At 36.1% G+C, this 60,948-nt stretch overlaps 7 protein-coding genes and 1 long non-coding RNA gene across 8 annotated transcripts; 6 read left to right on the top strand and 2 right to left on the bottom strand.

The window, feature by feature from the left end:
- The first annotated feature begins 581 nt into the window (after positions 1–581).
- On the top strand, positions 582–3,771 carry LOC132633431 (GDSL esterase/lipase APG-like). Its single transcript, XM_060349843.1, has 5 exons — positions 582–870; positions 1,473–1,603; positions 1,800–2,033; positions 2,626–2,881; positions 3,233–3,771. Exons 1-5 carry the CDS (start codon positions 609–611, stop codon positions 3,427–3,429), a joined length of 1,080 nt encoding a protein of 359 aa, XP_060205826.1. The 5' UTR covers positions 582–608; the 3' UTR covers positions 3,430–3,771.
- Positions 3,772–13,447: 9,676 nt separating this feature from the next.
- LOC132633429 (protein CHUP1, chloroplastic-like) lies at positions 13,448–17,582 on the bottom strand. Its single transcript, XM_060349841.1, has 4 exons — positions 16,757–17,582; positions 16,519–16,616; positions 14,960–15,724; positions 13,448–14,466 (listed from the first exon to the last, which is right to left on the bottom strand). The coding sequence occupies exons 1-4, from the start codon at positions 16,908–16,910 to the stop codon at positions 13,582–13,584; spliced, it is 1,902 nt and encodes a 633-aa protein (XP_060205824.1). The 5' UTR covers positions 16,911–17,582; the 3' UTR covers positions 13,448–13,581.
- A 208-nt stretch (positions 17,583–17,790) lies between these two features.
- Positions 17,791–21,614, bottom strand: LOC132633430 (uncharacterized). The gene is made up of 9 exons (XM_060349842.1): positions 21,443–21,614; positions 21,296–21,361; positions 21,094–21,199; positions 20,227–20,269; positions 19,756–19,828; positions 18,742–18,829; positions 18,571–18,627; positions 18,315–18,393; positions 17,791–18,029 (listed from the first exon to the last, which is right to left on the bottom strand). The coding sequence occupies exons 1-9, from the start codon at positions 21,511–21,513 to the stop codon at positions 18,016–18,018; spliced, it is 597 nt and encodes a 198-aa protein (XP_060205825.1). The 5' UTR covers positions 21,514–21,614; the 3' UTR covers positions 17,791–18,015.
- Positions 21,615–23,794: 2,180 nt separating this feature from the next.
- On the top strand, positions 23,795–36,784 carry LOC132633428 (uncharacterized). Its single transcript, XM_060349840.1, has 15 exons — positions 23,795–24,530; positions 27,055–27,110; positions 27,519–27,577; positions 27,687–27,758; positions 28,483–28,566; positions 30,263–30,370; positions 30,727–30,789; positions 31,218–31,298; positions 31,817–31,882; positions 33,009–33,164; positions 33,960–34,037; positions 34,398–34,436; positions 34,863–34,945; positions 35,656–35,728; positions 36,365–36,784. Exons 1-15 carry the CDS (start codon positions 23,935–23,937, stop codon positions 36,533–36,535), a joined length of 1,785 nt encoding a protein of 594 aa, XP_060205823.1. The 5' UTR covers positions 23,795–23,934; the 3' UTR covers positions 36,536–36,784.
- A 2,449-nt stretch (positions 36,785–39,233) lies between these two features.
- Positions 39,234–42,524, top strand: LOC132633427 (uncharacterized). The gene is made up of 3 exons (XR_009579648.1): positions 39,234–41,185; positions 41,268–41,351; positions 41,570–42,524. It is a non-coding gene; the product is annotated as an uncharacterized LOC132633427 (long non-coding RNA).
- Positions 42,525–43,059: 535 nt separating this feature from the next.
- Positions 43,060–48,014, top strand: LOC132631529 (pentatricopeptide repeat-containing protein At1g51965, mitochondrial-like). The gene is given in 6 exon segments (XM_060347099.1): positions 43,060–43,075; positions 43,246–43,854; positions 43,857–45,502; positions 45,805–45,887; positions 46,613–46,685; positions 47,286–48,014. Coding segments are annotated over 3 exon segments (1,212 nt in total). The 3' UTR covers positions 44,444–45,502; positions 45,805–45,887; positions 46,613–46,685; positions 47,286–48,014.
- Positions 48,015–48,510: 496 nt separating this feature from the next.
- LOC132633423 (pentatricopeptide repeat-containing protein At1g51965, mitochondrial-like) lies at positions 48,511–52,810 on the top strand. The gene is made up of 2 exons (XM_060349835.1): positions 48,511–49,326; positions 50,644–52,810. The coding sequence occupies exons 1-2, from the start codon at positions 48,592–48,594 to the stop codon at positions 51,847–51,849; spliced, it is 1,941 nt and encodes a 646-aa protein (XP_060205818.1). The 5' UTR covers positions 48,511–48,591; the 3' UTR covers positions 51,850–52,810.
- A 4,088-nt stretch (positions 52,811–56,898) lies between these two features.
- On the top strand, positions 56,899–57,444 carry LOC132633426 (stem 31 kDa glycoprotein-like). Its single transcript, XM_060349839.1, has 2 exons — positions 56,899–57,100; positions 57,192–57,444. The coding sequence occupies exons 1-2, from the start codon at positions 57,048–57,050 to the stop codon at positions 57,376–57,378; spliced, it is 240 nt and encodes a 79-aa protein (XP_060205822.1). The 5' UTR covers positions 56,899–57,047; the 3' UTR covers positions 57,379–57,444.
- The last annotated feature ends 3,504 nt before the right edge of the window (positions 57,445–60,948 follow it).

Here is a 60,948-nt window from a genome sequence, read left to right as displayed (position 1 = left end):
AAGTTCTAGCTCTTTTAGAGTTGAAACTATATGAGACAATGTACTAAAAGATAATTGTCTTTCCTTATACTTTTAGTTAGAGCTATATTAGAGATAAGAGTTAATACGAGACGAATTGTTAATGCTCTAATAATCTTTAGCTTTTTCATTTTACTCGCCCCTTAAAAACTATTAATTAGGAAGGGAATTTGACTGATTTTACCCTTTTGTATGTCTAAGTTATAATTTTCCTCCATTAAATGTTTACTCTATTACATTTATGTGTCATCTCCATTAATGACTAAAATAGAGAAAATTAATTAATTATTTTTTAAACTTCTAAAATATAAATAATTTGAGATAACTATTATAATAATGAAATAACCTCAAGGTATATCAAAAGTAAAATTGAGATATCTCGTACTGACTATTTTCTACCTTGATTTTAGCAACTTGTGAATTAATAGCACTTAACTACCTCCAAAGCTGCATTAATGGCTATAGCTCAACCTTCATCTCCCTTCTTCAATGCACAATTATTCATCCTTAGTCGGTTCTGTGTTCTGACTTACACTTGTCTCACTATAAAAGTTTTGTTAAGAACACTCTCTTAACACAGTCTTTGGAAAATGGGCATCCACAGTGGTAGACAGCAAATTTTGGCATTGTTCTTGGTGGCTTTATTGTGCTTTGCCACCCGTCTTGATGCTCAAGATTCTACAACACTTGTTCCGGCAATTATTACATTTGGCGATTCAGCTGTGGATGTAGGAAATAATGACTACATACACACTCTCTTTAAGGCCAATTATCCACCTTATGGAAGGGATTTTGTTAATAATCAACCTACTGGAAGATTCTGCAATGGAAAATTAGCCACTGATATCACTGGTAAGTTATTTGTTTTCTATTCTTAAATTCACTAGCTCGATTAATTCAGACCGTAAAATGTTTAATATTGAGAATTATTTTAGTGTTCTCCATCGAGAAAAACTCATATTCTTAGAGTTTGAATTCAAAATATTTGACTAAGAAATGATCTTTTCTTATCATTCTACCACACTGTTAAGCATTTACAGCTAGGGATGGAGCCATAGTACTCCATTCGTTCCACTTAATGTGAAGGTGTTACTGTTTGGAGAGTCGGGCAGCTTTTCTTTTGACTATAATTTTCTCAAATTTTTTAAAAGAATTTTAAATCATCAACTATGTTGACGTGTAGTACTTTTAGGTCGCTTCATTTAAAATTTTGAAGAATCTATAACCGAATTCATTGTCAAAATTAAGTATTTTTGATCCTAGTACTCTGTATTCCTTCACATAAATTGGTACAGAGGGGTAGTAACTACAGATTTAGCAAAATTCAATAACTTCAGCTTAACTTCTGTATTTATGCTAAATTTCCTGGTTCCGCTTCTGTATTTGCAGCGCCCTGTTACTCAATTTTTGTTTATATATCAACCTAACAGTTGTGGTTTATTTAAATGTTGCAGCTGATACACTTGGCTTCACTACTTACCCGGCTGCATATTTGAGCCCACAAGCATCGGGCAAGAATCTCCTTATTGGTGCTAATTTCGCTTCTGCTGCTGCTGGCTTTGATGATAAAACAGCCTTCCTCAACGTAAGTTTTACTTACAAGCACTCTGTTTTTATTCTAGTCATTATAATTGTCGATAAATAAATATCGCCAAAAAATAATACTAATTTTTAGCAGTAATAATTGTTGTCTTTACCAGCACGCGGCAAATAGTGAATTGTCCGTACAGATTTGTTAATAATTGGTGCTAACTATTTTTGACAAATTTAATTTTATGCAGCATGCAATTGCATTGTCAACACAGATGCAATATTACAAGGAGTACCAATCCAAGCTAGCGACAGTTGCAGGGAGCCAAAAAGCGGCATCCATCATAAAGGATGCACTCTACATAATAAGTGCTGGAAACAGTGATTTCTTACAGAATTACTACATCAATCCTTATATTAACAAAGTTTTTACTCCTGATCAATATGGTTCTTATCTTGTCGGCATATTCAATAGCTTTGTCAAGGTTGGTTAATGTGCTTCTAGTTTTCATATTTCTAAGCTAATTAATGTTGCAAGACAAATGAAGTCTTTATGGAATAGATCCATCTAACTCAAAGGTCTAACATTTGACATCTAATTTTTTTGTGGAGTGATAAATAGACGGGTTGAATCGAGCTTAGGCAGGTCAAAACGAGTTATATCAATAAACAAGTCATGATTCAACTCGTTCAAAAGTGACTTGGATCATATGGGTTGGATCATCATTGGTTAAGATAATGGGTCATAGACCAACCTGCCCAATATGATCCAACCTTAGGAAAGGGCAAGAAAATAAAGAAGTCCTAGCTAATAGTATGTTTTTTCTCAGGTTATTAGTTTCAATTTTCCACATTTACATAATTCTCGATGTCTAAATTTAATTTTGTATATTTGGAGTTAGAGTGCATTTTAACTCATCAGGTTACACTATTTGACCGGTTTTGCCCTAATATTTTGATAGATCATTTCGAATTTGACATGTTTAAACTTGAATAAGTTGTGCGGATTACTAAAAATTGGACTATTTTGCCACCTCTAGTAGTTACTAAAGAATCCACCATTAATTATGTAAACAGGATTTGTATGGGCAAGGAGCAAGGAGAATTGGGGTCACTTCATTGCCACCACTGGGCTGTCTGCCAGCTGCTAGAACATTGTTTGGATTTCATCAGAGTGGATGTGTCTCAAACATCAATACAGATGCCCAAAATTTCAACAAGAAGATGAATTCAGCTGCAACCGAATTGGGAAAGCAACTCCCAGGCCTTAAGATTGCTATCTTTGACATTTACCAGCCCCTTTATGACCTCATCAAATCTCCATCCGACCACGGTAAATTTTCTATACTGCTTGAAAATTATATCAAGGTTGAATATACCGACATCCTCTTAAAGTTGTTAGTAATAAGTTTTATTTAAACACTCGAATTATAACGTATTCTAATCGTTCTGCGTGTATTATCAATTGTCCATCACCTAGAGAAGTTACATATAAAATATATATGCCTCCTTTCAATCAGTATCGATTGGAATGTCTAAATGAAAGTTACTAACAACTTGAAGGGCGTATCGATGTATTATGCCTAATATAAAACTAGCATTGATTTGGTTCCACTAATCGACATTGCTTCTACAAAATCCTGCATAAGACACAGTTATTGACGTACTTTTTGGTGATTAATAGGATTCTCGGAAGCAAACAGAGGGTGCTGCGGGACAGGAACAGTGGAAACAACATCGTTATTGTGCAACCCAAAATCACCAGGGACTTGCAGCAATGCAACACAGTATGTGTTTTGGGATAGTGTACATCCATCTCAAGCTGCTAATCAAGTCCTAGCTGATTCACTGATTATCCAAGGCATCAACCTAATTTCATAATTATCCAACAAAAATGTGAAGTTTACTGTTACTATTATGAGTTTTATTTTACTCTATAAGCCCTGTTAAAGCTACCACGTGATTTACTTCTCTTTTTTTTTTTTCTTTTTAAATTTATCGTTTCGTTTGTTTCTGGGGCTTCTTATTTTCTTGTTCATATGTTGAAGATGAAAGTGATGTCTTGTAATACTTACTTTTTCTGTTATTAATGGATGTACCACGTGTTGTCTTGGAAAAAAATGTGCTAAGGAAGATTAAAACTGAAAAGTCTCCTTTTTTTAAGCCACATCCGCATTGTAATGTGGCCTTATTTTGAAATAAAATATTATGCTTGGAGTCAAAGTTTGCTTGTAGGAATGAGAAATTTTTGATTATTTTTCATCTTCTTTTTCCACAACTTGGAGGCCAAGTTTGGCCCCTATAAAAGGAAAGCATTTGTCTCCATTTGAAGACACACCAAAACAATTCAAGAGCTTCTCATCTCTTAGCTTTGTCTTCTTCTTCCTCCCTTTTTATTTAGAGTATTATTGTAAGAGAGTTATGTGTTAGGAAACACTTGTGTGAACCCTTATTTGGAGTGATCTTGTGAGGTTATTCTCTTGGCATACTTTTGGGGTAATTAGAGTATTTACTCTAATTTTGTACTCTCTATTGTACTCTTGTTGATATAGTGAAATTGCTCCTCTCCGCTTGTGGACGTAGGTCACGCTGACCGAACCACGTTAAATTTTTGCCTCATTTATTTTCTTTACTTACTGTTGTTGTTAACTAACTATTGTCTTTGTTATTGTCATTATAATGTTGTTTGGCTAAATTTCTCATTACCCGGGTTACCGATCCTAACAAATTGGTATCAGAGCCGGATCTAACCAGGTAAATTTCAGTAGCCAAAAATGATTGTAACAAAAACTTTTGTTGAAAAATTTGACCGAAGTGCAAACTTCGGGATGTGGCAATTGAAGATGGAAGCTATCCTAATTCAGGACGGCTTAGATATGGCACTGGAAGGAAAAGAAAAGAAGTCAGAAAGTATGACGGACCCCGAGTTTGCCGTCATAGATAAAAAGGCAAAATCAAGTATCATTTTAAATCTCTCAAATGAGGTTTTACGTGAAGTATCCGCAGAAACCACACCCAAAGGCATGTGGGAAAAATTAAAAACCATGTATATGAAGAGGACAGTGGAAAATAGACTTTACCTGAAGCAAAAACTTTACACATTTCGTATGGTTGAAGGTACTTCTATACTCTCACATCTTGATGCATTTGATTCCATTCTTATGGATTTGAGCAATATTGATGCTGAAGTTAAAGATGAGGATCAAGCCGTGTTATTGCTTATTTCCCTTCCCCAGTCATTCAAACAAATAAGAGATACTATGCTTTATGAAAAGGATAATATCTCTTATAGAGATATCAAATCTATCTTAAAATCAAAAGAACAGATAGATAGAGATATTACTGGGGAAACTAGTACACCCCTTGGAGAAGGCTTGTTTATAAGAGGTAAATCCGATAAGAAAGAATCAAGTAGTGAGAGGTCTAAATCAAGGTCAAAGTCTAGATACAGAAATGTTGTGTGCAAATATTGTCATAAGAAAGGTCATATTATTTTTGAATGCTAAAAGTTGAAAAACAAAGAAAAGCATAAGGAAAAGAAAAATGAGCACCAAAATACTAACACCGCTGAAGCAAGTGTAGCTACAGATGAGACCGAGGGAACAATATTTTTAGCTACTAACAATAGCTTTAAATCTAATGATGAGTGGATTTTAGATTCAGGTTGTTCTTATCATATGTGTCCCAATAGGGATTTGTTTACCACATATGAATTTGTTGGAGGTGGAGTTGTCTTGATGGGCAACAACGCTCCATGCAAAGTTATTGGTAAAGGTACAATCCGAATCAGAATGCATGATGGTGTGGTGAGAACTCTCACTGATGTTAGATATGTTCCTGACTTAAACAAAAATCTCATCTCATTAGGCACTCTAGAATCTCTTGGGTGCAAATACACAGGTGAAGATGGAGTTTTGAAAATCTCTCTAGGTGCTCTTGTGATCATGAAAGCACGCAGATATGGTACTTTGTACACTTTATTGGGATCCACTGTTACAGGTGCTACTGCAGTTTCCACATCGAATCAACCTGATTCCGACATCACCAAATTGTGGCATATGCGATTGGGGCATAAGAGTGAGAAAGGTCTTTCCATTCTCAGCAAAAGAGGTCTTTTATGTGGACAAAGTACTGGAAACATGGAGTTCTGCGAACACTGTGTGTTTGGGAAGCAGAAAAGAGTCAGCTTCAAATCTCCAACAATTCATCGAACAAAAGGTACTTTGGATTACATTCATTCAGATCTTTGGGGTCCTTCTCGTACCCCGTCAAAAGGTGGTGCCAGGTATATGCTAACTTATTGATGATTATTCAAGAAAAGTTTGGGTTTATTTCCTGAAAAAATAAAAGTGATGTTTTCATAAATTTCAAACAATGGAAAGTTTTGATTGAGAAGCAAACGGGAAAACAGGTCAAGCGGCTTAGAACAGATAATGGCTTGGAATTTTGTAATGATGAGTTCAACGAATTTTGCAAAAATGAAGGAATTGCTCGACATCGCACTGTGAGGATGACCTCTCAGCAAAATGGTGTTGCAGAAAGGATGAACAGAACTCTTTTGGAAAGAGCTCGTTGCTTGATTTCAAATGCTAGGTTGACAAACGCCTTTTGGGCAGAAGCTATCTCTACAACTTGTTATATTGTCAACCGTGCTCCTTCTGCACCTTTGAACTTTAAGACTCCGGAGGAAATGTGGTCAGGTACTCCTGCTAATTATTCAGATTTAAAAAATTTTGGTTGTCCTGCATACATGCATGTGAATGAAGGAAATTAGAGCCAAGGGCTAAAAAGTGTATTTTCCTTGGATATGCATCTGGGGTGAAAGGATATAGACTATGGTATCCTGATCCCAAGTCACCAAAATTTGTAATTAGTAGAGATGTAACTTTTGATGAATCTTCTATGTTACATCCCAAAAAAGAGTCTTCTAGCTCTTGTAATAAGAATAAAGAGCAAGGTATACATGAGCAGGTGGAGGTTGAGCTTGGGATTCCTTCTAAGCCAAGCTCATCAACTGTGGAACAAAATACAGTTGAAACTCCTGAAGTTGAGCCAGAAGTTGAGCCTGAAGTTGAACCAAATAAGTATTCCATAGCCACACACAGACCAAGGAGACAAATTCAAAAACCAGGAAGGTATTGAGATTATGTTGCATTTGCTTTTTCAGTTGCACAGGAAACTGAAGAAATTGGAGAACTATCAAACTATTCAGAAGTAGTTTCTGGTAGTGATTCAGCCAAGTGGCTGATTGCAATGAATGAAGAAGTTGAATCTCTCTACAAGAATGGTACTTGGTCTCTTGTAAAGCCGCCATCAGGAAAGAGAATTGTTGGTTGCAAATGGGTCTTCAAGAAAAAAGATGGCATTTCAGGGGTTGAAGATGCATGGTATAAGGCACGATTAGTCGCAAAGGGCTATAGTCAGGTACAAGGAGTTGATTTTAATGATATTTTCTCACCTATTGTTAAACATAGCTCCATTCGTGTTTTGCTTGCCTTAGTTGCCATGTATGATTTGGAGTTAGAACAGCTTGATGTTAAGACAACTTTCTTACATGGCGAACTTAAGGAACAAATATACATGCATCAACCTGAAGGTTTTGAGATTGAAGGAAAAGAAGATCATATTTGCTTGTTGAAGAAATCCTTGTACGGATTAAAGCAGTCTCCAAAACAATGGTACAAAAGGTTTGATTCCTTTATGTTGGGTCATGATTATTCGAGGAACATGTATGATAGTTGTGTTTACTTCCAGAAGTTAAATGATGGTTCATTTGTTTACTTATTGTTATATGTTGACGACATGCTCATTGCTGCTAAGGATTTGACAGAAATTCACAGTTTGAAAAGTCAGCTGAAAAGTGAATTTGAAATGAAAGATTTAGGAGCAGCTAAGAAAATCCTTGGCATGGAGATCAAAAGAGATCGAGGAGCCAACTGGCTATTCCTGACCCAGAAGAAGTACTTGGAGAAAGTCTTAAAGAGGTTTGGCATGAAAGATGCTAAACCAGTGAGTACTCCTCTTGCTGCTCATTTTAAGTTATCAGCTGCTCAATCACCGCAGTCAGAGGAAGAAGAGAGATATATGGCACATGTACCATATTCCAGTACAGTTGGCAGTATTATGTATGCGATGGTGTGTACACGTGCAGATATTTCACAAGCAGTGAGTGTGGTAAGCCGGTATATGGCTTGCCCTGGTAAAGCACATTGGCAGGCTATGAAATGGATTCTCAGATACTTAAAAGGTACTTCAAACGCATGTTTGGAGTTTGGGAGAAATACTGACTTTTTGGTTGGTTTTGTAGACTCTGATTATACAGGTGATCTTGACAAAAGAAGATCATTGACAGGCTACGTGTTTTGCATTGGTGGTTGTGCTATCAGTTGGAAAGCTACATTACAACATGTAGTAGTTTTAATCAAAAAAGCCCTATGGTTGAAGGGTCTATTTGCTGAACTTAGCTTACACCAAGGTGGTATTACCATTTTCTGTGATAGTCAAAGTGCCATTCACTTGACTAAAGATCAGATGTATCATGAGAGGACGAAGCATATAGATATCAAAGTATCACTTCATTCGGGAAACCATTGCTGAAGGAAAGGTCTATGTTAAGAAAATCAACACCAGAGACAATCCTGCCGACATGTTCACAAAAGCTCTTCCAGCTTGAACTTGATTGGCATTCATGAAGAATGATTTATCCCATATGGGCTTTTGCGGAGAGGGTGGAGCAAAATTGCTGTATCACTTAAAATTAGGCCAAGGTGGAGATTTGTAATGTGGCCTTATTTTGAAATAAAATATTATGCTTGGAGCCAAAGTTTGCTTGTATGGATGAGAAATTTTTGATTATTTTTCATTTTCTTTTTCCACAACTTGGAGGCCAAGTTTGGCGCCTATAAAAGGAAAGCATTTGTCTCCATTTGAAGACACACCAAAACAATTCAAGAGCTTCTCATCTCTTAGCTTTGTCTTCTTCTTCCTCCCTTTTTATTTAGAGTATTATTGTAAGAGAGTTATGTGTTGGGAAACACTTGTGTGAACCCTTCTTTGGAGTGATCTTGTGAGGTTATTCTCTTGAGATACTTTTGGGGTAATTAGAGTATTTACTCTAATTTTGTACTCTCTATTGTACTCTTGTTGATATAGTGAATTGCTCCTCTCCGCTTATGGACGTAGGTCACACTGACCGAACCACGTTAAATTTGTGTCTCATTTATTTTCTTTACTTGCCGTTGTTATCAACTAACTATTGTCTTTGTTATTGTCATTATAATATTGTTTGACTAAATTTCTCATTACCCGGGTTACCGATCCTAACACGCATCTTGGCACCATACGATCAACAAGATTCAGGCTCGACTGAATTCGATATTAAGAGAGGGGTTCATATTTAGGATCGAACCATAAGAAGAGTTTTAAGTTTATATACTCGTATAAAATAATAGTTTAATTCACATAGCATATAAATAACACTAAATTTTCAAGCTAACTGATTTTTCTTATCCTTTTAATTTATTTCCCTCCTTCAACAAAAAGTGGAGAAGGAGGAGGGCCGGGGGGGGGGGGGGTTTAAAATGGTTAAATTGCTTGTTTAAAATGCTATGGTGTCCTCTGTTATGAAATAATAAATGTGGATGTCCACCATTCTAGAAATAAATTCCCACTTCCTTCATGATCTCAAAGGCTTAATGTAATGTCTCCCACTTCACCCATGATCTTCCCCACATTCTCATATGTTGAATGTCATATTTATATCTACCTTTTTATATGCCTCTATGCACCACTATAAATAGAGGCATAGGGATTCATATTGCACATACTTGAACACATTTAGATGAATAAGAAATCTCTCCTCTCTTGTCTCTTTCTGTTTCTATTATTTTTCTCCTTTCCTATTATTACTCTTTTAGCTTAATTTTACAACACGTTATCAGCACGAATCTCTAACCATAAGCAGGCTTGGACTAAGCTACTAGATCAGGTAGCCAACCAACTAAGCTACTAGATCCCTACTATGAGGTACTGCTAGCTCACTCGTTTACCATTATTTCGTAATCCCTTTTAATAGGCAATTTAGACACTGATCTTAAATCTGTTGGTGAACTTTTGTTTATGTAGTTATGTTTAACCTTACAGATCACTATCCGTGTAGAAATCATCGGATTGATAAAGAGAAAAGACCATTATACATTGAAAGAATAGGGAAATCTTGATCCTAAAAAATCTATTGCGAGTCACAACTGTGTGATGGATATGTAAAGTCTTATGTTCGGAGAGTTCAACAAAAGCTTGTAATGTTTTCAGCTAACACAGAGTTCTGATTTTTTGTTTTGACATTTCCGAGAAGATCTTGAGAGTTCAACAAAAGCTTGTAATGTTTTCAGCTAACACAGAGTTCTGATTTTTTGTTTTGACATTTCCGAGAAGATCTTGACATTTGAAGAGTGCAGCTCTTCTATACAAAAAGTTATTATGTGACAGTACATTAAAAAGTTAAAATTACCATTTTCTTTATTACCAGCTGATTCTTTGATTCTTCTCTTATCACGTGACATTTTGCTACGGTTTTTTCTTTTTGTATTCTTATAAACACTTATCTGTATGTGTCATGCAACAGGTCCCAATCTTCTTAAAGAGCGCAATAGACGGATGCTATGTAACCAATCTTCTCGTTCATAATAGACGGAGGCGAACGACTACATATCTTGGTTGATCTTCAAGTTGATGCATTACATTTTGTTGATATGTAACCTGTCTTTTCAATTTTGATGTCTGCATCTCACAATTTACAGTATTTGTTCACAAATTAAAAAATGACTAGAACCTCTAAATTTAAACAAATACATGAATTGTTCACTTTTTCAATTTGATATCAAGTTTTGAACATTTTATTTGATTTTATATTACTCAACCTTTCGCAGATAAAGCTGACTATATACCCTTCAAACCTGCTTCATGTTGGCCCCGTGCTGGCACAAGCCGTTCACCCCTAGTTAATATAGATATTGACGTGAACCAAAGTTACTGAACTTAGCCGAGTCTATAACAGATCATTGATTAAACTTGGCATGTTTTGTAAGATAGACATATAAACTTATAAGGTGACCAGATAGACACTTAAACTTACTCAAAGTGTATTTTTCAAGTTTTTCAGTTGTTTTGAAAACAAAAACTATATTTTTCAAACACTCACAATTTTCATGGCCAAACAAGCCCTAAATATATCACAAAATATTTTTTTTAAAATGCAAAAATAAGGCAAACGCATATACATGAGACTATAAATGTGCACTTAAATCAATAAATACTCGCTAATCGCAATTTTGCAGCTTTCAATTAACTCAGTTTTTTTTTTACACTTGAATAATTAAAAAACAATAACTTTAACCAATAAAAATCCTTAAAAAAAAAAAGAATTTCAAATTAAGAAATTTCTTTTTTTTAAGGATTTTCTTCTCGGCTTTACAGTTTTCTTAATTTGAAATTTCTTTTACACTTGAAATACTGAACTTAGAAATTTCTTAATTTGAAATTTCTTTTTTTAAGGATTTTTATTGGTTAAAGTTATTGTTTTTTAATTATTCAAGTGTAAAAAAAAATCCGAGTTAATTGAAAGCTGCAAAATTGCGATTAGCGAGTATTTATTGGTTTAAGTGCATATTTATAGTCTCATGTATATGCATTTGCCTTATTTTTGCATTTTAAAAAAAATATTTTGTGATATATTTAGGGCTTGTTTGGCCATGAAAATTGTGAGTGTTTGAAAAATATAGTTTTTGTTTTCAAAACAACTGAAAAACTTGAAAAATACACTTTGAGTAAGTTTAAGTGTCTATCTGGTCACCTTATAAGTTTATATGCCTATCTTACAAAACATGTCAAGTTTAAGGGTACATCTAGGTATTAAGCCTATAAATTATTAATATAAATGTTGGTGTGAACCAAAGTTTATGGGTTCTGACTTTTAAAGTGACGACTTCAAGTGCTAATAATTGTGTTTTAAATTTAATATGTGTACATGTTTAATGAAATTTTCAACACAAATACACTAGGGGTGGGCGTTCGGTTTTATCAAATTTTGGTTTGGCTATTTCGGTTTCGGTTTTTTAAAGGTGGACACCGAACACCAAACCAAACTAGTTCGGTTCGGTTCTTTTAGTTTCGATTTTTTCAATTCGTTTTTTTTTATATGATATTAGAAGCGATTCCATTTACACTAATTCATATTCTCAAAAGCAATAAAACATAAAATTGATAAATTGAAATCAAAATCAAACAAACAGGATACACAAAAACAGAAAATCGTAACCATGATATAGGATTATTCTGTGTTATATACATACCGTAAGAATAATTAAAAAAACACATAAAAGACATATATTAATCCTAAAGACACATCCTAGTTACCTTTCTTTGTTAAGGATATTTGATTTTCTCAACTGAAGTGGAAAATTAGGGATAAAAAAGCAAAAAAAGACTTGTTACAATTGAGTTTTTTGGGCTTAAACTTAATGGCTTGGACTATTTTAATTTTTTTTGGGTAATATATTAAATTTCGGTGGGCGTTCGGTTCTTCAGTTCAGTTTTATCAAACTTCAATTTGGCTATTTCGGTTTCGGTTTTTTGAAGGTGGACACCAAACACCGAACCCAACTAGTTCGGTTCGGTTCGTTAAAGTCCGGTTTGGTTCGGTCCGGTTTTTCAGTATTTATGCCCACCCCTAAAATACACTAATTGAGCAAAGGCTATTAGGTTCGGCCGCACCCATAGTCGGGCTTATACCTATGCCACTGGTTGAATGCTGTGTTATTTAACCAAAGGAATAGATATCAGTTTCCACTTGATTTTTTTCTCTCTTTTTTAGTGGTGCACCTATATTTTAAAAAATTTAAATCTGCCTTGCTCTCTACCAAATACAATTTAATATCTAGAGCTCAAACTTAAAACTTCAAACTAAAAATACCTCAACTGCAAATTGCTCAATCTCAAAATATTATATAGGAAAATATTTTGGTAGGGATCTAGTAACTCAGTTAGTTGAGGGTTCGAATGCCACGTTGTAATTCCTCCCTCATTTCCCTTTCCCTACCCCTATTAAGATACGTCTCCATTTCAATTTGTTTATCTTACTTTCTCTTTTAATCTATTTAAAAAAGAACCCCGCTCAGGTACACTGATCATCACATACACCATATACACTCAATTTGGGAATTCATGCACAAATATCTATTTACGTATAATCTACTTGTATTTCATGATAATGTTAGAATTAAGGTGTAATTAATTGGTACTAATGTATTTCTATTCTCACGTGGACTTTTTTACGACAGGCCAGAACTTGCCCTGGAATTTCTAAAGCAAGCGGCAAAAGGAGGCCACATTGGAGCATTATATGTGATTGGCATAATTACAGTCTTTATGGGTGGCGACTCCAAGCGAAAAGGGGTACAGTTGATTGGTAGCATGAAAGAAGCAGAGCCACTAAGAAAAATAACAAGAAAGTGTCGAAAGAAATTAGTCGAGATCTTGAAAATTATTTGGGTGAAAAATCCTTTAAATTTGGGACAAAGATCCACTTGTTGCACTATTCAACATCAACACATTCCCAGGAATGGCTGGGATAGTGACGATGCAGATGAACGTGCCGATTTTCATTGTCATGCTTGCAGTTGTGATGCTGAAATTGCTTATATCGTCAGTATTTTGCCTGCGTATTAGTATTGGCTATGATTATCTTTCGTCTGTAATAGTTTTTCATTCTAAACTATGTGCATAAGTTAATTCGTTGTTTGCCGGATCTATTAATGTTCCTGAAGTAGCTATTTGAAAAAATGATTGAACATAGATTTTATAAAGATATTTTTTGCGGCTATTGCTTGATGAACTGTGTGACTCTGATCATAAATTAAATCATACGTGCAACTTGTAGACATTAGCTTACCTCAGATCATACAGAGGGTTAATAACGTTGGAGAAACACAGAAGGCAAAAAGCGACTGTTTGAGCATAACATTATTTACACAAATGTTAGAAGGAACTAACAGATGCTGATCTCCTGCAAAATCCAGTTTTAGAATGGGACCCTTTTAACACTTCTGCATATTTCACCAACTCGGTTTTCTCTGGATCATCTTTAGTTTTGTTTTCTTGAGGTGAATTGGTTAGACGACTTGATATATAATCCAATTTTCCTGAACCTGACGACGAACCCCCATCACTATTTTGCCTATTATTCATCAGAGAGTTGTTGTTTTCTCCTAATTTGCCGCTCCTTGAACCTTGAGACACAGAATGTAAGTCCAGAAATTGTTTGGATGAACCCTGTGAGGACGCTCTTGACCTGCTGTTGAGCCCATCTAAACCAGAACTGTAGCCTGGAGAATAACTAGAATGTCTTGCTACATTATCTTCTAAAGTGTTCACCATATCCATAGAAGAACTCCGACTAAGATGGCGGCCCTTTCCACGTACTAGTCTCATAAGCTTACTAAACACCTTCTTTTTGCTCGAACTCTGAGTCTTACGGGGTGATGAGTTTTCAGTAGAAGTGTCATCAAATTCAACGGAATCTGTAAGAAAGGATGTTCGGGAGGAGGACCATTCGGAATCCAGATCACTAACATTGATCTCCCTTTCCCCCGGACTTTCTTCTTTATTTGCATATTCAAGAATTAGTTGCTTGGCTTTCTCCTCTGACTTAGGGCTCAATGTTTTGCTGAGGTCTCTTGCAATTGTCTTGCCTGTGACTGGCTGATAGTTCCTCATCTCATATCGCAAGCAAGCATTTATCCATCGGAGATAGACTAGTTCCTCAGCATCATTGCAGCGATCTGCTTTAAGCCGCTCAACTTCCTTTGCTAAATCTTCATTTTGCTTCCTCAACTGTAGAGTTTCCTCCTTCAGTGCTTCTGTCTGCGAAAGAAGACAGAAGCATTTTATAAGTACACGTAGGAGTGGCAAAATTAGCCCATGAAAATATGACCCATCAAATCCTCTAAAGTTGACCTGCCTACTTATTAGCCCAATCCATTTCAGTCCATCTAAAAATTGGGTCGATGTGTATATTTAGCCCAAATTGATCCATAGAAACCTTGTCAAAATATTTTCAAAAAGAACTTTTTCTTTGTCTGGTATGTTATATATAGGCATAATAAAGAAAAAAATAGTTTTATTAGATGCTTAAAAAATATAAGAAAACAAACAAAGAAGTTAAAACTTAGTAAGAATTGAGTAGGTTGGGTTATGACACGCTTTTTAGCCCAACCCATTTCAGCCCTAGTGACTTTTGGCGGGTCATTTATTAACTTAGCCTATTTTGACCCACCCAAGCTGACCCATTTGACACGCCTAAGTACACGTTAAGTAGACAGAGCGAAAATGAACGTAACATGAACAAAAGAATTACTTCTTCATTCTCCAAGATGGAAGCAGCAATGATCTGAACAGATTCCAGTCTATGAGCCAGTTCTGAATTTTCTTTTTTTAAACTTTGGTTAGATTTCTTCAACTCATCAGCTTGATTCTCCAAATCCTTGAGTTTCCAGAGCTTTGACTGAAAATCGGACTCAGCTTCAACGGTCTTCTTTTCCTGGTCATGCAACTTCATAACTTTTTCTTGAAGGACTAAAATATGTTCTTTATTGTGATCACCTTCTGATCTTATCTTTTTTTTGAGTTGCTTTATCTTGACTTTTGCAGCTTCGAGCTCAGAAAGAACTTTTGCATAATCGGCCACTTTAGCCTCTAACCTCATCTTATCTGCCGTTAATGACTCAATCTTGAGACCGAAAAGCTTGGCCTCCACATTGTTTATTTTTAGTTGATTTTGAAGCTCCATGATAGCAGTTTCTTGCTCCTTAAGACCATAATACTCGAGCAATTGGATTTCTAGAGTCCTCTCCCTCTCTTCGAGAGTTTTAACAATGTTTTTCAGGCTCTTAATCTCTTGCTGATCATGGTTAACCATTTCAACAATTCTATATTCCCTTGGTGAATCTTCATACTGTGTCACTGTTTCGATGTCTCTCTTTGAGGTAGATAAAGTAAGTTCCTTAACAAGTTCATTAAATTCTGGCAGGTAAAATCCATCTCTCTCTGTGTTGAATACACCACTGCTAGATGGAACACCTGTAGAATGCTCAATAATGTGTTTAGAGATGTGGAGGTCCTCCTGCAAGAGGAACGAAAAAAAGATTATCTTGTAACGACCAATATATGTTATAGGAACAAATTGAAGATTTGCTATAATTCCGCTCATCACAACTTGTTTTGCTTTAGCCGATTAACAACAACTAAAAAGTTTGTAAATTCATGTTTTTGGATAATCAATAAAGTGAAGTGCATTAAGCCATCAAAAAAGCAGAGTCAGAGGAGGAAATTCTTGAAAATCAAAGGAGATTATTTTGATCAAGTAATTCAAAGCTAAAAAGAACAAATGCTAAGAGATAAAGACACAATAGTATAATACTATGAAAAGCACAGCTTTGGTTTCCAGGCTTGAGATGAATTACTGTCAACAAGAGAACTTGTGTTCCAAAATAAAAAAGAAAAGAAGACATGAAAAATAACACCCTCCTTTTCTCCTTAAAGGTGAACAACAATCAAATAACTCGCGTGAAGCTAAACTATTAACATAAATTGTTTAATGCTGCCTGAAGGGGAGAGGATTTCCCTAAAAACAAAGATAGGCGTGTCAGGAAACAATGTGAAGTCACTCACTCCTATTTCATTGTCCAGGGAGCTATTGACTAATGACCTGAAAATGCGTGCCGTTTGGGAAGCATGAGCAACCCTTTGCTCGCGAGATAGCGATGACATGAAATTGACCGGCCAGGGTGATTTCAGGGGTTTAGGGGGTGCTTCTCCTTGTGCGACTTGCCACTAATCTAACTATTACCCAAAGCAATTTGTCAATAAATATGATGCTTGAACAATCAAAGAACAATGTATATCCAATAATCTTACGTGTTTCTCTGAAGCGGTAGAAACTGATTTTCGGGAGGAAGGTGAATGAGTTGCATGGGAGGCCTGATCATCATTTGTGAGCTCACCATTTTCACCACCTGTAACTCCATTCATAAAATCAAGAACAAACAAAATATTAGGAAGAAATTACTCCAAAAACCAAAGTAACACCTAATTAATAAACCCCATAAGATTAAAATACAAAAAAAAAAAAAAAAAAAAAAAAAAAAAAAAAAACCTGTTGTGTATGGAGGGGAAGATGTATTGGATTTGGAGGGCTTGATTCTTTTGGTTCTGAAAATGGTATAGATAATTCCACCAATAGATATAGCCAAAACAACCCCAATTTTCAGGACAGCAGGCCTTATTATGTTCCTATTATCTCTCACCATTATTAATTTCTCTGAGAAAAATCATCATGGTTTTGAGTTTCCCTCCTCCTCGTCATCTGAATAACCCCAAAACACCACCAAGAGAAAAGATAAAAAATTATGATGAAAAGGGGATTATTTCTCTGATTGAAACAAGGGGAAACACTTCACCAGGAGAATAAAGTTGGAAAACGTAATAATGATGTAGATTATATTATCTGTTACGATTTATATGTTGGTTAATTATCCTAAAATGAAAGTTTATTATTAGTATATGATTAAATAACACTAGCGTATTTTGAGAGAATGACCTATACATGCACTATTTTTTGTTGTTGATATTTCAAATCTTGGTACTATAAGCTTCACAGAAAGATGCTTTGTCCTCCATCTAATTATTTACATGCACGCGCAAAAAAAGGAGACAAATCAAAACTAGCATTGCGTTAATGGCGTTATTATAGGCTTCATGTTTATCATTTAGGTCTAGCAGATAATGAGCTACAATCACTATGAAACTCTCAACAACTTTCTCATGCACAAAGCACACGTATGCATGCCTGCTGCTCAACGCCAAGGGACTTACCTAACATCTTCAATGTGAGTCATGTATTAATTCCCGAAACAGAGAACCGACACCTTCACTCCTCAAAAGTCCTCTTCTCAAATACTAGGTTTCATAACACCGCAAATTTTAACCACATCATCACATTCTACATTTGAACGCTTAAGGAAATAAATACTCAAACTTTGTTGTTTTCATTTGCTGTGAGACGTTGTGACTGAGGATTTATGGCTAAAAAGAAAAAGGTACATAGCTTCTCTTTCGGAAAAAACAAGCATAGATGATAGTTCTACCAAGGTATGCGCTTCAGAACAGCACTATACACAGACGCACATATATCTCAAAGGCGGACTTTTTTTCTATAAGAAACTAGCGAAATGAACAAGATTCATATCATTGGGATACAGAAATCCTAAGGTACAAAATTGTTACTGATATTTCAGCAATTATCATTCAACACTCCAGGGAGATACGGAAGTCTTGCTGTGGTGACAGAACGTTGGCAATTGGAACCACCATCCAGGGCTTAGGAATTCATAGTTAGCCGCTTAAAACACGTCCTCAAAATCTTGGAGCTGCAGAAATACATCGAACAAGAAATTAGATGAGAAACCATGAATCAATTGAGTTGGAAAAGGATGAGTGTTTCTTTTTTTATTACGTCAGGGGAGGGAAAGGGAAAAGGGGAGGGATGCAACGCTATTGATGGGGTTTGATCCCTCCTCAAATGTGGAAGGGGGAGAGCTTACCCAGTGAGCTAGCCCTCAACCCAAATAAGTGTTTGGGATATTAGATTTTTGGAAATTTTTTAGAAGATTTTTGCAGCTATAAGAAAGAGAATATAGGCAAGTAGGCCTTACCTCCACCCATTGTTGCTTCAGGCAACCTCTCAATTGAGTACTTGTGATTAGTGATGTACATGATTGGTACACCAGGGACCTGATCATTCAATGGTTAACAGTAGAAGTCAATGGTTAGTTAATTGCCCCCCTTCTTTCTTTCTTTTGTTTGGAGGAAAGGCAGACGTCAAATAGTTAATAAGGCAGACGTCAACAGTTAACAGCAGAAGAGAGGAAAAAGGTACGAGAAAAAGGGATACAAGCTAAATAGTCATACCTTGCGAATTCTGCGCTTCAAATCTCTATCACATGTTGCGACAATATAGCACTTGTGCTGTAGAGAAATAAAATCATCCACACATCCAGTAGAGAACAAATTAGCATCAACACGAGAACAATACAACTAATGCACTTAGAAAACATTATACATGATGGATTAAGATCATACCTGTGTAACTCTCTCAACAATGCAATCATCAGCATATGTCCCTTTGTGAGTACAGGGAAGTCTTTCAAATCGGGGATCTTTTGCAATTCTATTTACACAAAAAAAAGGGCACTAATTTCACTGTTTTTGAAAGGGCGGATTTTCCATAATAATCTAAATGAAATGAAGATGAAGAAACAGACTTATTCATTGCAGAGAATTCCCAAAAGATTATAGAAACTTAAATCCATTAGCACTAATACAAAGTTGTCCATGCTGGTGTCATCACTAGAAGCTGAAAAAAACATCTGCATGCCTAATAGCATATATTTTGCTCAATCTAAACACAATTTAAGACAATGCTATCAGCTACCCTGCTATTGCTCTAAAAAAAAAAGTCTCCGGGAGGCAGTATTCTTTGCACTCATGACCTGGCTAGCAAGCCTGGAGAATTGCAGAAGAGTTTTTTTTTTAAAAAAAAAAAAACAGACATGCATAGGGACAGAACAGTCTTGTTCATTTCACCAGGATATTATAAGTTTACAATTTAAACAGGTCATCACCGACAAGGTTATCTCTTCGCATTCAAGGAAGGATTAAACCTCCAATGTACACAATAGAGTTCTTTTGTTTATATTGATTATTGATATTAAATTAAACAAAAGTCTAACTATAAAAACTAAAAAAAAACTCCTTGAATCACTAAATATATATATATATATATATATATATATATATATATATATATATATATATATATATATTTAGTGATTCAAGGAGTTTTTTTTTAGTTATATATATATTTAGTGATTCAAGGAGTTTTTTTTTAGTTTTTATAGTTATATATATATATATATATGAGGGAAGTTTCACTATAGTAACCACTGCTCTAGCTAATTGTCCACCCTTTCCAACAACATACTCGGTGTGTTCCCACAGGTGGGGTCTGGGGGGGAAAATGGACTAAACAAAAGAGCACTCAGTTTATTCTAGTGACATAGAATAAAAAGAAGATAATTTGAGACAAGAATGTACCTAAGAGCAACACGGTATTTCTGACCCAGCTTCTCAAGCTCAGCCATGACACAGTCTGTAATGCAAGGAGTACCTGTGGAAGGAGAATATATTCAGCTGAAAATATAACTTCTCTGTAAATACAAAGCCAGTACATTTTTGGGTTTTTCACTGATGATCTCAGATAGGTCACAGTAGCAACCAGTGCCTCCAAGAATTATCTAATTAAAACAAACAACAAACTAATACTGCATGAAAAGCAGGAAAAAAGAAAAAAAAAAAAGAACTTTGGCATGCAATTATTAATCATACTATTGCTATTGGATATTTCAAATTTGTCCAGAAACTAGATTATATTTATCCTTATATATGAAAGCAAGTGCATATATTCACCTCATTACTTTAAGCACAAATATTCTACCAAGGGAAGATTCTGATAAAGAAGCAGGGGAGGGGAGAGTGAGAAACCATCTAGGGATAGAGGGAACTTACATTTGGCATACAAGCAATCCATCATAGCTTTCTCCAAATCCAACTAAAACAGAAAAGAGTTAAGCTTGATCAGCTAGCTCATAGAAATCAGAAACAACATATACCAAGGTAAACAAAATCATTAGACAAAAAGCGAACAAAAACTACGTATAATACACATTGTTCACTAGCAATCACTATCTTCTATTTTTTTTTTAATAGAGGCAACCACTATCTTCTAATTGGAGAATAAAGGAAGGAAAGCGCAATAAAAAAAGGAGGGAGAAGAAAAAGTTTACTGTTCTTAATCATCCTAGAGGCAGTTGGAATATCATTCTTCCTAACGCTGTATAAAGCTAAGGAATAACTTCTATTAAGTAGATCCTTTACCTATTCGTATAGATGATTAGTATACCTTTTTGTATAGATGCTGTATAGATGATTGGGTGGAATTTGTAAATCCTTTACCTTTTTGGTATACCCCTTGTATACGGCCATTTTGGCCATGTTTATGAATGAAAATACACATACTTGATCAAAAAAAGATTTACTATCTAAAGTTTTATGGTACTCAGTTAATTGCTGGCTGCCAAGCATAAGCTGATGAATAAGGAAAAATAAAATGGGCTTAAACAGTAGTGTGCGAAACACTTTAGAAGCATAATGGATGCCACGCACAATGCACCCTTTATCCACAAAATTTCTCAACAACTCAATTTTTCAAGAATCCTCTTCTTTTTCCTAACACGAATGGACTTCTAGATACTATTGGTTATATTTTTGAAGGCTTAATGCTAGATTGAATAATATAGTTAGCAAAGAAAACGCCAAGCCTACACAACATGAATAAATTCATTTAATTTACAAACTCAAAAAGAAGTGACTCACTTTATTCTGAATGGAGAAATTGATAAAGTTAGTATCAACTAAAACAAGATAAGGAGGCCCCAAAGCTGTGTTGTACTTGAAGAAAAGAGCAGACGAAACATAAGGCCTGAAACCCAAAACCCAACAACTCAATATTCAACAATTACAAAATCAACAAAGCCCTTTGCTTAAATTACAAATTGAAGCCAAAATACAAACTTACACGTTTCTTGGAAGCTTTTCTTTAGTCAAATCTTTCTTATTAGGGTTCAAAACTTCCTCTTTATGCCTGAAACAAAAAAACACCATTAAAAATTCAAATATATAAAAAACCAAATACAAGAATGTGTGAATGAACACAATAACTCACTGTTTAATTGCTTTGTGAGTGACCATTTTCTTCATTACTGCAAATTTGGGAGCTTTTTTTGCTTTCCCCATTTTTTGGGTCTTAAAATCTGAAACTGGACAGGAGTTTCAGTTAGGAAGGTGTAGTGCAATTTTATGATTGTGTTCCTGTTCTCAAAACCCTAACCTGATATGGAGCGGGTCAAGGGTTTTTATATGTTGGGGAAGAGATTTCATGACCTGGCCAGTTTTAGGCCCGTATTTAGTCTGGAATCTTTACACAAATAGCCTGTCAGATTAACTTTTCCGCTTTTGGCTGACCAGCTTAAAGTGGTTTTGTGCTTAAAATAAGTCCAAAAAAATTATTGGGTCTGTTTGGCTTGGCTTATCTAAAGCAGCTTATAAGCTGGCTGCTTTTTTTAAGCCCATCCAAGCAGGCTCTATATAAAGGTTATACTTATATTATATGTTCAAAGACTATTTTTAGTTTAAGCGATTGGATTTATGACTATTTAGATTAATTATTCTTAATGTTATATTCACCGTTTTAATTGTAGCGAGTTAAATTAAAAAAAATAAACCTATTTTGTCATTGAGCTTTATTGGTTCTTGTTTTCAAACACGAACGCCTTTTTCAATTACAAATTCTGTTCTCCAATCTTTGATTATGCAAACACCTGATAAACTCATGTTAACTAAGTGGCTATTTTATGGCAAAGCCTCATTTCCTAACAAAAAGATACAATTTTATATTTTGATGTTTCTTTTTATGTAATTTATGTACATGGTGGGTGTGTCGTTTCGTGGGAGAAAATGAAGATATCCATCATTCATAAATATGGTTTAGATTTAATATTATGCCACTTTAGTTCGTATTAGGCTTTTAAGTTCACACAAGGTAGGGTAAGGTTTGCGTAGGCTACACCTTTCAAGCTCCACTTGTGGAATTAAATTTGATATGTTGTTGTTTGTGTCCTAAGTTCCACGGACTCTTTACTTTCGTTGTCGCACCCGTATCGAATTCTCAAAAAATGCACTACTTTTGAAGTGTCTGACACGCACCCATCGATATTTTTAAAGAGTCTGAGCAATATAGATTGCGCCAAAGTTTTTAGTTGTACTATCTTTGATCTTCAGGATCAAATGTCCTCCACTTCGAATTTTTAATTATACTATATCTGAATTTTCAAGTCGTAATATCCTAACCTGAAGTTGATTTGCAGTATATTAAACTACAACACATTATGTCACGAAGTTAAGTTGTAGCACCCTGAACTGAATTTGTATGTAATACAACTTTAAAGAAATAATAGAAGATAATCAGGAACTCAGTATCAAACTAAAAGTATTTATGAGGTATAAAAATAATAAGTTATGAGTTCTTATGTATTTTTGGCTAATTATAACTAAAAAATAGTACAACTCTTTGTGAGTGTCAAATACATAAATAATAAATAAAGTATGCAAATAAGCAAAAAATAAATTAAAATGCATACGGCCGAGTTTCCAAATTAAAAGTTCCCCTATCAAAAAGCTGAAGAGGATATAAAGAGGTCAAATGGAAAATTAATGTTTTATCTATTTTTAAAACAATACAAAGTATTTTTACTAGACTGACTACTTGGCCCAAGTAATGAATGACTTGGTCTCCAATTAGGAAAATCTAGAAGTTAAAGGGTGTGTTTGGTAGGATGGAAAATGTTCTTCAAGAAAATATTTTATCGGAAAATAAGTGATTTTCCTACTCATTTTCTTGTGTAGGAAATTCGAATTCAAGACTTATCAGATACCTTGTTGTTCAAAGATATTTTGTTTTGGGATTAGAGAATAATATTATAATAGAGAATAAGTATGGGAATGAAGAATAAATTTTGTCTTTTGAAACTTAAGACTTTAATTTTACTTGATAGATTTTGGTGGGTTCATTGCTGGCTTGCAGGCTACAACTTAGCTATCAATTATGGATTTCTAAGTTTCTTCATTGTCATGACTCATGAGTTCATCGTTGCAGTGAAGCCATGGAGTTTTTTTTACTTTTTGAAACTTGATATAATTAGAAATAAAAAAAAGAAAAGTATATGATACAATATGAAGTAAAAACACTTTTTTTACTTGAGTAATAACATAAAAAGGAAGGTAAAAAAGTAGCTTTAGAAAAAAAATAGCAAAAGTTAAGAAATCTGCCCAAGCTGGAGATTTTACCCCCTAACCTTGAATATACAAAGATAATCTTTTACTAGTGTTCCATTCAATTTAGTATGATCATGTGTTCACTTAATTAATATTAGATATATTTTTCAAATTATACACATAATATATTAAAATTAGTGGAGTGATCACGTGTTTAGGTGACCCAAAAATTTACACGACAATAATATCACAGATGGAAATATTCTTATTTCCTTAATTAATACGGGGCCGACTTTCTCTTCCCGCTGTTTATCAGTCAGTGAGAGCGCTCAGTTCAAACTTTGCGCCTATAAGAAACCCCAGAGCCCTCCATTTTTCTCCCTAATGCAAGTACAAGTACTACCAAACATGCAAGCAATAAGAGCCCTCCACTTGCATAAACACTTACTCAATCTGCCCCGAACAAACCCCTTTAAATCATCTCTCCATTTCACCATAATATGCAAACATTCTCACCATTTACACTCCACTCCCCAACAACACTTTCCTAAAGAATCCACTGCTGTACAGGGATGGAATGTTCCTCCAGTTTCCAATTCCAAAAATACCCCTCCAACAGCTCAACAAAACCCTAGTAATGAAAACATTCCACAAAGGGAGGAGTCTAAGGGTAGTAGGGTTTATGAGGTTATTACAGGGAATGGGAGTAAGAAGAAGGGGAAAGGGAAGAGTAAAACAGTGTGGGTGTGTTCTGATTGTGGGTATGATGATGGGCAATGGTGGGGGATTTGCAAGCAGTGTAATGGGGTTAATACTATGAAGCGGTTTTCCGAAGAGGTAGAGCGTCGTCCTACGAATGGGTTTGAGGTTTCGGAGAAAGTGACGAGGTCGTGGCTGCTAAATCAGTCTTCTAAAGATATGCCAACGAAATTGACGGATGTGAATAAGGGAATCAATCAATTGAACTGGCGAATCCCTCTGTAAGTAAAGCGACAGTTAACACCCTGTTTGGATGGCCGTTACCCATGGTTTCATAATGTACATTATCGTATTGTATTGTATAGTATTGTATTGTATTGTATTGTACTGTACTGTATTAATGAATATAATGTTTGGATAGACTGTATCGTTTGTTGTGGTTTAATAACATTTTTATCATTTGGTTTGCCTGCATGGTACTGTATAACATGTAAGTTTACTAAAATACCTTTAACTCGTAATTGCAATCTAGTTTATATATATATATATTAATAAGACTAAGGGCCCGTTTGGCCATAAATACCAAAAACTTTTTCACTTTTTTTGGAATTTTTGAAGTTAGAGTTGTGTTTGGCCATAGTTTTTGAAATTGTAGCTTTTGGTGAAATGTAGCGTAAAAAAGTGAAAAAAGTTGAAATTTTTTGAAAAACAAGTTTTTCTTGTTTTCAGTATTCCGGAATACAACTCCGGAAAAAAGTGAATAATTTTTATGGCCAAACGCTAAAAGTAAAAAAAGTGAAAAAAAATTCCGGAAAAAAGTGAATAATTTTTATGGCCAAACGCCCGCTAAGATAAAGGATAAAATAGGAATTAGGAACTTTAAAAAATAAGTAGGTGGTGGATGGGGTGGTCATTGGATGGGTGGTGGGGGTGGTGGAAGGGTGGGTGGTGTGGGGTGGGTGGTTGTGGGGGGTGGGATGGTGGTGGTCGGTGGTGGTGAGGGGTAGTGGGTAGTAGGGTGGGGTGGGTGGCAAAGGGTGGGAGTTGGTGGTAGAGGGTGGGGGTTGGTGAGGTGGGGGTGGGTGGGTTTGGGTGTGATGGAGGGGGTAAAATGGAGAAATGAATTACGTAACCACGCACAAACCACCAAATCCGTGGTTACAAAAATTGAGCTTTTTCATGGTTATTTAACCACGGAATTACAACGGGTTTACAACAACATATAACACAATTTTAAGAACAATGCAAACAAACATGGTTTCATAGAAAACAATACAATAATGAACCGGGGGAAACAACCATCCAAACAGGGGGTTGCACCTAGTTTGGATGATCATTACATATCGTTTCATATTGTATTGTATAGTATTGTATTGTACTGTATTGTTTTGATGAATACAACGTTGGGATAGATTGTATCATTTCCCGACGTTCCATAATGCCACATATCAGCAATTTGAAGAATAAACTTACAATATTACAAAGAGAAGTATCGTATGAGGTAGAATGATTATTAAAAAAAAAAAAAGGTAGGGTAAGGAGTAAAAGATGATTATTAAATAACAAGCAAAAACGTCCCACATAGGGACCCTAAATCGAGTACAAATTAGTCCAGCATTTTGGGTTCAAAGGTTAGGGTTTATGAGGTTATAGGGAATGGGACTACGAAGAAGGGGCAAGGGAAGAGTAAAACAGTGTGGGTATGTTCTGATTGTGGGTATGATGACCGGCAACGGTGGGGGATTTGTAAGCAGTGTAATGGGGTTAATACTATGAAGCGGTTTTCGGAAGAGGTGGAGCGTCGTCTTACGAATGGGTTTGAGGTTTCGGAGAAGGTGATGAGGTCGTGGCTGCCTCATCAGTCTGTTAAAGCTGTGCCTACGAAATCGACGGATGTGAGCAAGGGAATCAATCAATTGAATTGGCGAATCCTCCGTAAGTGAAGTGACAGTTTGTACACACTTGAATTTGAACTTTTCTAGGTATGCATATAATGCAAAGATTTTGGCTTTCTAGTTAATTGATAGTTTTCTAGTTTCTCGAATGACTGGTGATTAGATTGGGTGAAATTTTGGCAGAGTCTAGGATCAGGTGGACAATCGTAAATCAATTTGATTTAAGTGGAACATTGAATCTAACTGGCGCCAGTCTCTTACACCCCCTAACTGGCGCATCCTCACACCTCCTCTTCACATGTCCGAACCATCTCAGATAGGAAGATTTGGAGGTCGATAATCGGGTAGACGGGTAGTAGGTAGTTGAGTTACGCAGCACTGTTGTGTGAGAGGTAGGGGGCTAGCCTCTTCATCTCCTCTTCTCGTTGTGTGAGAGGTAGGGGGCTAGCCTCTTCATCTCCTCTTCTTGTTGTGTGAGAGGTAGGGGGCTAGCCTCTTCATCTCCTCTTCTCCTTTTCTTAGTACTATTATCTAGGTATCACGTAGATCCATACTCTTCTGTGTGTACTACTATATGTTGCTTTATTTGTTTTATATCTTGATATTTTTGCTGTCTTATTTTAAATCCTGCATCGACCACGTTTCTTTTGAGCCGAGGGTGTCGGAAACAGCCTCTCTGCCCCACAAAGGTAGAGGTAAGGTCTGCGTACATCCTACCCTCCCCAGACCCCACTTGTGGGATTACTGGGTATGTTGTTGTTTATTGAATCTCATAATCTGAAAAATGAGTGCTACTGCATCTTTCTCAAGTTCATATCCTTGCATGAATTTTTTGGCATTTTAACTTTGATATATATGGAGATACTTGGTAAATGTCCATGAACACTTTGAACTATTGTTCTTGTTATAGATCTGGCCTTTTTGGAGCTGAAGTGGGAAGAGTACTCGGTGGTGGTCTTGTGCCAGGTACTGCCATGTTCAGACCCGGTTTACTTTAACCTTGCAATTTTGCTAGAAGCCCGAGTATCTTCTATATAAAAGACTTAGTTATCCACCTGCAGATAAAAATAACCTCCCAAAAGTTGCATTCTGTAATTTTATTTTACTGTACTTTTTCTGGTGAGCACTGTAAAAGGCTACGCCTTGAACTGTGCCGCGGATGGATTAGGAGCATCAACCAAAGTTAAATCTGTGCCTGCAGATAAATAATTGCTGCTAAATGTACATCACTCTCGAAGTTGCCTTTGGTCTCTGCTTCTCACTGTTTAGATATTCCCATTGCTTTCGTGGAGTATTTTGACTTACTGAGGCATTTGGTCTCAACCTTCTCAACATGGACTGATTTTTTTTTTCTTTTCTTTTTCTATGTTGCAGGTTGCTTAGTTTTAGTTGGCGGTGATCCGGGTGTTGGCAAGAGCACGCTATTGTTACAGGTATTATGCTGTATGCAGTCATGAGTTTTTTTTTTTTTTTTTTGGGTCATATTATTTTGAGTTATCTATTATCTCCAATCACTTTGACTATCTTACTCTCTATTGCAAGATTGCAGCCATAGTTGCAGAGGGGTGTGATATGGGGGGACCAGCACCAGTTCTCTATGTGTCAGGTGAAGAGGTGGGTGTTTATCATTCCTAATTGGGCAGTGCCATTATTCTTCTTCAAGCTTTTGATATGTTGCATCTGCTAAACTGTAATTCTACCAAGGGCATTCAGAAGTATTCCAACATAGAACCTTTTACTATTACTGATGTTGGCAAAACATAAAGCAATGTAAAAGATAACTGTATCATTACAGATTTTCTTTTTTATAACTGACACATATTAATAGTATGTGTATAGATAAACATGCTAGCATATAAAGTCTTGGGTGCTATCTGTAACTGCCATAGTAGTTACAATTGTCAGTTTAGCTTTGATTTACTAATATCTTCCATAGATACATAAATCACTTCTTTACCTATTCCCAGTTCACCTTTTCTATTAGGGTAGCTGATTCACTAATGCAGGTTAGCCTATGGTTACTTGACTTGACTGAGAAAACACATCTACGAAGGAAAAGTGATTGGTTTATCTGGAAAAGGGAATTGGCATGGCAATTTTATAAAGAATTAGATGGTTTCAATTTTAGAAAATATGAAGGAACACTCTTTTTAAGTGCAGATACTTGTGTTTTGGCATTGTAATGCACGGAATTGAAATTGGGGAAAATGTTGATGACTTGTAAATTTTCCAAATTTATATCCTAGCTTTCTTGTATAAATATGTCTTTAACTTGCATGCAATTTTATGGTCATGAAAAATGTTGGTATCTTACCATCTTGAGTTGGCTTCACGGCAGAGTGTTGAGCAAATTGGAAACAGAGCTGATCGAATGAGAATCGGGACAGATGAAATATTTCTGTATGCAAGTACAGATATTGAGGTTAACCCTTTGATATCATTCAATAATTATGAGTGTCAATCTTTTTGGTATGATTAACCTTTTTTAATTCGCTGTTCATTTGATTGTTGACTAATAATCTTAAATTGGCTTTTGGTGGGACAACTATGACTACAGTTAGTCTGCAAAACTGGTTACGGTTTCCAACTGAAGGACTCTATCTTTAAAAATTTATGGAAGATTATTAATCCAGTGAATATGAATAGAGCTGATTTGGGAAAACACTGTCCCATAAAATAGGTTTGCTCTAAAATGTCGCATTATCTTTCCTCTTTACTTATGTTCTCATGACTGGTTATAGCATGAGGTATGACCGTATGAGGCCCTTCTCGCCCATTGTCCCTGTGGAGGCATAACAAGTTGAAAAATAGGTTTTGCTCTAAAGATGGAAAAACATGAGGTCTTGCAAGTTGAAAAACCAGTGTTTCTTAAAATTAGGTTCTGCTCTAAGATGTTGCATAAGTCTTTCCTATTGGTTTATGCTCTCATGACTGGTTTATAACATGAGGTATGACAACAAGAGGCCCTTCCTGCCCCTTTTCCCGTAGGAAGTTGAGCCTAAGATAACTAGCTTGACCTCGGCGATACAAACTTGGCTGCTAGGTTAGTTAGCACAAACAATGCAAGGTTAGACATTATAACATGTGAATTAAGAGCATTCAAAGTTGAACCTTTAAATGGGAACCGAGTAGTGGTTCTAACAATTGCAGTGTGATTAATGTGCATTGCCGACCCATTTATACAGTTACCCTTTTATCGTTGCAGAGGCTTTGAATAAGAACTGCACACCTTTATGAGAACACAAATTATGTTCTCTATGCTTGCGATTTTCCACATATCTCTTTGTTATACCATGCAAGCACTTCGCCTTATAGGCTTGTAGTAATTAAAAAGCTTGAACTTAGGAAATCATGCTCAGTACTTCATCACATAAATTAACTGGTTGTAAAATGTCCGAAGTCATGTTTTTGTGGTCTTTGTTTAGTCCAATTAACTATGTTAGTTGGTGTTTCATGTGCAAGAGTTCAGGTGAAGATGTGGATCATCCCCTGTTGCATTGTCAAGTGGCTAACCGACTATGAGAGTGGTTCTTAATTGGTTTGGGGTGCGTTGGGTGATGCCAAGAACAGTGAAGGAGGCATTGCATAGCTGGGGTTACAGGAGGGGAAAGAAGAGCCCTAGGGCTTGGAAGGTTGCCCTGCTAGCACTGTTGTGGGTTATTTGGAGAGAGAGAAATAGGAGAGCGTTTGAAGGGGTTGAACTGGATATTGTAAAGCTGCAAAATAGTCTGTTGTTTCTAGTTTGCTTTTGGTGTTCCCATGGGACCCGGTTTGTATAGAAGATTGGGTCTCCTGTTTTGAGAATCATGTTGTGCTGTAGGTTCTCTCTTTTTAGTAAACGGCTTGTATACGGGTTCTTTTTCCGCCAATTGTTAATAAAATTATTTACCTTGTCAAAAAAATGAAATATAGGCCGTTTAACTATGTTAATGATAAAAGATAGCTTTCTATTAGTTTGTGTGCTTTATTTCTCTTGTAAAGGCTAGGTCCTTTGCATATTTGTTCAAAATTAACCTGGATTACTTGAAGGTTGCAGAATGAGATCATGTTTAACAGATGCTTAGAGTGAATAAATCTGATGTGCTTATGTTTTATTCCATGATGCTGTCTTTCTTCAGGATATTCTGGAAAAGGCCCAAACGCTCTCACTGCGAGCTTTGGTAATTGATTCCATCCAGACTGTTTATCTGAGAGGAGTAACTGGAAGCGCAGGAGGTCTATCGCAGGTTCACTGTTTTGTCTTATCTTTTGTAATCCCGCAGGTTCACTGTTTTGTGCTATCTTTTGTTATAATAAGGGTTTTGCTGAGAGTTCATCCAAGCTTTTTATCCATTTGACTGGGAAGGGTTACTCTAGACTTATCTGTTATTAAATGCTATCATGTGAGGGAGTTTCCTAATAAATAAATCTTTTGTCTCAAGGCAGCTGTGCTACCAGAGTTTTCAGAAAAGAATCTGTCTCTTAAGGATGTCTTGATAGAGCTCTGTTTACCTTCCTTTTTAATGATGAGATAGACAACGTTGTAGTTGCTTCTCACTGTGGTGTTGAGTCATCTTACTTAATACTGATTCATTCATGACAGGTAAAAGAATGCACAGAAGCATTGCTGCGGTTTGCCAAGAAGACCAGTATCCCTGTGTTTCTGGTGAGGGTGGACTATTGAACATTGTGCTTTAACCTAAAGACATGTGGTTGATGATATTTGTTGTTGTAACTTAATTTGAGGTTGTTTGTCTTTTTTGTCACTTTAGATGGCACTCTTTAATTACACTTAAATTTTGTCGATAGTTTTTTCGTATGGTATTTTTTATGACATAGATAAAAATAATAAGAGGAGTTTCACTTTTATTTTAGAGGTCATCTCGATTACCTTATCAGAGGATATATTGCTTTTTCTTTGATGGATAAATTTTCGTCTTCTGTTATGAACCTATGCTCAACTAGAATTCATTTTCTGACTTGATGATATGCTGTCAGGAGCCAGAATTCTTTCTGGTTTTAACGAAATTTTCTTCCCTTCTCTTTGCTAGTTACTTATCTGTTGATCTGATACTAAACTTGGAAAATTTTCAGATTGGACATGTGACTAAATCTGGAGAAATAGCGGGGCCTCGCGTCTTGGAACACATAGTTGATGTTGTTCTTTATATGGAAGTTGGTACCTTCTCCTACTTTGATGTTATTTGCAGTATGCACACATGTTTTTATATAGCTTGTGTTTATCTTTAAAAAAAGAAAAAAGAGGGTTTTGATATGACTTTTGACACTGAAGGTGAAACCATTGTGCTCATGCTAGAGATGCTGTATGGTAAAGTGCATGTTTCTTTTTAGTGATCAAGTGTAGAATGCTTTTTGTCTATGCTTGGTTAATTTATTCAGAGCCCGTGAACACTTGGGCATATCCTTTAATTTTTATGGCTTATTTGGCTTGTCTGCGTGCCCTTTCTTACTTATTAGAGATAATAATTTATTATGTTTCTGCATATTTTACTTTGGTTGCATTTAGAATCTAATGTCTCTGGAGTCCGTTCTTGCAAGACCGAGCACTACACAATCCTCCTTAGAACAATTTTCTCTATGCATTTTTCTTTCCTTTAGGAGGCTCTTATTCTTGGTTTTGATTATGCCATTCTATTTCTCATCAATGCTCGGTCAAACATTAAAAATTGCAGGGAGAGAAGTGTTCATCTCATCGTTTGCTTCGTTCGGTGAAGAATAGATTTGGATCCGCAGATGAGGTATCCAGATGCTTTTTCTCTTTCTTTTCCTCTGCCTCTGCTCCTTTTTCTTTTTCTTTCTTTTTTGTTGAAATGCTCTATATGATTTTAAATGTGGTGGGACTTTGGACACAGCTTCTCTTTCATTATTTGAAGAGGAGATAAGGGGCAACTTAAAGCAAGGAAGAGTTCTATAACTATTGAGTGAATATTTATTTTTCCAAATTCTCAAAAAAAAATAAAAAATAAAAAAATCAGGCTGTCTGGTTTTTGAACCAATCAACTATTTTTTTGAGATATGAACTAACCAACTATTATTGCCCCAGGGCTTTGGTCTAGTAGTAAAAGTGTAACACATGAGTGTAGATAAGATGCACATCATGGTCCAAACTGTTCGCAGACAAACTCTTGGTATTTAAGTGGAGAAGGGTAGAGGGGTGGGCATCCACCGAGTCTCAAACCGTGCACTAGTGGCCCTCTGGTATTTCCCAATAATGTATATAAACAAAACAAAAAAAATCAATCTGTTATATTCTTCCTAGAGATAATATGTAGGACTTTGAAAAACAAGTAGACTTTGTTTGCTTAAGTTATCCTGCTTCACTAAAACTGCATCTTGCATGCAGCTCGTTAGTTTTTTCTCCTCGGGTTTAAATGTGCCCAGCTTATTTTCATTGCTAGAAGTCATAATGTGATTCATGTTTAGTGATGTAGGCGAATAGCTGTGAGAGGTATGTTCTGCAGTCTAATTTTTCGATTTCATTTCATGATGCTGGGCTACTGGTGAACAAGAGGGTTATCCCTCTTTTCTAGTCAGCATATTCTGATTGAGAAAGATTATCGCTTTCTGATGTTGGTTAAAGATTTTCCAGTAGTTAATATGAAGGGAAAAAATGAGACGTGATTTAATATAGGGTAAAATCATCAAAGAATTTCTCAAACCCTTTTAGTCTGGAATGCTACTTTCTTTGTAGGAATCTCATCTCAGGACTAGTTAATGATTGTCTGTGGAACATCATACTGAAATAGATGATTTCCTACATCGTTTTTTCTTTTTTATGTATTTTCTTACCTTTGTGTTACCTGAGATGTTTGTCAGTGTTGCTAATTGGTACAATCAATAACCTCTAGTGTATTTTGCTTGCAGCTTGGAGTGTTTGAAATGTCGCAATCAGGCTTGCAGGCTGTTTCAAACCCAAGTGAAATGTTCCTAAGTGAGCAGCAGTCTGATTCTGAGTTTCTGGCTGGATTAGCTGTTACTGTAATTATGGATGGATCTCGAGCCTTTCTTATTGAAATTCAGGTACGTCCTTATGCAGTACTTTGTTTTTAGGCATCTCTTGATGTAAGCTGTCAAGCACTAAGCTAGTGCTGGTCAGTATAGAATGGAATGTCTTCTTTTGCAAAAACAAAAAGGAGGGGTCTCCCCTGTTGGAGTTTATTCCAGTAATGAGCTGATAAAGTCTGTCATGCTATTTTTCCAATATACATCCTGCAGATTACACCAGAGTCCTGATAATCACTATTACCAGTTACTGTTCTTGTAAATATCTTTTTTGTATGTCTGCTGAGTGCCAACCTAGTCTAGCAATTCACATGTGACTTGGTCTCTTCTCAATTCTCAAGTCTCTATTAGTTTATGCTCAAGTGGAACCAAGGGTTGTGAAGAAGGTTCAGCATAGACAAATATGGGGCCCAAGAAGGTTAGTGAAGGACTGGTCAAATTACCGTGCCTTATGGGGTAGGCCTATGGAGGGGTATAACGAAGATATGGGGGGAACTGGAGGGGTATAGCAAATATATGGGGGAGAACAAACATCAGAGTCGAGTGAACGATGGAGCTAGAATCAGGTCCTGGAAACAAAAATGGTGTAGTGATAGTTCCTTGTGCAGCATCTTCTCTACATTTTTCTCCAAAAGCTATGACAACTGCACAGGTACACCAATGAGGGAAGGAAGAGCTTGTGATTTAAGCAGATTTATTGCTCTTTAGCAACCTATGTATCTCCCTTGTTACATCCGCATGAATCTACTTTTCTAGTGTAACATTTTCTCACACATTCTTTTATCATTTGAATAAATTTCTTTATCCATGTAGGCACTGTGTGTCGTTGGTTCATCGGTCTCAAGACAAGTAAATGGTGTTCAAGCTGGCAGAGCTGAGATGATAATTTCAGTGAGTGATTATTCCTTCAAAGTTTACATGAACTCGTAAAGAAATATGGTAGGGAAATTACACGCGCTGAAACTTGTGGATCACTTGCCAATTCTTGAAAATCGCTGATATTTTCTTTTTTCTTTTCCTGAAACTGAATGATTCAGAAGCCACGGGCTACTTTTTTGGGATCAGCTACGCTGAAGATTGCAAATTAACTGGTTCATTACTAATGTATAGAAACCAGTTAACATTCTTGAAAATTGTTGATATGTCCTTTTCATTTCCTGAAACTGAATAATTAGATGCCATGGGCTACCAGTTTTAGATCAGATATACTGAAGTTTGCAAATTAACTGGTTTCTTTACTACTGTATACAGGTTCTTATAAAGCAAGCTGGTCTCAAGCTACAAGAGAATGTAATGATTCCAATGAACATTCCCCCGTACTTTCTTCCTTTTATGGCTCCTTCTGTATGTGCTTCATATGCCTTGTATATTCTGTGGATTATAGTAACCCCATAAAGTCTTTTATGGTAAATGACTTGAGCACTCTAAATCTTGGTTTGTTCTTGCTTTACCTTCATTGTGATCCCTTTGGTAGTTGGATTTGAGAAGGCTTTTTATTAATGTGAAGAACCTTACCAACTTTGAAAAGACGAGGCTATCATGAGCAATTGAGCACCATTAAAATATACTAAAACATTTGGCAACTTTTAATGTAATGTATTCATTTTTATTTGGTCCTCCTTTATATATGTTTGGTTTCTCAGTGTATACTTTCTGTTTTCTATTGCATTATATTCTTTAGATCTTTGATGTAGTTCCTGTTCAATTTGATTATAGGGTGTTTTTCTCAATGTTGTCAGTGGCATTAGCCTGTCAGAGACTGCTGGTGATCTTGCAGTAGCCGCAGCAATTTGCAGCAGGTATTATTTTCAAATATATTAGTCATCTGTCTGCGCTGGTCGATCACCATCGTAGTTTTCTGTCTCAATTCGTATTATTATTTTACACAACTCACATATATTTTTTTGAAATGGCACTACTTTCACATGTTTTAAAAATTCAAGTTGGTTTAATTAATCAAACATAAAATTTGATGTGTTTTTCCTGTAACTTACTGTCAAAGTATTAATTTGTTTTACTTCTTGTATAATGTAGAAGTCAAATAGACAGCTTAAACTCCGTACTGAGCTAAATGGTGTCACATTAATTGCGATGGAATGAATACCTGATAATAGTGGATGTTTTCTGAACATTAGTATCAAACTATGGAAAAGATAAAGGAGGAAGTGAATGAACAGAAGAAAGGAAAAGACAAAAGAAAAAGAAAGCAGTTTTTCTTAATGAAATGAAATTGCTTCTCTCGACTTGGAAGATACATTTGCTTAGCTGTTAGCAAGACAGTGTGAAACACATAATACCCCTATTAAAGTAAAGTGAATGGATTTGTGTGTGGCTTTGCTGAAGTTGCTAATAATGCTGGTTTTCAGTAATCCGGAACCTTCTTTTTACGCCACAAGGGTGATATCAATCTTGAGAGTGGATTTCTGCATTTGTTTTACTTCTTGTAATTACTTTTATATTCTTGTCAAGTGTATAGATGTTTTAAGCATGTTCGTTGTGTCCTTTTCAGTTTTCTGGAATTCCCTCTTCCTGTGGGCATAGCATTCATCGGGGAAATTGGCCTTGGCGGTGAAATTCGTACGGTATGTATGCTTACCCGACCCCCTTTTCTAACTTTCTGTACACTTCTCAAAGTGGTTTCTTGTGAAATTTTTGGATTTTGCACCCTGATAACACGGTTTTTTCAAATTAGAGGATGCTATGTGGCCCTCTTACGATGCATTAAGATCAAATAGCATCCTCAAATTTGAACAAGCCAGTTGATATCAATATTTTATTTTTAAAAAAGGCAGAAATATGATTCAAACTATACACGTTGGTTTCGGCTCAAACTCAAATTTCAGGACCCCTCATATTACATGATTTTTCCGTTTTCATGAGTCTCTACTTTTATGGTCTTCCATTTCCTTGGTTATAAAACATAAATACCATAATTCATGCATCCTATTAATTTAATGCTGGGGCTGGCAAAAGCCGCAGTTGCTAGGAATTAGTCATTCATCATGTTGCCTGGGTTGTTGTTGTTGTTGTTGTTGTTGTTGTTGTATCATGTTGCCTGCATCCAACAGTAGGTCATTTGGTTTTATAAGAAACACATTATGGTTTCTAGCTGGAGATCGTATACTTAACTATACTCGCCCACCATGCACAAGACATGCTCTTTTCCTTTTCCTACCGTTCTAATTGACTTCTGTTTGTTCCCCTTACAATATTTCTAGGTACCTAGAATGGACAAAAGGATAAATACAGTGGCGAAGCTGGGATACAAGAAATGTATAATTCCCAAATCAGCTGAAACATCATTGTCAGCATTAGATCTCGGAGATACGGAGATTGTGGCCTGCAGAAATTTGAAAGAGATGATAAACATTGTGTTCAGAAAACGCTGAGATGGGTTGTTGTGATTTTTTGGTGTAAATGGTGATGGAATCTACACAGATGTCAGTACTGCATATGGTCTAGGTTGCACTCAGTACTGTATATTGACATAGACAAATTGTCTAAAGTTTATTACCTAATTTTGGTGACATCTATAAACTGGTGAAGGCGGTTGATATCTCAGTGTTTAATACTTTACACCAAACTAATGAATGTGTATCTTGTGTATGCATATTTATCTCTTAACCATGATTGATTGATATGTCGTCTCCTTTTAAATATTAAGATTAATTTACTTAATGATGTAAATATAGGCTACGGGTAAGCATTTAACATATGCAGAATGACACACAATGCTTGGAAATTGGAACCATAGTCTAGAGAAAGGCTTGTTACACAATCTACGGAATATGTCACTATTGATTCCAAGAAATTACACCAGTAGATCTTGAAAATGAATGGTCTTGAGTTTTTGACCTCGTTTGATGGTGTTTGTTCAATGGCCACTCCTCCAAGATCACAAGGAAAAACTTGTTAAATTTGAAATTTGATCGTAAGCAAATAGGGTCAAAAGTTCAACATCATTTAATATGAAGAAATTGCACAGTTTTCCCTTCAAATGGACTGGTCTTTATTTTTTTTCCTTCAAAATCGAACTTATGCCTAGCAGGATATTATAATACAAAAATATAAATTTATGGTCAGCGAAAAAAGATTTGCATTGAGGTAAATATTAGAATAAGAACAAAAGTGCAAATGATCCCAAATTTATCTCTGAGGCCATTCTTGTAAACCACTCCAATTGAAGGGCCTTGGCCCAATAGGCAACGGGCCATTATGTAGGAGTGCCCTTTCGACATTATTGAATAGCCCATGCACTGGTATCCAATTTCACACAACATCCATGAAACTCCGGCATCCCTACCGTCGACAATTCCGTTACTTCGCCGCCAAATACAGCGGCAGAGTAGTCGTCGAAACCCAAAACGGTCGTTCATTCTCCCTTAGAAAGCCTTTCATCTTACTAATACAATTATCGGCATAGAGAGAAAGCCTCGGGAACACCAATATTTACTTGTCATTAACCACCATGTTAAACCCAAATAAATGTCGAAATTGTTCCTCCGGTGGGAACCTCAAGTGCAGGAACCCTTGTTCCTTCAGGGACGTCATGCCCCAAAATGAGTACAATGCTCTACAGAATCACATAGGCCGCAACCAATACCCTACTCTTTTTACTCATGAAGCTCCAAGAAGACCTGAACTCATCCGGTGCCTTATTGAGGAGTCTAGCTATGGGGTGACGGATAATATTAGAAGAACTATTGGCAAGATCAACACAATGTAAATTAGGGTTTATGTATGTATTTTTGTGTATAAACAGTATATTAACGATATTAAGAGATTTTTGAGATTTTTTTATTTTATGACTTAGGGTTTTAAATTGTGTTTCTTTTTCGAAACCGAGATGCAAGCTGTCAACAATGTCCTTATCCAGATATCCGCAGCCACTGCTGCACAGACGCCGACTATATGTCTTTCTTTTTTTCTTGTTTTTTTTTTTTGGGGAATTTTGGTTTGAGTTTTTGCTAATCTGAATAATGGGCTGTGGGTGAATGGATTTATCCAGATTGAACTTTCATTGATCAGAGCACATCTCCTAAATTATTGTTATTATCTTTAATTTATTCATTTGCTGTTTTGGCTGAGAATTTTAGTCCTTTTATTCTCGAGCCAATCTGAAGAATTCTGTCTTGAATCTTCATTAGTGGTTAGTGGGACCTAGGTTTAGATTCTTCTAGGGGAAATTGAAAGTACTTAAGGAAAAGATATAGCTGCTACAAATGTCATGAGTGAAAAAACGGTAAGTTGTACTAAAAAGGTAACAAGTAAGTTCTAGTTGCGTTTATGGGTTAGGGCATTGACCGCAAGAATATGTGGTAGAGTGAGGAGGTAGGAAGAGCTACTAAAAAAAAGAGTGGTTATAAAAGTTACCAAAAGCAAAAAAATGGAAAAGTTTGGAAGGGTGTAAGAGAAAAAAGAAAGAAGCTAGGAGGCGATTAGCATAGCTGGATAATGCCTTAGATAACTTATACCAACAGTGAGAGATGTAAGAAGGCGAGAAAGGAATGTATAAGCTAACATGATTGACGGAGAAAAGGAGTAAAGACTTGAACCAAGTTAAGTATATTTAAGATGATTTCAACAAGTTTTGACCGGAGAAAATAAGATCAAAGAAAGGTTAAAATGCGATTTCGAGCAATGGATCAATACAAGTTATGAGAATAACTTTACAAATATTCGTACATCCAGTACAAATAGAAACCTTAATTGAACTCGTAGAATTAGATCGAGTGAAGTAGATGATGCCATGAAAAATATGAGACGTATAAAGCCATGTCATTGAGATGGAATCTATAGTGAGGCTCGGAAGTTCCTCAGAAAGATTGGAATAGTATGACTGACCAGGTTATTGAATGTTATATTATGCTGTGCAAAGATGCTAAATAAGTCGAGAAAGAGTTGATTCCGATAGGCCGATACATAAAACAAAGGAGTTATTTAAAATTGTTGTAAGCCATTGTGGTATTGAACTTACATGGCATATGCAGCCCCTTAACCTTGAGGGATTTTTTACTATTAGGCACAAATTTCACAGTTAGTGGAAGGACGTAAGTGTGTGATATCAAACGCTTCTTATGTGGCAAAGAACTTCACAACACGACAAGTGGAATTTTTCTTTTTTAAAAAAAAACTCTCTTTTACAAACTCTTTCAGACCCCACCTGTGTCGCGGCCACTGTAATTTCTCCCCTGGTGTTCTTCTTGAACACAGTTTTTATCATTGCCATGCTCTCCAACAAATTTCCCTCATTAAGCCACCTTTACGAGCACCTCAACCTCAGTGGCGGAGTCAGAATTTTCAGTAAGGGATTTAAAAATATGAAGAGGTAAACATATATACATAAAAAAAAAAAATTTTAACCTTCAATATACACTGTAATTTTCTGCCGAGGGAATTCGAAACCCCTCGGTTACACTTGGCTCCGCCCCTGATCAACCCCCACCCCCACCCCCCTCTTTTCTCTCTCCCGGAAAAAAAAACAATCACTCAAGCTTCCATTTCATTCTCTAAGATATTATTCACATTTACCATGAATTCACCATAGCCTCTCTACTACACCACTGCTCCTTTCACAGCAAAAGCCACCCACATAGCACACCTTTCACTGTTAATTCACAATCTTCTCCATTTCACGGTCACCGAAAATTATGCCATCACCGTACTCTCGTTAACCATAGTCCTCACCGATCATGAACCCACTATCCAAACGACCGCCATTTCGGCCCTCTTCTCTGCATAACATCAATAATTAAATAGCTCCCAACACCCACTTGTATTTTACTCTGTTTTGATGAAATACACCTACTTGTCGTAACTCGAATTTGCTCTAATTTGAGTCTTTTCAGTAGTTTGTTTGGTACGAAGATCTTGAGTTTATGTTTCTTCTAATTTGAGTCTTGTTCAATAGTTTGTGATGACAGTACCACCGGCCGGATGATTTTGGCGGTGGTGATAGGAATGGTGGTAGGAGAGAAAGTGAAGAAGTGAGAAAAAAATATTTTTTTTGAAAATCTTTTCACTGTTTCACGCACTTAAAACGAGTCTACATGTAAGCAATGTGTGTCTAATTGATATACTTTACTTTCACTTTAGGTGTTCAATAGGAACGAAGGTTAGTTCTAAGTGTTTAAATGGAAAAATCCGTCCAGTGTAAGGGGCCACGCATGTATTAAGCCAAAAAAAAAAAACCTACATGGCATACAACAAAGATTTTTAGAAGAGTGATACAACATTGACTTAGCGGCGTTATAAGGGTAGAGAACCAGCTTGGATTGCCTGGTAGATTAATCAAAGATGTTATATTTTTGCAAAGTAGGTTGACGGAAATCACTAGGGAAAGGAAGAAGGATCTCTATGTGATATTCACGGAATTTGAAAAGGTATATGATAGAGTTCTAAGAGAAGTATTTCACTGGGTAATTGAGAAGAAATACATCCATATCAAGTATTAAAACGACCTAAATGATTTGTGAGAACTGTTGAGAGTGATACAACGCAGTTCTCACAACTGTAGGTTACACCAGGAATAAGTCTTGAATCTGGACATGTTTACCTGAACCTGAGCTAATCAGTAGTATACACAATGATGTTTGATGATACATACTAATTTTTATGCTAACTGAAGAAATTAGCGGAGTAGTCAGTTAAAACATTGGAATTATGAAAAGGTGCTCCACAGAGTAGTAGAGTTTTTAGGATAAGTAGAAGACAAAACACATCTTATCAGCCATCTGTTTTTTCCTTCTTCTGGAAGCTACAGTGCACATTATTTCGATTGTCAAAAGAAAATTATGTCAAGACTAAGAAAAGAGTAAGCACCTGAACTAAAACATTCCTTCTGCTGAAGGTAAATTTTGCCCACTTTAAGATAGATAAATACACCAAACAACAAATCCAATCGTTTTATCTAGCTTTTCCAGAATCATGCTGCTGTGCTTGCTCCAGATCATCCAGCTCGATTGGGGCTTGCACTTGCCTTATCTTCACACTACCACACGTCATTGCAGTTGGACCATGCCATTACCACTGCCCGTGAGGTAAGTCAAATGAAGTCTCATCAAAGTGATGAATGTTGAACTCGTTGACATTATTTTTTTGATTGATTTGCTTTAATGACAGGCCCTTGATGCTGTTGTTGAAGTTGAGCTTCCGGCACAGAGCGTACCGGTGTATGGGTTGCTTCGGGGCAAACATCAATTATGGGTAAATATGCTACCTACACATATAAACATTGTAGTGTATTGTACAGAACACTTTTATTAATGATGAACACAATAAAAGCTGATCATTTGGTGGACCTTAATTCATACTTTTTAGGCAAACATGTGATCCTTGCTACTATATTTCGTTGTGTTCGAATTTTGACAAGCTTTTAAACTCTGGTTTGTTTATGACTAACAAATCCTAATTTCTTCCTGTAGCAAGAGGAGGAAGAGGGATAGGTGGCGCAAGAGTGACAGGGTGGCGGCATGTGATGACTAGTGTTTTAACATAGACAATTTGTCTAAAGTATATTACCTAATTTTGGTGGCATCTATAAATTGGCGCTGGCCTTTTGATTTCTCGCCTATCTTGTCTTTATTAGAATATGTGGAACCAGTCTATTACGGAATTCTAGCATGTACGGTAACTTGAACCAAATGAATAGGAAAATATCTCTTATTAGATTCATAAAAGAGCTACACAAGCCATAATTATACTTACTTCCGAGCCTCCTATTAGATTCGTCGATTGGCGCCAAGGCCGTGCCTTCCAATTCCTTGCATCTACGAACACCTTGGATTAGTGGCTTAGCTCATTCACAATCTTGATTGTCAATATGTATGTAAACAATGTAGACGGAAGGCTTTTATTTGCAAATGGTGTTTACACCAAACTTGGATCTTTTGTATGCATATTTATCTCTTAATCATGATTGAATAATATGTATTCTTCCTTTAAATTTTAACTATTAAGATTAAATTATTTATTGATGTAATAAGCTTTTAACATACGCATGTTTTATTGAGAGTGATCGTCGAAGAACCTTTTCACGGGGGAGAGGGATAGGCCAGTTTGAAAATAAATGGAGAGGCCATTTATTCATAGCACGAAACGAAGAGGTTTCATGAATGAATGTGGTAAATCAATCAATCTTTTCATTACATATCGGGACAAAAACCAACCCATCTAACTCGATTTTTCGAAGTAAAGAGAGGGAGAGGGCGCTCTTCCTATATTGAGCTCCTAAAAGACACACGATGCTTGGAAATCGGAACTATAGTTTAGAGAAAGGCTTGTTATACAATGATTTTTTTTTTTTGCGTGCATTGGTCAGTTTTTGGGGTGGTCTTTAATTTTTGCCCTCCACTTAGAACCTCTTAATTTCGAGTTTGAATCCCCGCTCAGTCAGAAATTAAAAAGAATTTCGCAAGGTAGAGTTTGAATTAAGGCAAGATTTTAGGCAAAATCCTGTCTTAAGGCCTAAGTTGGACGGCAAAATTCTGCCTTAAGGCCTAAGTTGGACATGCAAAATTCTGCCTCCAACTTAGGCCCCTTAACACATAATTAATTATTTTTTTTGGCCTTAAGGCATAAGTTGGAGGCAAAATTTTGCTTGCCCAACTTAGGCCTTAAGGCAGAATTTTGCCTGTCCAACTTAGGCCTTAAGGCAGGATTTTGGCGAAAATTCTGCCTTGTGAAATCAAACTTCTGCCTCGTGATTTTTTTTTTTTTTTTGACTGAGCCGGGATTCGAACCCAGAATCTCAGAGTGTTAGGCGAAGGGCAAAAGTTAAAATTTCAAATTTGAGGGGCAAAAATTAAAGACCACCCCAAAACTCTAGAGAAAGCTTTTGATTCATCTATCTCAAATAAATCAGTCTCTAGTCACAGGTGCCATCATTATTTCTTGGTATTGGAACAATACAAGTATGGTCAGATCTCTTGGTATTGAGTTTGCTATCTGACAATTGTAATTATTGTCTCTGAAATAAAATACTTAATAAACAGTATACATACATTTGGAAATGCTATAGAGGTGTTTTGACTCCATTTCAGGAGTGAGTCTTGAATATATGATGAATTGGTTCTGCTTGGCTAATGATTCTAATGTGCAGCGCTTTGCCAGGTTGATCAGGCCCACAAGGTTTTCGAGGCCCTGAAGAAGTGGCACTGCGAACCTGATGAATACACGTATACCATTCTGATAAGAATGACTGGGAAATTAGGGAAGCCCTGCGAATCACTGTCCTCCTTTCAGGAGATGCTGTCGAAGGGTATTTCACCAAATTTAATTGCTTATAATACTATGATTGAAGCTCTTGCCAAAGGTCGAATGGTTGACAAGAGTATCTTTGTCTTTTCTAAGATGGTGGAGAATAATTGCCGGCCAAATGAATTTACTTACAGTATTATTTTTAATGTATTTGCCGTAGAAGTGCAACTTGGAAGACTTGATGAAGTTGTGGAAATATCTAAGAGAGACATGAATAAATCAATATACGCATATCTGGTTAGAACTTTGAGTAAGCTAGGTCATGCTAGCGAAGCTCACAGGCTGTTTTGCAGTATGTGGAGCTTCCATGATAGAGGAGACCGTGATGCTTACTTATCCATGTTAGAGAGCTTATTCAACGCTAAGAAAGTAACTGAGGCTATTGACTTGCTGAGTAAGATGAATGAAAAGGGAGTACAAGCAGATACCTTCATGTATAATACTGTCTTCTCTCTAAGCAGATTTCTCATCTTCATGATCTCTATGAGAAGATGAAACAAGATGGCCCCTCACCAGACATCTTTACTTATAACATTTTGATATTTAGCTTGGGTAGAGCGGGAGAGGTTGAGGAAGCTCTCAAGATTTTTGAAGAACTTGAGAATAGCAATTGTACACCTGATATTGTCTGCTACAACTCCTTAATAAATTTTTTGGGGAAGAATGGTGACATTGATGAAGCGCACATGAAATTCATTGAGATGCAGGAAAAGGGCTTTAATCCTGATGTAGCAACGTATAGCATTCTTATTGAGTGCTTTGGGAAGACTGAAAAAGTTGAGATGGCACGTCGGCTCTTTGATGAAATGGTTGCAGCTGGCTGTTATCCCAACATAGTGACATACAATATCCTACTTGACTGTCTCGAGAGAAGTGGGAGAACTTCAGAAGCTGTTAGTTTATATGCGAAATTGAAAGAACAAGGTTTGACAGCTGATTCAATCACGTATACCATCCTTGAGCGTTTACAAAGTGGTTCTCATAGAACATCGAGAGTTCGCAGACCAAATCCAATCACTGGTTGGGTGGTTAGCCATTAAGGTGACAGGGAAAAAGGATTAGATTAAGCTGCTCATGATTGCACACTTTAAAGGATTTTACCGCTCAGTTATGCTTCGCTAAAGCAACATGACACTGAATATATACTGAGGACTTAATGATACGGGATTAAGCTGCCCCGAGGAGTGACCTGCTGTTGAGGACATGAATTGATTCTTATGTGAAATTTTGACAGAGTGTAGGACCAGGTGGACAGTCGTAAATCAATTTGATTTAAGTGGTACATTGAATTTAATACAATGTGAAAAATGAATGCTGCTGCATCTTTCTCAAGTTCATATCCTTCAATGAGTTTTTTGGCCTTTTAACTTTGATATGTTATATATGGAGATCCTTGGTAAATGTCACGACCCAACCCGCCATGACTGGCACCCACACTAACTCGTAGTGGGCGAACCAACACATAAGTCATCTATTCATTCAAGTCCATTTTTATATTAGCCAATTCAATCAGTTAACACCCATTCAAGCACAAGATAATCAAAAATAAGTCATGCCATAAAATATCGAAGTAAATGCGGAAGTCCTAACTATTACAAAACCCCAAGTTTACATGAAATCGTAAAGAAATATGGTAGGGAAATTACATGTGCTGAAACTTGTGGATCACATGCCAATTCTTGAAAATCACTGATATTTTCTTTTTTCTTCTCCTGAAACTGAATGATTCAGAAGCCATGGGCTACTTTTTTGGGATCAGCTACGTTGAAGATTGCAAATTAACTGGTTCATTACTAATGTATAGAAACCAGTTAACATTCTTGAAAATTGTTGACATGTCCTTTTCATTTCCTGAAACTGAATAATTAGATGCCATGGGCTACTAGTTTTAAATCAGATATACTGAAGTTTGCAAATTTACTGGTTTCTTTACTATGTATACAGGTTCTTATAAATCAAGCTGGTCTCAAGCTACAAGAGAATGTAATGAATCCAATGAACATTCCCCCATACTTTCTTCCTTTTATGGCTCCTTCTGTATGTGCTTCATATGACTTGTATATTGTGTGGATTACAGTAACCCCATAAAGTCTTTTATGGTAAATGACTTGAGCACTCTAAATATTGGTTTGTTCTTGCTTTACCTTCGTTGTGATCCCTTTGGTAGTTGGATTTAAGAAGGCTTTTTATTAATGTGAAGAACCTTACCAACTTTGAAAAGACAAGGCTATTAGGAGCATCATTAACATACACTAAAACATTTGGCAACTATTAATGTAATGTATTCATTTTTATTTGGTCCTCCTTTATATATGTTTGGTTTCTCAGTGGATACTTTTTGTTTTCTATTGCATTATATTCTTCAGATCTTTGATGTAGTTCCTGTTCAATTTGATTATAGGGAGTTTTTCTCAATGTTGTCAGTGGCGTTAGCCTGTCAGAGACTGCTGGTGATCTTGCAGTAGCAGCAACAATTTGCAGCTGGTATTATTTTCATATATATTAGTCGTCTGTCTGCGCTGGTCGAGCACCATCGTAGTTTTCTGTCTCAAATAGTATTATTATTTTACACAACTCACATATATTTTTTTGAAATGGCACAACTTTCACATGTTTTAAAAATTCAAATTCGTTTAATTAATCAAACATAAAATTTGATGTTGTGTTTTTCCTGTAACTTACTGTCAAAGTATTAATTTGTTTTACTTCTTGTATAATGTAGAAGTCAAATAGACAGCTTAAACTCCGTACTGAGCTAAATGGTGTCACATTAATTGCGATGGAATGAATACCTGATAATAGTGGATGTTTTCTGAAAATTAGTATCAAACTATGTAAAAGATAAAGGAGGAAGTGAATGAACAGCAGAAAGGAAAAGAAAAAGAAAAGAAGAAGAAAAGCGTTTTTTCTTAATGAAATGAAATTGCTTCTCTTGACTTGGAAGATACATTTGCTTAGCTGTTAGTAAGACAGTGCGAAACGCATAACCAATACCCCTATTAAAGTAAAGTGAACGGATTTGTGTGTGGCTTTGCTGAAGTTGCTAATAATGCTGGTTTTCAGTAATCCGGAACCTTCTTTTTACGCCACAAGGGTGATATCAATCTTGAGAGTGGGGGATTTCTGCATTTGTTTTACTTCTTGTAATTACTTTTATATTCTTGTCAAGTGTATAGATGTTTTAAACATGTTCATTGTGTCCTTTTCAGTTTTCTGGAATTCCCTCTTCCTGTGGGCATAGCATTCATCGGGGAAATTGGCCTTGGCCGTGAAATTCGTACTGTATGTATGCTTATCCGACCCCCTTTTCTAACTTTCTGTACACTTCTCAAAGTGGTTTCTTGTGAAATTTTTGGAATTTGCACCCTGATAACACGGTTTTTTCAAATTAGAGGATGCTAAGTGGACCTCTTACAATGCATTGAGATCAAATAGCATCCTCAAATTTGAAATAGCCAGTTGATATCAATATTTTATTTTTAAAAAAGGCAGAAATATGATTCAAACTTTACACGTTGGTTTCGGCTCAAACTCATAAATTTCAGGCCCTCTCATATTACATGATTTTTCAGTTTTCATGAGTCTCTATTTTTATGGTCTTCCATTTCGTCGGTTATAAAACATAAATACCATAATTCATGCATCCTATCTACCCTTTCCTATCATTTTAATGTTAGGGCTGGCGAAAGTCGCTGTTGCCAGGAATAAGTCATTCATTATGTTCCCTGCATCCAACAGTAGGCCATTTGGTTTTGAGAAAAAATCATTATGGTTTCTAGCTGGAGATCTTATGCTTAACCTTACTTACACACCATGCACAAGACATGTTCTTTCCCTACCGTTCTAATTGCCTTTTGTTTGTTCCCCTTCCAATGTTTCTAGGTACCAAGAATGGACAAAAGGGTAATTACAGCGGCGAAGCTGGGATATAAGAAATGTATAATTCCCAAATCAGCTGAAACATCATTGTCAGCTTTAGATCTCGGAGATACTGAGATTGTGGCCTGTAGGAATTTGAAAGAGATGATAAACATTGTGTTCAGAAAACGCTGAGATGGTTGTTGTGATTTTTTTGTGTAAATGGTGATGCAATCTACCCAGATATCAGTACTGTATATGATCTAGGTTGTGCCTTGTATTTTGTCGAGCGTATTTGTGCCGTTTTGCTCTCAGTACTGTATATTAAACAGAGACAAATTGTCTAAAGTGTATTACCTAATTTTGGTGGCATCTGTAAATTGGTGAAGACGTTTGATATCACAGTGTTTATACTGGTCATCCGCACAAATGCCCCTATTTTGGGATGGTCTTTAATTTTTGTCCTACAGTATTTTGGCGCGGCATAACTTAGATTTCGCTCGGCAGCGTTTACGTTTAGCTTGACATATGTATCATAATATTCATACAAGTTATGTCGGACACGGCAAAACTTTCAACACTCAACATAATTTGAAAAAAGTCATAAGTTAAGATTTCACTCGGCAAAGGTTACATTTAGCTCGGCATATGTATCATAACACCGCACAAGTTATGCGATGAAAGGCAAAACTTTCAATGCGCAACATATTTGAAAGTTACTACAACACTTTTGCTGCATAACTTAACTTGTGCCGAGCGAGATAAAAGTTCAGTTTGCGAAGATAAAAAATGATACAAAGCTTATGCCGAGTGAAGCAGATTTGAATATTTTCATTAAATGGAGCAACATAGGCAAAAATTAAAGACCATGCATAAGAGGGACAACTAAGACCAGTTCGTAAGAAGACTAATCCGTGCAAAAACTTGACACTCAGTGGGCGTTTGGCCATAAAAAATTATTCACTTTTTTCCGGAAATTTTTTTCACTTTTTTTTTTACTTTTAGCGTTTGGCCATAAAAATTATTCACTTTTTTCTGGAGTTGTATTCTGGAATACCAAAAATAAGAAAAACTTGTTTTTCAAAAAATTTCCACTTTTTTACACTACATTTCACCAAAAATTATAATTTTAAAAACTATGGCCAAATACAACTCCAACTTCAAAAATTTCAAAAAAAGTGAATTTATTTTTTATATTTATGGCCAAACGGCACCTGAATATGTCAAATGAATGGCCTCGGCCCAATGGAAATGGGCCGTTAAGTAGAAGTACCTCTTGACATTGTTTGAATAGCCCAACACTCTTCCCAACTGAAACATACCTAACTCCATGAAACTCCACCATCTCCGTCCAATCTTCGGTCACCAATTCCGTTACTTCGCCACCAAATACAGCGGTAGAGTAGTCGTCGAAACCCAAAACGGCCGTTCATTCGCCGTTGAAGTTGACATCCCTACTCTCCAAACCGACACGCGCGGCTACGCTCTACCTCGCCGTGACCTAATCTGTAAAATCTCCCAAATCCTCAAATCACCACCCTCCACGTCATCCGACCCGTTCCTTGACCTAACCGACTACCTCGACACCTTAACCCTAACCCTAACCCCATCCGAAGCATCCGAAATACTCAAATCCCTAAAATCACCAACCCTAGCCTTGCGCTTCTTCCGATTTTGCCCCTCTGAAATACCTAAATTCAAACATGACTGTTTCACTTACAACCGTATGCTTCTTATACTCTCCAAATCGAATATTCCGAATAGAATCGATTGTGTTAACGAGATTGTTGATGAAATGGAAAGGTTTGGGATTAAGGGAAATATATCTACTGTTAATCTTCTTATTGGAATATGTGGTTTTGAGCTAAGGAGGTGTTTGGAGTTGGTTAAAAAATGGGATTTGAGGTTGAATTGTTATAGTTATAAGTGTCTTTTACAAGCTTATATTAGATTGAGTGATTCCAGTAAGGCGTTGCAAGTTTATGGAGAAATGAGGAGGCGTGGGTATAGATTGGATATATTTGCGTATAATATGCTTCTTGATGCTCTTGCTAGAGACCAAAAGGTTTGATTTTTGGATTCCTTTCTCACATTATTCAGTTTTTTGGAATCTAAGGTTTCTAACAGCTTGTTTGGATAACGTATCGTATTGCATTGTATTGTATTTTTTTTCAATGAATATAATTTTCGTTGTTACATAATGTCACACATCAACAATTTGAAGAATAAACTTACAATATCATAAAGAAAAGTATGGTACTTAATATTGTTAAAAAAAAAGGGGGGGGGGGGGGGGGGGGGGGAAGGATAAAAGATAAAATAGGATTATTATTAGTAACTATTCTTTTTGGGAAGAAAAATTTGGTGTAAAAGATGTCATCTTTAAAATCTGATATTGAAATTAATGAATTATCTGTGGTACAAAAACGCTAAGTTTGGGACACATGGTTCATCTCAAGTGTCTTCATTTGAAATGTGAGTCCTTACTGATTTTGTGGCACTAGGTATACCAATTCAGTGGAAACAAGCTGTCTTAGTTATATATGTAAGGACGGAATAGTTATGTTTACCTCCAAAGGGGTGGTTTAGCAGTCCAAAAATTGGAGTCACAATTTCGGGTATGGTAGTTCATACTCCGACGAATGCCGAATTCTTGGTAGTATACTAAACCTTCGTGGCTCTGAAAAATAAAAGAACTGTTTTACCCTTATTTCTACTTTTGGGTTTTGCAAGGTAGACTGATTCAATTAAGATAATTGTTAAGGTGGATAGGAAGACTTCTACTGTATGTAGTGCAACTATGAGGAGGATTTTTCACTTAACCATGGACAATGATATGCTTTTTGCAAAAGCTGGAAATGTTTTTTTAAAATGCTTTAAAGATATTTTATTAGTCATTAGTGCAAAAAAAAAAAGCATCTTAAGGCCAACGTCTTGGGGAAAGGCTCTACTTTGCGAACCAATTTTTTTGGCAAGGCACAAGCTTTCTTTTTTATTGCAGAGTAGGATTTTCTTTCACCAAGGAATGGGCGGGTGGTTTAACATGCCCTTCTTTGAGAAATAGGAGGGTCGGCAAACTCCTGATTTCAATTGGAAAGAGTCGCGAGAAACCTTTTGATTCATCTATCTTCAAACTAATCGGTATCTAGTCACAGGTGCCATTATTATTTCTTGGTATTGGAACAATACAAGTATGGTCAGTTCTCTTGTTATTGAGTTTGCTAGTAATTATTGTCTCTGAGATAAAATACTTAATAAACAGTATTCATGCATTTGGAAATACTATAGAGGTGTTTTAACTCCACTTCATGAGTGAGTCTTGAAATATATGATGAATATGCTTCTGCTTGGCTAATGATTCTAATGTGCAGCGCTTTGCCAGGTTGATCAGGCCCACAAGGTTTTCGAGGACATGAAGAAGTGGCACTGCGAACCTGATGAATACACATATACCATTCTGATCAGAATGACTGGGAAATTAGGGATGCCCAGTGAATCATTGTCTTTCTTTCAGGAAATGCTGTCGAAGGGTATTTCACCAAATTTAATGGCTTATAATACTATGATCGAAGCTCTTGCTAAAGGCCGCATGGTTGATAAGAGTATCTTTGTCTTCTCTAAGATGGTTGAGAATAGTTGCCGGCCAAATGAATTTACTTACAGTATTATTTTAAATGTATTGGCCGCAGAAGGGCAACTTGGAAGACTTGATGAAGTTGTGGAAATATCTAAGAGATACATGAATAAATCAATGTACGCATACCTGGTTAGAACGTTGAGTAAACTAGGCCATGCAAGCGAAGCTCACAGGCTGTTTTGCAATATGTGGAGCTTCCATGATAGAGGAGATCGCGATGCTTACTTATCCATGTTAGAGAGCTTATGCAGCGCTAAGAAAGTAACTGAGGCTATTGACTTGCTGAATAAGATGAATGAAAAGGGAGTAAAAGCAGATACCTTCATGTATAATACTGTCTTCTCTGCCCTTGGGAAATTGAAGCAGATTTCTCATCTTCACGATCTCTATGAGAAGATGAAACAGGATGGCCCCTCACCGGACATATTTACTTATAACATTTTGATCTCTAGCTTTGGTAGAGCAGGGGAGGTTGCGGAAGCTCTCAAGATTTTTGAAGAACTTGAGAATAGCAATTGTACACCTGATATTGTCTCCTACAACTCCTTAATAAATTGTTTGGGGAAGAATGGTGACATTGATGAAGCACACATGAAATTCATCGAGATGCAGGAAAAGGGCTTTAATCCCGATGTTGTAACATACAGCACTCTCATTGAGTGCTTTGGGAAGACTGAAAAAGTTGAGATGGCACGTCGGCTATTTGATGAAATGCTTGCAGATGGCTGTTATCCTAACATAGTGACATACAATATCCTACTTGACTGTCTCGAGAGAAGTGGGAGAACTTCAGAAGCTGTTAGTTTATACGCGAAATTGAAGGAACAAGGTTTGACAGCTGATTCAATCACACATACCATCCTTGAACGTTTACAGAGTGGTTCTCATAGAACATCTAGAGTTCGCAGACAAAATCCAATCACCGGTTGGGTGGTTAGCCCATTAAGGTGACAGGAAAAAAATTGCGCATTTAAACGATTTTACCATTCAGTTGTGCTTTCGCTGGGGACAGGATGGTGCTAAGCGACATGACATTGAATTTATATTGAGAACTCCGATGATAAGGAATTAAGCTGCCTCGAAGACTGACCTGCTGTAGAAGACTTGACTTCTTTCTAATGTGAAAGTAGTTACAAGATCTGATCTTTGTCAGAGAGGCAACTGTATATTGGTGCTTATTTACAAAATGCAACTTTGGTTAAATGGTCTACTTCTAGAGTTTTTTTAATGTTCAAAGTCCTCTGGCCATTGTAACCGCTCCAGATGAAGGCTTTTAGAGATTGGAGTCTGGAAACCTTTACCTTATCAAGGAAAAAAATGACTGGAGTCTGGAATCATCAAACTGGCACTAATCACCTATGTTGACAGAGTTGAGGGGGAAAGTGAGTAGAAGACAGAGGTTGGGCCAAGTGGGAAAATGCTTATTTCTACAACTGGGATTGTTTCTGGAAATCAAATATTTAACTGAACTGATCACCTGTCATGACACAGGTGGGGAGAAAAGTGAACAGAAGACGGTAAGAAGTTGGGCAGGTGGGAAGCTGTTTATTTCTAGCAACTAAGACAGTTTCTGGAAAGTGTCTATTTATCTCCCGTCTCCGATGTTGTTGATGGATGTATCATATGGTGGGTGCTAGGAAAATTCTTCTGCATCAATAGTATAACTATCCTCAAGATAAAGTCCGTTCGGAGGAAGCACTCCCTGCTAAGAATTTTTCGATATCCAGGGCTCGAACCCGAGACCTTGAGGAGCAGCAACATCTGCTGCACTTTGGTGGTACGATTACATTCATTAGGATTTCTTTTGTGATAATGGGAGAGGACTTGGTATGACTATGTATTTTAGTGGGGGACGCAATGCAGATGCCTTTGCTGTTTAATATCAACTATGAATGAAATCGTTTACTCTGCATCATTAACCATTTTTTTCATGGGCGAAGTGCATCAATAACCATGTTTTTCCCCACTTAAATTGCCAAACCGGGCTAGCGAGTGTCAATAAGGGAAATTGAGCTAAATGATGCCCATTTATTTGGCCGAATGGCCATGCAACGCCAAATAAATCAACATCAATTAAATTAGTGCACCTGATTCATAAATCGTCATACTATGCATGTATGGTGTCAACATGTATTGGGGGACCCCACATGGCTTACCTTGTCGGTTAATTGATGTTCATAAATTTAATTCAGCAATTGGATCGCACGAACTATTAGATTCACGAGGTACTACTCAGTTGAAGTGAATCTAGTTCTTGTATAGTGGTACAAATTACTACTAGTAATAAATTTGGTTGTAGTGAAATAATAAGTATTTTTTCATCTTTACTTAGAGAGTTCAGGTTTGAGTCTTAGGTTTGGAATCACATTTGCTAGGGAGCACTTACCTCAGTATAGAACTTCTCGGCTTGAATTCAAATTTAATTGGGCCTTATACGAGTATCGGACATCATCAAATGCAAAATCAAAAAGAAAAATCAAAAAGGCAAATTACAACTAGTAAAAGTTTTTTGGCTAAGTTGTTGGTTATAAATCATTTTTTCTCTTATTCACTGAATAGAACAGAAGTGCTGAGGTGAACTAATTAGTGTGATGCATCACTTTTTTGTCTAAGTCGTTGGTTGCCATTTTAAAGATGCATCACTTATTAGCTAATCGTTTGGTAGATGAAAACCTTTGTACTTCTTTTTACGTATCGGAAATATGAAATTCAAACATATCGTATATAGGGAAGAACCAAATTCAAATTGAAATGAAACCTTTACGATAAAATTAATACTCCTCCATTTCAAAATATTTGTCTGGTTTTGACTACTTATAATGCAAATTTTCCTCGTCTTCAGTTTAATTTTGATATTTGTCTAGTTTTGACTACTTATAATGCAAAGTTCTCTTGTCTTCAGTTTAATTTTTACATTTTACACTTATAATTTTAGTCAATAACAATTAAAAATGCAACAATTTTGAAACACCCCAGAAACAAAATAAAAAGAAAACATTAAAGTAAAAGAAATACCTAAACCTAACTCTTACAACTTGAACAAAGAACTGGATCAAATTGAAGCCCATAACATTGCAATCAGGCCTAGCCTATCAAAAAGCAAATATGGAAAAATCAAGGGTGGAAGGGGGAAAGAGAGGGAAACAATGGCCGCGCGGCAAAAAGTGAACCTAGACGAGTGTTAAATTCGTCGCTCCTTGAAAACGCGCTTACATCACCCCGCAGGCCCGCACCCTGATTTGAAGGACCAAAGACACCCACCCACCCATAGGGGCTTTCATCTTACTAATACAATTATCGGCATAGAGAGAAAGCCTCGAGAACACCAATATTTACTTGTCATTCTCCCTTTGAAATCATCATGTTAAACCCAAATAAATGTCGAAATTGTTCCTCCGGTAGCAAGTAGCAACCTCAAGTGTAGGAACTAGGGGTGGGCATGGTACGGTATTTGAAACTTCGGTTCAGTAATTTTGATTTTCTGTATTTGAAAATACTATACCATTACCGTATCAAAATAATTCGGTATGTTTTGGTATTCTTAATTTCGGTTTCGGTATTTTACGGTACGGTAATTCGGTAACTATAGTTTGTTCGACTCCAACTTATATATATACATATAATAGAGAATTATGACTTCGGCTATTCAAGAAACGTCTCAATTATATCATACTACCACATTACACATGTAAAAATATTCAAAAGAAAGTACAAGTAATGCCCTTCATTAATGAATTACACAAAATGGGCATTTCAATCAATTATATCATAGTAACACCTTACACACAGGGGTGGAGGTTCAGTGTTAATGGGGGGTTCGGGCGAACCCAGTAGCTTTTGGTATAGAAAAACAGTAAAGGTAGATATTATTACTTGTGAACCCACATACACAAATAAGCGAATGGTTCAGTGGTAATGTAGAGGCTAGAGAAACTCTCTCTTTCCAGAGGCGTGGGTTCAAAACTCCACCAATGCCTATGTTTTCTTGTTTTTTTGTTATAATAAGCAAGATTCTCTTTTAATTCACTTTTTAAAATTAGAGGAACGTATAAATTGAACTCGTGCATTCTTTTTCGTTGGGGGTAACTTTTTCCCTTTTGCAATCTTACATAATATTATACAGAATTTCTTTTAACACTTTACATTTTAAAAACAATATATAAAATTGACAAATCAATAAGCAAAAAGCAAACCGAATTCTCCCGATACTTGTTGTTACCATTCTTTTTCATTGTTTTCTTTCACAGAGCCAAACTCAAAATTAGATTTTCAAAATATATTAAATACTGATACTTGTTTGTTAGTTTGATGGTTGTTATCAGGGGTAGCTCAAGGGTGAAGCTAGTAAAACCTTTGCTTTAGCCCCCCAAACTTTTTGAGGCCCCAAATATTATACGGATGAATTTTATGATTTTATTTTTTCTTAGACAATATTGAAGATTGTAAAAAGAAGTACGAAATTTATATAATAAAGGAAGGGAAGAAACTATCTACTTTTTAAGAAAAATATTTTAGAACTTTGAACTAAATTACTCAAAATCTTCATATTATTAAATAAAGTTTTTACAACAACATCTAAGATAATGTATTTAAAACTCATGACTAACATCTTATTAACTTTAATTAATCCTCACTATTATAAATATTAATAATAATGTTACTATGCGAAGTAAATGCAACAATTATAAAAAAAAAAAAAAAGGCAAGACTAGATTTTTTTTTATGTGTATATATTTAAGGTTTCGAATTAAAATTTAGCTTTAGGCCATTAATTTTATTGAGACGCCCTTGGTTATTATACATTAGCTTGAGATCGGTGTCCTGCCTTAAAATTATAATAATATATATAAATTTTATATGTAACTATATGGAGTACTTCGGTATGGTATTGGGTATTTCGGTATTGTTTTTATAGATACCGAACATTGTACCAAATACCAAACTTTTTAAAAATGTATACCAAATACCGTACCAAATACCATAATACTAAAACCGCAGTGTCAACAATTTCAATTTCGGTATGGTAATTTGTATATACCGTACCGTGCCTACCCCTTGTCCCTTCAAGGACATGCCCCAAAATGAGTACAATGCTCTACAGACTCACATAAGCTGCAACCAATATCGTACTCTTCTTCTGAATAATGAAGTTACTGCTGAAGCTCCGAGAAGACCTGAACTCATCCTGTGCCTTATTGAGGAGTCTAGCTATTGGGTGACGGATAATATAATAGGAACTATTGCCAAGATCAACACAATGTAAATAATCATCCTTTCTTTTTAGGGTTTTTGTATGTATTTTTGTGTGTAGACAATATATAACGGTATTAAGAGATTTTTGAGCTTTTTTTTATGACCTAGGGTTTTAAATTGTGTTTCTTTTTCTCACAGTGAAATCAAGATTCAAGCTGTCAACAACGTCCTTATCGAGATATCCACAGCCACTGCTGCACAGACGCCGGCTGATGCACTCGCTTGTTTTGAGACCACTAGGGTATGTCTCTGTTTTTTTTCTTGTTTATTTTTTTTTTTTTTTTTTTTTGGAATTTTGGTTTGAGTTTTTTGGAAACTGTACCCCCTCATTGCAAAAGCTACGTCAGGGGGTACATGACAGGTCAACAATACCGCGACGACTGTAATGTTGTGGTCTTTAATATTGTTGACGAAGTCACTCTCTCTAATGTTCCTTATTATTCTCATCCTACAGTCGGCTTTGGGTACGTAAGCTTTTCGAGTACATGCAATTTATTTTGTAGTTCAATTAAATCCGCTAAGTTAAAAAAGTTATATTGTCCTCTGACTTCTATTATAGTGGCAAAGTGGCAGACCTTTCTTTTTACGTCACAAGTTTAAATTTCAAAAGTGATGTCGTGTATTTTTATTTATTAGAATTTGTGCTCTAACCGCTAATAACTATATTACGTATATACATATAAGACCCAATGTTTGACTAATATTAGAGTGGACGTATATAAAAAATTGTGGTCAGGGCAACAAAATCCAATGTTGGTAAGAAGTATGAGTCGTGGATTAGAGAAGGAAAATCACTAGCAACGCTAGACATTCTCATTCTGTACAAAACTTTATCGGATTTGGGTATTAAACCATTTTTTATCACCAACACTGAAGAAGGATTTAGACAAGTGAGAATGACGAACCTAAAGAAAGCTAGCTACAATTCATGGTTCAAATTCATCTGCAAGTAAGATTTCATTAATTTTTGTTATGCAAGTGGCCGTATCATGATATGATATGAACATTAATTAATTAATTGATGTTGCATGTGCATGCAGGGGAAAAAATGATACAGGATATTCAGGGGTATATTCAGAAAATGCACTTAACTGGAAAACTCAGAAAAGGGCTGAGTTGGTGAAAGACGGATACAAACTTGTTGGCAACTTAGGAGGGTGGGATGATATTATTGGAGACTTCTTGTTGAGCACTTACAATATGCCGAATCCCATGTACTATTTTTAAGTGCTGAAACTAAATAGCCGGCTACTTCGAAATAAGGCTCTGTGAAATGTTTCAAAATGCCATGATATTATTGCCAGCGGCTCTGTCAATCCTCTTATCGTGTAATGATGCATATTGAGCTTTTAATATAATTATTTACGAGAAAAAAAAATCACGTTTCGGATTTGATGCTTATGCTTCATAGTAGCTACTGGTGAGGTCAAATTAACTCCTCTTTTCTATTTTTAGTTTCCAAGATTTGGCATTAATAGAAGAAATTATCAGGTTAACCTAGGATTGTAAGATGAATAGCAAATTCTCTCGGTATCGGACTGTTATATATATAATAATATATAAGTATTATTTAATAATAATAAATAAATAAATAAATAAATAAAAAGAGATTAAATACTAGTTTGAATTTGTGTGGAACTCGTTAAATAGTTTTGATATTATAAGCATACTAAAGTTAAGCGTAAATATTGAGTGTTTAAAAATGGTGGTGACAGTGGGACCCACTTGTCCAAATGTCAATTAGTGAGCAGCCTCATATAATTATGATATGGCATGTTAGACACAAAATAAAATTTCTCTCATACATCACTGACTTTCATTTAATGAGACGACAAAACTTGGACCAACACATACGATTCACGTTTTTTATTTTACTGACTGGTAGGGACAGCCAGGCCCCTCGATAACGCCCTATTTTGGCATGGACTCCTACGTATGTGGTATCTACTCCTTGTATGGGAACGTGGACCAAACATGGACCAACCCACACAACATCTATATAATTCATGGACCAACACATTGAGCCCACTCTTTGAGTTTTTAAATTTTGTTCTGATTAGTTCATTGGCCCAGACTTCAATTTTAAAACTACTAGTTGAATGAATTTTTACATACAAATTACTACTAATTAGCCTACCAGACTAACATTTTTTTGCACGGATTGCCCTTCTTTTGGGGTGGTCTTTAAATTTTGCCCCTCATATTTGTGTTCTTTAAGTTTTGCCCTTCGCTTGGATACCTGAGGTTCTGGATTCGAACCCCCGCTCAGGCATAAAATAAGAAAATAATTTCGCAAGGCAGGATTGGGGGAGTGTATGCCGGATCCAGCATACAATCCTTAATTTAATTTTTCTTATAAGAGGTAGTTTGGCAGAAGCCAACGAGCATAACGAAAAAATGCTCTCTAGCTTCTTCCAATATTTAAACACTTTGATTTCTATAGTAGGCATTGTATCATGTTAACCACTTGCACGATGTGGGGGAAATTACTATCCTAAAGATAGTTTCCTGGAAGTGCATTGCCTATTCGTTATGTGTTTTCCGTTTAATTCTCTTTCATGAGTTCTCTCTTCAATTAATTTGCTTATTAAATTTGTTTTACACAAAGTTACTCCATTGTATCTATTTGGATTATTCTACTATAGACAATAAAATTCACGTTGAGAAAATAATAATTAAGAACGGAAAATATCGCTACAATCGTTGTATTTGATTTCAGAATATGAGTGTTACAATCTCTATGAATCCTCTGATTTGCCTTTTCAATAATAAATTCAAGGGCTTTTGAGCTTGATCTTGAACTTGATGGATTTGATCTTGACTTGTACTTGAATTCAAGGTATTTTGAGCTTGATATTGAATCTGGTGGTCTTGATTTTGAACTTATGCTTGGATTCAGGGGCTTGAAGCTTGATCTTGAATATTCGTCTTGATCTCTAAAGCTTCTACAGAAATACTTGAGTGCTTGAATGCTTTTAGTTTGTAAAGAAATCTGCAGCGTTTGATCCACGAGCTCTCTCTAGCTTCTTGTTAGAATTTCTTCTCCCCCTCTGAATTATGAGACTCCTATTTATAATTGTGGGATGAAAGAGTTGTGATAAGGACAAACCCTTTCTGGACAATCAGAATGAAGTGACATGGCCACATTTGATTGGCCGGAACATATCACTTGTACACCAGGCATGCTGCATCATTTTGACATGTGGCATGATCCTACTGGCTCCTTCGTTTGAATTGGCGTGCCATGTGATTTGGCACGTGTCACCAATTTGGGCCTCTAGGAAGATGACATCTTGAGCTTAACAAAGTGTACTCGTCATTCATAGCCCAATTAAATGGGCTAGCCCAACGTATATTTATTAGACTTAAAAATTAACCCAATTATATCAATTCATAATATTTATTTGGATTGATATATCTTGAATTTAATATAATCTGAATTTCTCTTAAATTCAAATTCAATACAATTTCGTTATCCACATCTACAACATGAACTTCATAATAGGGCATGCATGTAAGGGAACTCGAACTGATCAAAAGCACAAAGCCGAAGGGATAGCATAGGGCTGTGAGTTCAATGAATCTTATGAGTCACATATGAAGGATACAAAATTCTACTCGTATAACTCAAAAGCAGAGAAACATGCGACGTGCATTACAATTTTATTTTGTTGTGATTTATTTGATGATAAAATGGAAATCGGAAAACACAAAGGGATCCATATGTATGGCGAAATGATTGGGATCTATCCTCACTTAAATCTTAAGGGCAACTTACACAAATAACTATACTTTGGTTTTTTTTTAGGCATAACTACACATTTGCTAATTAAATTTCGTAGCTACAGTAACGTGTATTCTAATTCGGTTGTATTCCAATTCGACTATATTTCGCTTTATTCAATTCGAATGTATTCAATTTGGTTGTATTCATTCGTAACAACTTTTACACTATATTCAACTTATTGTATTTAAATCCGGTTGTATTCAAACAACATAAATGCAAAAATAAATAAAAAAATACAGGGATATTCAGCTGTATTCAAAATTCACTATATTCATTTGTATACAAAAAATAAATCTCCTTCGAAATACAAGCGAAAAATACATAAAGAAACACTATTTTATACTAAAAAAAAAATACACTCAGATTTGAGATACAAGAAAAAAAAAATACACTCAGATTTGAGATACAAGAAAAAAAATACACTCAGATTTAAGATATAAGAAATAAAATACACCGCCATGGATTTTTCCATCGCAGGTAACAGTGCCGTCCGGTAAGTATCTAACCAGAAATCATTTATTTCTATGTATTCAACACAAAAATAAATACATTTGAAGCAACAACAATGATAAATACTCAAATTTAAGAAATACATTCACATCTGAACAAATACACTCAGATCCGGCAACGGCGCCGTCGATCGAAGATGCTGGAGAAGATAACCGTGGTGGTTTGTGAGGAGTAGTAATTTTGCGATGGTGGCCTAATGTGATGGCTAAGAGGTGGAGGTGATTGTTAGTGCTGGAGCCTGGAGGTTGTTGAGGTAATTGGTGGAGTTGACTAGTGATGGATTGAGGTGGCAGGTATTGGTATTGATCATTGATAATGGAGTCATGGAGATGATTAGAGGGGTATCTGATGGTAGATGTGTGGTTATGTAGTATTAGTTGACGGTGAAGGTTGGTGGTTAATGTTGGTGATATAGGCGGTTAAGGTGGATAGCAATGGCGGTTTTGCAGCAGTAGTCAGTGGTGTGGGTTTTGCCGGAGCTCTGGCGGCAATGTCAATGG

This window comes from Lycium barbarum, chromosome 3 (assembly GCF_019175385.1).
Source record: "Lycium barbarum isolate Lr01 chromosome 3, ASM1917538v2, whole genome shotgun sequence".
Classification (NCBI taxonomy): domain Eukaryota; kingdom Viridiplantae; phylum Streptophyta; class Magnoliopsida; order Solanales; family Solanaceae; genus Lycium; species Lycium barbarum.
Note: the sequence above shows the minus strand (reverse complement) of the source record. Positions and strands in the feature narration are given on the sequence as shown.

Excerpts from the sequence above, each read along its gene's own strand:
- LOC132633431 (XM_060349843.1), top strand. The coding sequence starts at position 609 with ATGGGCATCCACAGTGGTAGACAGCAAATTTTGGCATTGTTCTTGGTG. Across the intron at positions 871-1,472 it reads ATTAGCCACTGATATCACTG|CTGATACACTTGGCTTCACT; the intron begins GTAAGTTATTTG and ends TAAATGTTGCAG. Across the intron at positions 2,882-3,232 it reads CAAATCTCCATCCGACCACG|GATTCTCGGAAGCAAACAGA; the intron begins GTAAATTTTCTA and ends GGTGATTAATAG.
- LOC132633429 (XM_060349841.1), bottom strand. The coding sequence starts at position 16,910 with ATGGTGAGAGATAATAGGAACATAATAAGGCCTGCTGTCCTGAAAATT. Across the intron at positions 16,617-16,756 it reads TTCCCCTCCATACACAACAG|GTGGTGAAAATGGTGAGCTC; the intron begins GTTTTTTTTTTT and ends ATGGAGTTACAG. Across the intron at positions 14,467-14,959 it reads CCATCTTGGAGAATGAAGAA|ACAGAAGCACTGAAGGAGGA; the intron begins GTAATTCTTTTG and ends CTTCTTTCGCAG.
- LOC132633430 (XM_060349842.1), bottom strand. The coding sequence starts at position 21,513 with ATGGGGAAAGCAAAAAAAGCTCCCAAATTTGCAGTAATGAAGAAAATG. Across the intron at positions 19,829-20,226 it reads GGATTGCTTGTATGCCAAAT|GTACTCCTTGCATTACAGAC; the intron begins GTAAGTTCCCTC and ends CTCCTTCCACAG. Across the intron at positions 18,394-18,570 it reads TGAAGCGCAGAATTCGCAAG|GTCCCTGGTGTACCAATCAT; the intron begins GTATGACTATTT and ends TTGAATGATCAG.
- LOC132633428 (XM_060349840.1), top strand. The coding sequence starts at position 23,935 with ATGCAAGTACAAGTACTACCAAACATGCAAGCAATAAGAGCCCTCCAC. Across the intron at positions 30,371-30,726 it reads GCGCAGGAGGTCTATCGCAG|GTAAAAGAATGCACAGAAGC; the intron begins GTTCACTGTTTT and ends CATTCATGACAG. Across the intron at positions 33,165-33,959 it reads CCTTTCTTATTGAAATTCAG|GCACTGTGTGTCGTTGGTTC; the intron begins GTACGTCCTTAT and ends TTATCCATGTAG.
- LOC132633423 (XM_060349835.1), top strand. The coding sequence starts at position 48,592 with ATGAAACTCCACCATCTCCGTCCAATCTTCGGTCACCAATTCCGTTAC. Across the intron at positions 49,327-50,643 it reads CTCTTGCTAGAGACCAAAAG|GTTGATCAGGCCCACAAGGT; the intron begins GTTTGATTTTTG and ends GCGCTTTGCCAG.
- LOC132633426 (XM_060349839.1), top strand. The coding sequence starts at position 57,048 with ATGACGAACCTAAAGAAAGCTAGCTACAATTCATGGTTCAAATTCATC. Across the intron at positions 57,101-57,191 it reads TGGTTCAAATTCATCTGCAA|GGGAAAAAATGATACAGGAT; the intron begins GTAAGATTTCAT and ends ATGTGCATGCAG.